Consider the following 52423-nt stretch of genomic DNA (forward strand, 5'->3'; position numbering starts at 1 on the left):
TTGAAAAGTATTTTCATAATACATGTATTATAATACATTAAGTTATATGATCAAAACTCACATATTATGACACATTGATCTATGAAAAGGATATGGAAAAGAAAGAGAATGATATGAGAAATGTTGAGAATAAGTATAGATAGTTACAGAGAAATAATAAGGTGTGGAAGACAAGGGCGATTGTGAAAATTTGGGAGAAATGAAGGTGGTGGATGCTTTTCCATGATTGTGAAAAATTAATGAAAATAGAGAGAAAAGACATCACAGGCCTCACACTCATTTCCTGACCTAAACCTCTAACTACACCTTTGCTAAAAGGGGCCGGATTGGCACAGTGTATCTGTGTTGCTGTGGCTAACCAGCAACTATCTATGCTATGAAGTCCTCAAGGAATCCCAAAGGCAATGAAAATGAATATGAAAGTGTGATTAATATGAAGTGATATAGAAATTGCGTGATTATAATATATGCATTGTAACATATTAATTAATGTTATTATGATATATGTGTTGTAATACATCAACGGATGTGATTAGGACACATGTATTGTGACATATTGATTGATATGATATAATACATGTATTATGATATACAAATCAATGTAGAAATGTGATGAATTTAGTATATGTGCTCTCCTATGAAAATTGTTGGTATGACATTGGTGTGTTACTATTACAGAGTATATAATAAATTGTATTTAATAATATTTTTGATTTCACTTAAATTATTCTATCAAATAAGAGATTTAGTGGGATAGGAAATACTCACACTTACTAATTACATTTTATTCAGTGATATTTGAAGATTGCTATGTAGGGATTAGAATAATTTGAGAAATTGTAATATTTTATTCTAATTACATTTTATATTGACCAAGTTCTATACATATTTTAAATGTCAGATTTTAGAATTTATAATACTTTGGTAAATTTTGTTGTAATGAATAATTTGAAAATCTTTTTAATGGTATTTTAAACTTATATGTATGCGATACGAACCAAATAATTTGTTAGACGTAAGTCAAAATTTTATTCATCACTTTAAAATCTTGAAACTATTCCTTTGGAAGTTTTAGGCACTGTTAAATCCTATAAAATTTCTTAAACGAAATGTAAATTCATTTTTTATTTAATTTTTAAATTTATAAAACACTATAATTTTTTATTTTTTCCTTGTGCTATAAATATTTATTTATCTTTTTAAATAAGAATTTGAGGATGTTACACACCACCCTCATTTCCCCAAGATTTATAAAATTGTCTCCATCTTTCACACTCTCAGTGTATCTCTAAACTATCTACATTTGTCTTTATCATCTTTCCTTTCTTATCATCATTTCACTCTTTCATATTTCTCGTTATAATTTCCCTCTTTTTCATCCCTCATCATATAATAAATTTATCACTTTCAGGGTTACATCTCTTGCATCTTTCTCTATTTCTATTTATTCAAGTTCATTATTATGATACATGTTCTCATCAATGATTTTATGCAAATTTTCCTAGGAGGCCACCTGAGTGAGTTCCATCTTGCCTAGGTGAGATCCCTTCTTGCCTGACCAAGTTCTATCTCGCCTGGACGAGATTCCTTCTCGTCTGAGCAAGATCACTTCTCACCTAGGTGAGAGGACAATTAGGGCAAGTTTATCCTATCTCGTTTGAGTGAAAATACTCTAGAATCTTATGTTTTTGGGCACTCAATCTCGCTTGAGTGATACCCTCTGCACTAAATCTCTGTCAAATACTCATTAAATCAAATTAAAACACATTTTGACATCACCTATTATCAAAAATTTTGTCAAGTAATAAATAAATAAAAAAAAGGGTGTTACAAGTTAAGAGTTTAATGTAGGCTCAAACGTGCACTCGATTGGATATCATTTTTACTGTTGAAATGTTAGAATCCCAAAATGGACCACTAGAAGGATGTAAAGAAAGTTCTTAGGTGTTTAAAAGACACCAAAGATTGCATGCTTACTTATAGAAGATTTGATCACATTGACATGGTTGGTTACTTAGATTCTAACTATATTGGGTGTGTAAACTCCAGGAAATCAACTTTTGGCGACATCTTGTTAAGCGAAGGTGTAATTTCATGGAAGAGTGGAAAGAAGTCCATTGTTGTTATGTCTACTTTGGAGATGAAACTTGTGGCGTGCTTTCAGATCAATGTTCATGCATTGTGGTTGCAGAACTTTGTCTTAGAGCTTAATATAATCGATAGTATAAAAAAAAGGCACTAAAAATATATTGTCATAATTATGTAGCTATGTTCTTATCTAAGAATGATAAGTACTTATAGGGAGCAAATCACATGGACTTGAAGTACTTATCAGTTAAAGAAGAAGTGTGAAAACATAAGCTATCTATTGAGCATATCAGTATTGATATGATGATAGTGGGTTTGCTAACTAAAGGATTGTCGCCCAAAATGTTTTATGGTCATGTTGGAAGAATGGATGTTATAACAAGTCCTTCTTAGCATGATTATATGGTTTACATATATCTATTGATTATTTTGCTCATATTATTGTGACACTTAATAATTCAATAAAAGTGTTATTTTTACTTGTTATTAAAATTGTGTTGTGTACATGTGTCACACCCTCTTTTTCATTGTTTGTTTAATTTGTAAATTGTTTGATATTAGATACTGTTAGAATGTGTTTGGGAATGATTTATGAGTGCTTTGATAGAAGTCTGGCGTAGGGGATCTCGCTCAAGCGAGATTGAGCATCCAGAACTACAAGATTTCAGGGTATTCTCGCTCAAGTAAGATAAGTCTTGCTCAAGCGAGAATGAGATAAACTCAGCTCAACTGTCAGGCGAGCTGAGATCTCGCGTAGGTAAGATGAGTCGCTTAGGTGAGAACTCACAGGAAGTTCAACTTTTTGGACATCATCTCGCTCAGGCAAGATTGGCCTCGCTTAAGCGAGATTATCATAAAATAGTTGGAGAGATCACTGTCTGCATATCTCTCCTAAGCGAGATGGAGCTCGCTTAAGCAAGAATAATCTCGCTTGCGAGGTTCAAGGGGTATTTAAGGGATTTTTAACCTGAGACTTGCATTTCAATCTAAGAAACATTTTCTAACTCTTTTTCTATAAACTCTCTTCTCTCCTCTAAAGAAAAGCCTAAAAAACTCCAAAGTTACTTTGAATCCGAGCTTGAACCTCGACTATACGAAATCGTTGGTAGGTATCTTAGAGCTTAGCTCTTTGTTTTCATCTCTATTTTCTTTGTTTTCTTTCTTCTCAAAAGATCTTAGCTCATTGAACCACCCTTTCTACTAACTTTTTCACTAAACTTGTCCATTGAGGTAAGAAGAGCTCTATTCCGTTACTGAAAACATGATTTGTTGTACTTGTATGGATGTGGCTATGTGTCCTTGTTTGTGAATATATGTCTAAATGATTTTATGGATGACATGAGTTTTCTTGTTCTTGATGAATTGAAATGGCATGTGGATTGAAAATAAATGTATGTATGAGGTGAACTTGAACAAATTAGAAAGAGAAAAAAATGAATAATATGTTACTATAAAGATGATAAGTTTATGCTATATGACTAATGAGAATAGTAGAATCATAATGAAAAACATGGAAATGAGATGGGAGATATGAAAAAAGAAATGGAATGAGAAAGGAAATGATAAAGACAAGTATGGATGGTTCAGAGATACATTGAGAGTCTAGAAGATGGAGACGATTTGAAAAATCTTAGGGAAGTGAGGATGGTGGATGCTTTTCTTGAATTGCACATAACAACTGAGAGTAAGAGTATCACATGCCTCACACTCATTTCTTGACCTAAACTCCTGACTATGCTTTTGTTAAAAGGAGTCGAGTCAGCACACATTGTATCCGTGTAATTACAGCTATTCAGCAACTATTTATGTTAAGGAAGATCTCAAGGAATCCCATAGGCAGGGAAATTGTGAAATGAGAACTCCAAGAATTAGTAGAAAGGAAATGTGATAAATTGAATAATTAATAATTATTATATGTATATGAATAATTATATGTATATGAATATGATTGTACTGTGTGATTGATTAATGTATTATCCTTGCTTGTATTGTTTGACTTAAATGTGAATTTATGTTTGGTAATGAGAAGAGAGGCTCATCCTTACATAACTTTTTAGGGAATAAAGATTACGGACCCATAGGGACTTGTTAGTTTGTCTGAGTTACTTATCACCAGTAAAATAGATAATGTAGCTAGGGAATGGCAGGGGTTATGCCATTGCAGTAATGATGGTTTTAGTATTATATTTACCTTAGAGATGAATATAGGATATGATGTACCCTTGGATTACCTTAGCAGTAGTAGAATCCACCATACTGTATGCGTAAATATATACAAAGGTTTGACCAGGCCACCAAATGCATGAAATTATGTGTATACTTTTCTAGGTCATGATCAACATGGGAGACCAAGTCATTGCACCACCGAGCGGATCACGGGTCCTGAACTGGTAGTTGATGAGGGTGGCCTTGATAAAGACAAAGATTTATCCCTAGAAGATATAGCAGAGATAGATAGGTGGTTTAAGGATGATGACTAATAGTGTCTTCAGTTCCTTGGTGGATAGACTACTCATCAGGACTTGTCATATTTTTGTATTTTGTAAATGATATGAACGAGTCCTAATGTATTTTGAAGTTATATTTCACAAATGTTGACTTCTTGTAAATTTATAAGAACAGTATATATTAATGTTATTTCAACTTTCTACGTAAGTTTGTTTAATTTTCATTACTTTGTCATTTAAATTTTTGTATAAATGAGTAAATTAAATGAAACGTTTATATATCTGCACTTGGTATTATGCGAGCAAATGTATTTAATTTAATTTCCCTTTTCGACTCCAAAATAATTTTTTCTACTGTATTAAATAAATAAGGATGTTACAACATGTATGGTTTAAGTATAATAACAGATTGAGTGTTAAAAATACATCAAAGTTACAATTTATAGTGAAATTAATTAAAGTTATTTTATTTGAGTTGGTTCTGTGATACTTGGAAAGAATCATATTATTAAATGACTTGTGACCATTATGATCCAATAATTTCAAATCAATTAAACATGATGACTTGATAACTTCAATGTATAGTGTGAACTTATAGTTTATTGAATCTTTAAGTTGTCACATAGGTCAAGTGGGAGCTTGTTAGATATTTTATATATTTTAGTAATTTAATAAGTGACCCATGTAACTTATGACTTGACTCTATTTAAAGGATTTAATACGATGGTTATTAATTATAAAAGATAGAGTCAATGAAAGGTATAATTGTAAATACATTAAAAATAAACTCTCCCCTCTCCTTTCAGATAAAATAAAAGAGCAAGTAGAAAAATAAGGGTTACACACACATTAACTCATTTAATTTCTTATGGTAATTAGAAGAGTACATTTTTTCTCTCAACTATCAAAGGGAAACTAAATGACGAAGGAAGAGCTAGGAAAAATCCTAAGAAATCATTCTATCAAAAGGAAGATCACATCATAACCAATGGATTTAGGTTTGTCCTCTTTAAATCTTTGATTGCAGTGAGAACTTATATCTAAGTGAGAATTATGAAATTTAAGATCAACCGAGTAACAGTAATTTTGGAATAGTAAATAACTAGAGATAGAAATTACATCTAAGAATCTAATAGTTTTATTAGCCACAGTCAATGAAGTGTAGTAGAATATGCTTTAGAATTCTAGAAAAATTGATATAATTTATTGAATATAAAACCCATAGAAGGAATAAGAAAGAAAATTAAAACAATTCTCTATCATATTCGTAATATAAATATTTTTTTCTCTGTTGAAAATAATGAAAGGAATTGTAACATCGCAATATAAAAAGTAAAAAGAAATAGTAACATGGGAATGATAAATCGCACAGTCACACTCCTCTTTGTTTCTCTGTCATTGCCATTAAAGCCCTATATTATACATCAAATGGGAGGTGAGCTCTTATTCCACTTCTTTCATTGATTCTTTTTATGTCTTTTTATTACATACTTTTGTTGTTTTGTTACTAACACTTTCAAACATTAATTAATGGGAGGTGAGCTTTCAAAGTTTTTATGAATTACTTAAATGATAATGCAGTTTCACTTAAGCAAATCTAAATTCAAGTAAAAATAAAACTAGACGTCTTATTTTCACGTAAATTAAAAAGAATCTAGATCTAAATTAAGGTTTAATAGCGGTGAGATCTCATATTAATTATGTTATTAATATTTATTTTGATTATGATCATCAATAGAATTAAGCTTCTTATATCAAACAAAGGAGTTAAATTCAAAAAATTAAATTCAACTTAATATCATGAATTTGACATGTAATTGATTGATGATTACTGAAATTGAGGATTGACCTTGTTTAAGTTTTTGGTCTCAATTTCTTTAAAATCATACTTTAATTTGAATTCAAATATTAAAGTATAACCTTATATTTAATAAAAGAATTGGGTCCAAGGCCCCTCTAGTCCATAAAGAGAAAACTAATTCTTAGGTTTGGAAAGTTTATGTCCATAAAAAAAAAAAGGAAATAATGAGAGTACATAGGGACTCAATTCTCTTTTGGGCGTGATAATTTCTATTAAGATAGAATATTTCTTGTGATTCTTCCATTGAAGCCAGGCTCCCGATAGAAAATAATTTGTATCAATTAGTAAATTAGTAATTGAAAATAATTTTTGTAAAGATAAAACTTAATACAATTGGCACACTTGTGAATAAAAAAAATTCTATCTTATCATTTTTTCAAGATGTATCTTTATCCCTCGCTGAAATCACTTTTAATGCCTGAAAATTTTTCTTTTAATTATGAGTTGTACGGAAAATATAAAAAATAGTGAAATTTATGATATTATATATTAATTTACTTCAAAATTACGGTAAATCAATTCAAACAATATTTTCAATAAAAAATAAATATTGATTACAGTAAAATATTAATTATTATTCTTTTATTCATATAATACATTTATACTACTTATGTAGTCTACGAATCAAAAGAAAATACTATAATAAAGGATTAATTAAGAAAAAAAATTATTTAAATTTTTTATTTGTACAATTTTTTTCTTTTGACAAATAAATAAAAAAGAAGGTAATCTTACTTAATTTCTAATATTTTATATTTACTCGTTCCCTAATTTACTAACGCTTATTATAGAGTACTCCAATCCCTTTTGTAAAATCTTAGAATAAATCTTAATAATCATTAAAGACTTTTTTATAAAATTTTATGAGCACTTTTTATTTTTTACATATTTAACCTTCATTATTGAACCATTTTAAACTATGAACAATTAATATAATAATAAAATTTATCTTCAAATAGAAGAAAACTTGAAATGTATTTTAAAAAAATCAATACACTAAAATTATTTCTAACAACTTTTCATTGTGTGATTTAATTGAAAGGAGTTTTATTAAAAATACTGATGGGAGTAGATAAAAACTATATCATATTTAAATTTATTTTACCTTTTTTAATAGATTGTCTTTGTATGTTGAACTATATATATCCAACTTGACAACATGAAATTATGAGGCCAAAACATACCAGATCAAATGACAAACATTACCATGAAACTTCTCAAATACTACTAGAGGTAGATGATTTCGAATGATACGGTACACCAGCCAAATCTTTCTAAATTAGCTTCAGCATTAAACAGTGAAACCTTAGCGATCAAAGCATTATTAAGAAACAAAATAAGCTAAAAAAATAGCCAAAAGTCTAACTTTCCATTTCTTTTGATGTGTCTAGAGTTCGGAGTTTGATTTTTCTTCGATTAAACTTTTGTCATTCACTCCCACAAGCTCAGTGTCAAATATAAGTGTTGCCCCACCTGTCAGTTACAAGTTATATATAAGCCCATATCAATAATATAGTGAGATGTAACAAGGAAAGCAATACAATCTATAAAATTTAATATTCAAGGAAACGCCATTATTTTAACATTGTTTACCCAACGCCATCTTATAGGAATTTATTTTTTTTCCCGTATGAACTCATATAGAAAGTCTTTAAAAATTTAGTAAATAAATATGATCTAAACTAGATTTACATAGAAAGGCACGTTGCAATTTTCACCTAAAGCTTTAAAGTGGGATAATAATAATATTAAGGAGACAGGAATCAGAACTGCTAATGTAGCATGGGAGACCAATCTGGTGGTCCACGCTAACAGGTGAGGAACATTAACTATAAATTATTATCTAGCAGTTAAACATTAACTTTACTAAAAACTAGAAATAGGTTTTGGCTTTTGAGCATTCCTATCATTATCAGCATGATAAATTACCTGGAATAGTGGGTGGGGAACCCTGCTCTCCATAGCCAAGTTTTGCTGGTATTTTCAACTTCCGCTTCTCACCAAGACACATTCCCAATAATCCTTGGTCCCACCCTGCGTAGAAGAGACGGAGTTATCATGAAATCCTCAATCTTGAAAGAAAATTCCCCATAAACCAGTAATTGTAATGAAATTACATCACTCAAACTTAGCATGATTATATAAATACAGCCATGCACGTATGTTAGTATAAAGCCCATATAATAGGTGGACATAAATTAAATAATCTAAAGGATATAATGATTTATAAGCCTGGAGTTGTGCTAACAGAAGATACTAGAAAGTGCACGGTGGAGATTTTCTGTTATACTTGAAAGTGTGGGCCCAAGGTGGTTTTGAGTGATTTTCTGTTATATTAGGATGGAGTGAGGACAGAGTGGTATCTGGGAAAACCAGAAAAGATTATGGAATTCGTTGGAGATAGAGAGCTATAGCTCTTTGTTAGGAGCCTTGCTTTGTGGACAAAAGATCATTCATGTATTTTCCTTTTAATCATTCAACAATACAAGTAACATTTCTCTTTCAAATATTTATTTTGGAATTGTTCCTTTATCCCTAAGCGATTTTGCATCATGATCTGAATCACAAATTACTAACTGTCTAAAGATATTTAGCACGTAAAAAAGGATTGAAGTATGCCAATTTCTAATGTTCCCACGCAAAGCACTGTTCTCAAATAAAGCAATTATTTTACAGTTGCAGCAAATTTTCTCTCTTTTGTTTTATCTATGTATTAATTTTTATTTTCAATAATTGAGAAAGCAAGCATAGCAGCTAGTCGATTACCACCATTATTAGTAATGAAAAGACAAATGTTGTTTATGCACAACATACCTTTGATCACTTGACCACTACCAAGCTCAAATTCAATTGGATTATTTCTTTCAAAGCTAGAATCGAAAACAGTTCCGTCAGTGAGTTTTCCCTGCAAACACAAGTGAATATATATTAATATGCAAGAACATGATTGACAAAAGAAAAAAGTGAATACATGATCCCTAATCACATGGACAAATGAAATGAGATTTAAAATGATAATAGTTCCTTAAAGTATGTAACTTAAAAAGCTTCCCATGGTTTGCCTGAAACTCAATAGGAACAGAAGCAAGGATACCCAAGTAATACTTTAGGTGATTTGCAATAATGATTATGTTTCAGACATCTTCCCTATCCCATTATTCTTTCAATGGGGTGTGTCAGATTACTAATCAGATTAGAATAAACCACCAAGGAAGATCAAGAAGAAAATGCACAGTTAAATAATGTTACTTCTAGAAAGTGACATTAAATCCACACAAGACTAAAAATATTGAGTTCTATTGTTTGAACATTGAATTTTAAACATTGTAATTGACACAGTATCATTTATCTCTGTCCCTCTAATTTTATCTTTTTTCATTCAAAAATGATTCACAAACAATAAAGGATCAACAAATGTTGTCAATAAATTGTTCCTTGTACAAATTTCATTTCTCAAAAATATTTTAGCAGATGAAATTCATATTATTAACTTCTTCAGAGGTAGGAACACAAGATAAGGACCTAATTATAGGTAATCTCTCAAATCTACGAAGAATTCATGCATAAAGAAAGGAGCAGTGCCCATGTCTTAGTTTGACACAGGTCAGGTCAAAACACCAATGTAACTCTTGAACTGCACTCTTAAAATAAATAAATAATTTACTATTAACAATTTTTATATTCTTTCACTAGTTATATATAGACAAGTTTTAGCCATCTTTTCACTAGTTTATTGATTTTTTTCATAATTACCTATACCATTGTGTTATATATTTATATAATTTTCAGAGTAAATTACAGTCACTTGCATGATTTTTGAATCCATTCACACCTCTGTTCACTGGTGAAGTGTATAAAAATTAGATGAAATTCAATGAATGTCTGCATAAGTTTTCAGAATATTGCAGAGGTTAGTGTAAGGTTTTAAAAACACAATGAAAGAGGGTAGTTTAAAAAAATAGCATTCATGTTCAATTTGTCCATGTTTTGTTGTGTCTTCATATCCCATATGTATGCTTCTTACTATATAGATATCTAGTGTAATTTCAGAGAGAAGTTTTTAAGTGAAACTTTCACTTGGATGGAGGAATTTTAAAAAAAATGAGAGGAAGAAAATGAGAGACTGTCATGTGACCCTCTGAAACCCACCCTTGTTTATTTTAATGAACATTTTTAAGTTTCCAAATTTTGAGGTTTTAAACATTCAAACAAAGTGAAGGAAACTGGTTAGTTATTACTTATTACTTAACTTCCGATCCTCTTCTCCTTCCTTTACCTTCATTATGCTTTGGTTCTGTCATCCTTCCCCTCTCCCAAAGATTCGATTGTGGTAATTGCTTAAGTTTACCTTAACAGAAGAAGGCATAAACCTGAGAAACTACTCACCCGATAGTGTACTTTGACTCTATCACCTTTGTGTGCCTGAACTTCACATGATGCTGGTTTATGCTGAAAAGAAACAGGGAGCATTAATAGTAAGCAACCTGCTGAAAATTGAGAATGTTGCATCATTTGCAGGGGAAAAAATATAATATTTTCCTGTTTCAATATCTATAACAAATTACCATACATTTTTATTTCTATCCTTACTAACAATCTACCAACATTAACTCACAACCTTGCAGCAGACAGCATATATCTGTAAACTCCATAACTGGACCTTAACTTCCTCCTCTGAAAGAACAGTATACCCCACTAGCTATATCGTTCAAAGCTATAGCCAGACTTATCCGCTAAAAGCCCAAGTATTACTTTAACCATTTTCAAAGCATAACATTGTAACAATACATTCTACCCCATCCAAAGCTTTTCACTGCTCTTCTACACAAACCTGATTACAACTTACGATTCACAATACCTATAGGTCCAAGGAAATGCACTGGATTACATTTGCATGCGACTATTTTATACAAAAATACCATTTGACTTGGCAGCTAAGCTAAGGAAACTATACTTGTACAGTTTCCTCACAAATGTTCGGATTGTTCAATGTGGTTACACTCACAGTCAATTATTTTCCAACAAATTGGAATCCCTCAAGGCAAGCCAATACCCATTACATCTATTGAGATCAACTTAAAAAAAAACACATATCAAGCAATGAATTTTAACAAAAAAAAAAAGCACTTTATGAAAACTCATTTTTTTCTCAATTATCCATAGAATTTATTCAAAACCTTAAACCTCGACTGTAAAAGAGAGGACATTAGTCTTAATCAAATAACATGTTACCTTCACGCCAATCTGCAACTCAATTACATCACCATCTTTCTTCCCAGAGACTAAAACACAAAAAACGAAGAAAAATTATCAATGAGGAAAAAGAATCGCAAGCATTGGTCAATTGAAGCGAAGAATTAACAAGATCTGAAGTAATTGCGGATCAAGCAGAGAACAATGAAGAACCATGGAAAGAGGTGTTGCAATTATAGATTTTAAGGTGGACAGAGTGGAAAGAACGAATGTGAAGAAGAAGAGAAGATACCTAATGCCGAAACAAGAAAGAAGAAGAGAAAAATAGAAATTGTCTTCATCCCACAGTAGAAACTCATTTTTTGTTTTCTGTGTTTCACTCTCTTCGGCACGGAGTGTTGTTATTTAATAGCACTGAGGGTTGTTATTTATTTAATAGCACCGTCACTGGCCCAAATCGGGTAGGGTTACCTCTGCAGCGACGCTTTATAATTTATTTTATTTTTTTTGTCTTTTAATTTAATTTTTTATTTATTTTTATCTTCTAATTTTTATAAAACTTTTAAATAGATTTTTTTTATTAAATAATTTAATTTTATTAAGAAAATTTATTATTTTATGCACTGTGTATTGGGCAATCCTGTTTATCATCTTTTTTCTTAAATTTTTGACATATCTCTTCCTTTTTTTTCTTTTTATTTTTTTATACTCAAAATATACTAACATAGAATACTCACTCCAAATTTCAAACAATAAACAGTCTAATTTTTTAAATATTCATTTTTCATCTTCAACGGATCAAAAAAATATTTATATTTTTTATTTTATTAATTTTTCATGTTATCATAATTTCTTACCTTTATTAAAAAGAATATTGTATTTTAAAATTTCAAAGCACAATAAAAAACAAGGTTTTTTTGCATTCGAATTTGCCAAAGATAGAAAATATTTAAAAAATTAATTTATTTATAGATTAAGATTTGGGGTAGATAATTAGTATTGATGGCAATAAGATAAAATTTTAACTATAAAGAGATAAAAGATGAAAGAAAGAAAGAAGATGAAGAAATGTCCGAGATAAGGTCAAAGATATAAAAAGAAAGATGATAAACAATACTGCACAGTACATGTGACATAAGAAGACAAAATATTATAACAAGCTTAAAGGTTTTTAATAGAAAAAGACATATTTAAAACTTTTGTAAAAGTTAAAAAACTAAAGTAAATAAAAAAAAGTTAGAACACTAAATTGAATTTTATCTTAAAATTAAACAACAAATAGATTAATTTTATCTTTTAATTATTTTTTAATATATGTTCATAAAACACATTAAGAAGTTGATATGGAAAAAAAAATATTTTTATTAAAAATAAATATATTTATTATTTTATGATTATAAATAACATTTAATATAAGATCTTGCTAATCAATTTTTTTAGTCATGTGTATTAAGAAATTAAAAATGGTAATTTTTATTGAAAATTGTGTTGATAAGTAATAAAAATAATTCCATTACTCACTCGTACGACTGTAAAAAAAAAAGCTTATTTGGCCTCAGAAATTGTTTCCATACCTTAGCATGAGAAATTGGATCCAACCAAATAAGAATACATGAAAACAAAAAGCACCACCTCAGTCAATGCAAGCAATTGACATTGATTTGTGTATCTTAGGAGGTCTGTCAGCAAGAAGATCTAAAGGCAATATCATGATTTGTTTGTAAAAAGAGATGAAGCATAATATAGCATGGTAGAAACTACAGGAAGTAATTGAAAGTAGCAAAAAAAAGTTAGTGTAAACAAAAGGAAACTCACACATCAAGTCTTTCCCATGACTTTGAAGTGTTACCACTTACCACATCAAAAGCATCATATTAACTTACGTCATATGCAGAACTTTCAAAAAATAAAAGGAAGAAAATGGTTAGTATGTATAATAATAAAAATAAGTTCATAAGATTAGGAAACAAAACCATGATTCAATAGGAGTGACAACAATCAAAGTTCTTAGATATGTGATTCTTGCCAACACCAACCTCATTGCAAAGTGGCTTCACTTGAAGAACGTCGCTGAAACAGACTAGCACAAAAGGTGGTATCCAAGTTTCTATAAATTACTACCATTTAAGCTCAAAGAGAAAGCAAGATTAATAGAGTTAAGCACTCTAATGTTAGATGCAACCCATGCTACACCCTATGTCATATCAATATTTTTTCCTGCTTCTATGCCCTTTTCCTCATATCCTATTCTACAACCTATGTTGTCTAGATCTTCTTGTCAATGGAAGTTTCCTTGGAAGACCAACATGCAAAGCTTGTAAAATTGTGACATATGTGGACAATAGAATAAGTTTCTTTAAATGCGGTGAAGTAATAGAATGAGAAAATATTTTAACAATTTTATACTTCTTTGAGCAAAAAGAAAGATCAATCATAATAAAATAATAATAATAATAGACGTTAGGCTACAAACATTTAACATTGAAACAAAAAGGACAAGTTCATTCAAAAACATAAAATAATATCAAGCAACTAGCAATTTCCTTGCATTAAAGTGCTTTCGTGGGAGTAAGATGGAGTAGCACCCAATTGGCCATTATATTAAGTCTCTTTTACTGCAAAAATTATTATTATTAATAACTTCTTTCAAACAAAATTCAAGTATCACAAATTAAAAATATAATATATTAATATAAACAAGACTTAATTATATTTTTTGGAATAAGTCATTATAAATTTTTTTTATTAAGATTTAATCTTTGAAAAGTTAAGATTTAGTGCAAATACCATGTTTTTAGTATTATAAAATGAGTCTAAAATTTACATGATTTTTTTTATTTTTTCAATTCTTTACATGATAGACAATATTTATAATTCCTATCAACCACTTGAAAAATATCAAAAAAATTTCATACTTGATTATACTCTTACGCATCAAGTATGTCGTCAAATATGTCAAATTTCACCAAGTAGATACATCTAATCTCAACCCAATTATTGTGTCTATTTTAGTATTTTGCATATAATCTTAAAATTTAACCATCATTCGATCTAACCCTCTCATGTACTTAACTCTCTAATTTTAAAAAATGTTGTGTTAACTACTTTTAGACCCTTTAGACAATCAAATTAAGTATATGATCTGAACAACACAATGAAAAAAATTCATCATCAAACAACAAACTATGTTGCAAACAAATATGATTCTTCAAAATATCTTGCATATTATCAATTGGCCAAGCATTATCTTAGTAATAAAAAAAAACTCTTCATTTTTATCAATTTTTCACGGCTTCAATCAATCAAATAAATTGACTTTTAAGTCAATGTAAGGATCTTTTATTTGCCAAAAATTAAGAATCTTACTTATTAATTTTTATTTCGCTTTAACAAAATGAACAGTTAAGTAAATATAAATCTCATTAGTAGCTACTGTACAAACATCATAGATGAGATATACTCAGTTTGAAATACTAAACATGAGTTGTTTGACTTTTTCCTTCTCTTTAATGTAATTTTTTTTATTTGATACAATAATATTCCTACCGGGCAATACAACATTAAAATTTACATAATTAAGTCATTTCTTTATTATATCATTCTCTGCAATATTGAAAGGAAGATCATGTTTAGTTATGACTTATGCAAGGATGTTACGTAAAATTTTTTGTTAATCTTTCTCACTCCAAATTTTACATCTTTAGTAGGAACTACATTTATACTTGAATTTAGAATACTTTTATAAATTAAAACATGACGACTTAGACATGAAACCCTATAGTGATTTTTGTCTTAAGATTTTTCTTGATAGCATAATCATAGTCACAATATTTGCACAAACACTTTTCAACATCATCTTTATCTACACCAATTTTAGTAAAATATTTTCAAACATTTTAAAGTTGTTTATTAGTTATTTCAACACTTATAAATAACATGAGGAGTTTTAGAAATAACTTTATCATCTATATTCAAAATCTTAGTCATAGATGTAACATCCTTATTTTTGTTGCATATTTATTTTTATTTTTATTTTTATTTTTTATTTTAAATAGAAAATTTTTGAAATTATGAAAATTACAAGTCCGCTCAAACGAGACTGGTCGTTTTGGACCACTCGCTGTAGAGCACTCTTGCTCAAGCGAGAATGGACAATATTGCCCAAATTGTCCTTTTGCCTAGGAAAAAGTGAGATCTCTTTGGACCAAGTCTTACACAGGCAAGATTATCAAAAAACTAGGTAATCCTTTTGTTTGTTGTTCTCGCTTATAGGAGAAAGTTTCTCGCTCAAGCGAAAACTCACTTGCTCAAGCGAGATTTCGCAGCCAAAAAGGGTATTCAAGGAACTTACCTGTTCTAAACTTGTATTACAAGTCAAACAATCTTCCCTTACTTTTCTCTTTGTTTTCTCTCTCTTTCCTTTCTTAGAAAAATCCTCTTTGTACTCTGAACCTCTTTCAAATCCAAACTTGGACATTTTTCCGTTTGATTCCTAGTAAGTTCCTTAGTACTCAATTTCCTAATCGCACTTCTACTTTTCTCCATTTTCTATTTTTTTCAAAAGTGCTATATTTTGTGATATATAGGAAGAACCTTGGTCTTTTGGATAATACTTTTCGTCAAAATTTGCATTTCCCTCTGAATTCCAATAAAAACTTGGTCTTAGAGACACCATCTCTCATCTCTTTGATTGTGAGAGACCACTAAGTAAGGAGAGTTGATCCCAAATCCTAACTCCTATTTATGTGTACTATGAAAAAGATTAAACTTTAGGATAGATAATTTTAATTAAGATTGAGAGAGTGTGATTTCTAGCAATGTATAAGTTATAACATCTTTTTAAAATTTAAATAATTTCCTACTTATATATATATATATATATATATATATATATATAGATAAAACTTAATTGAAATCATAAAGGATTCAGATAATTTTGGAAAGTTTTACATGTATACGAATCTAAATCGATAAAAGTTAACAAATTTTAAAACTTTGCATATATATAAATCTCATTCATAATAGAAATAAAAATACATTTTTGTAATTTAAATTTATAATTAAAGTGAAAGGTGAAATTTCATGTTATTTATGTAATTCAAGTTCTTAATACAAATAAAACTATTTTTCAGTAAATTAAATTTTTAACTAAAATTGGATATAAATTAAAATTTAAAGTAATTTACTACTAAGTATTACATATACACCTTAAATCATCATTTACAATAAGATTTATTAAAATATTATGAAATCTAAAATCAACATTTAAAATAATTACATATTGTTGTTAACTCTAAATAAAAAATTAATTAATATTATTACATTTTTCAAATAAACTAAATCTTGTAACACACCGAATTTTGTTGTCCTTGTATGAAAAAAAATAGAAATTTTGGTACAAAGTTTCTCACTCAAGCGAGATAGGTCTCGCTCAATCGAGATAGAATTTTTTGAAAGAAGATGTTCTACAGCTTTTTTGTTCAAACGAGATAGGATAAAATTTTTCCAATTGTCTTCTCGCCTAGGCAAGAAAGGGTCTCACTCAAGTGAGAAGCAGCTTGCCCAGACGAGATGGAGCTTACCTAGGTGAGGAGTCGCAAGAAAAATAGAGAGCTCTCTGGACCATTCTTCCTCATGCGAGAATGCTTCTTGCCCAAGCGAGATGTTGCTCGCTTAGGCAAAAATGTTTGTCGCTCAAGTGAGAATAGCATAAAATTGAGTGGTTCAACTGTTTAGTTTTCTTGCCCAAGTAAGGATGGTCGCGTCCAGACAAAAGTTGGGCTCACTCAAGTGATAATGCGCGGGTTTGGAGGAATATTTAACCCCAATCCTAAAATAGTTCATTTCTTATTAAACAACTTTCCCTCCCATTCTCTCTATTCTCTCACCTTCTCTTCTTAGAGAAAACTCTCCCAAACTCTGAATCTCTTTCAGATCCGAGCTTAAACATCTATTTCACTCAGATCCAAGAAACTTTGATGTGCAAGACGATATCTTCCATCTGGAATGTTGTATCTCTCTCTCGGATCTCTAGGAAATCTCAGTTTGAGAGGCGCATTTCTAGGTAAGGGGAGTTGATCCCAAACTTCAACTCTTTTTTGTATTTTGGTTTGAAAATACTAAGTTTTTCTATTAGAAATTTAGAATCCTAATATTTCCTTAAAATCTCAAGTGTAGGAACAAAGATTTTTACCATGAAAAATCCATGATTATTTTCAAAATTAGTTAAATACAATTTATGGGAAAAGCTCTAAATAGAACCATTTTTTAGAAATATTATGATTTTACTAGTAAACATTGTTCAGAAATAGTTAAGATTGTTATTTAATATTTTTGAATTATAGACATATGGCAAATATGGGATGATGCCAAACTTTAGGATAGATGACTTTATTAATACCGAGAAAGCGTGTATATCTAATTGTACGATTGGTTTAAGTTTAGAGGTATTCGACATTTAGCACATTGTATTGATTTATGTGGTGTGAAATTGATTGATGATTTTTTTGTATTAGATGATGTAATAACATGAATGTTGTCTAATAGTTGAGGTATATTGAATTTGGTAGATTTATATTATTGATGAAAAATGTTTGAATATTCTTGGATGAAGAAAAAGCATTATGTACAAAAGTGAATAATGCAGTATGATCATGAAATTATAAGATATGTGATATAATACGTGAATCATGACCAGTTGATAAGCGTAATTATGATAAAGGTATGGTAATACATTGATTTATATAATCATAACTCACATATTATGACACATTGATCTATGAAAAGTATGTAGAAATGAAATGAGAAATGCTGAAAAAGAGAATGATATGAGAAATGCTAAGAATAAGTATAAATAGTCACAGAGATACACTGAAAGTATGAAAAACAGGGGCGATTTTGAAAATCTGGGAGAAAAGAGGGTGGTAGATGCTTTTCTATGATTGTGTATAATAAATGAAAATATAGGGATAAGGCACCACAGGCCTCACACTCAAGGGATCCCAAGGGCAATAATTATAAAGTATGATGAATATGAAGTGGTATAGAAATTGTGATTATAATATATGCATTGTAACATATCAATTGGTGTTGTTATGATATATGTGTTGTAAAATATCGACAAGTGTGATTAGGACACATATATTATGACATATTGATTGATGTGATATAATACATGTATTATGACATACAAGTCAATGTAGAAATGTGATTGACTTAGTATAAGTGCTCTACTATGATAATTGTTTGTGTGATCTATGTGTTATTGATAATGAGTATATATTAAAAATGTATTAGATAATATTTTCAGTTTCATTTAAATTATTCTATTAAATAAGAGATTTAGTGGGGTGAGAAATACTCACCCTTACTAATTATTTTCAGAGATGAAATCAAAGAAAATAAAAGGAAAATTGGTCTGTTCTAGGATCATGGCCTAGTAACATTGAGAGTAAAGACTGCTATGTAGAATTTAAATTTTTGAAACTGTAATATTTTAATAAGCTTCTAGTTTAATTTGAAAAAGTTATGTAATTGTTCTAAATATTGACTTTTGAATTTATAATACTTTGATAAGTTTAGTTATAAATATTAATTTGAAGTGTATTTGTAACATTGATAGTTAGCTTTTTAATAGTAGTTTATATTCATTTTTTAGATATAAAAATTACTCTGCTAGAAGACAGTATTGTTTATGCTTCAAATTTATATCTATGTATCATAGACTGCGTAAATTCTTAAAAAGAAAGTTTTAGTTTCATGTTCTTAACAAATTTAAATTTTATAAATAAAAGTTTGACTTAGGTGCAAGCGATGAAGGAGATGCCACTTGAGAGTCTGAGGACAAAATAAGGGAAGCATATCCTCATCTCTTTCTCAATCAATGAATTTTGGGAACAAAAATTCTTAAAGGGTGAGAGAGTTATAACAACCTCTTTTTAATTTAGTTAATAAATCGAGAATTGTTTGGTATTATATAGTATTAGAGTGTATTGGAATGATTTAAGGGTGTTTTTGTGGAAGTCTGATGTAGAGGATCTTGCTCAACTGAGATAGATCTCGCTCAAGCGAGACTAAGCGCCCAGAACCACATGATTTCAAGGCAATCCCACTTAGGCGAGATGATTATCGCTCAAGTAAGATATGATAAGTTCAGTCCAATTGTCACCTTTTCCAGGTGAGAGGTGATCAAGCTCAGGTGAGTAGTGATCTCGCCCAAGCGATTTGAATCGCTCAAGCGAGGACTCCTAGAAAAAATATCTAACTCTTTAGACGTTATCTTGCTTAGGTAACCTCGACCTTGCTCAAGCAAGCATATCAAGAAATGCTTAATGAGGCCACTGTTTGGTATTCTCACTCAAGCGAGAATAGCGTTGCTCAAGCGAGCTACTTCTCGCTTAAGCGAGAGCACACTGGATTGAGGGGTATTTAAGAGATTTTCAGCATGAAAATTTTATTTCGTTCCAAACCTCATGTTCTCTTCTCGTTTATCTGAACACTCACTTTCTTCTTTCAGATAAAACTCCCTTAAACTTTGATTACTTCTCAAATCTGAGCTTGGACGTTAAATCTAAACGACTCTAAGTTTCTCTAGATAAAACTTTGTTTTCTCTTATCGTTTCTCATATTTTCATTCCTCACGGATATCTCTTAGTACTTAGGAGAACTTCTGTGGTTGAACTCTAATCTTCGTTAATATCTCTTCACATACTCACCTCGATGTAAGGAGAGCTCTATTTTATCGTTCTATTAAAGTGTTTATTTTGTGCTCATTAGAGCACTATGACATAGAGATTTTGTGAAAATATGTGTTTGGAGTATAATATTTATAAACAATAGCTGAGAATATACATGTTTAGTGGTTTAGCTTTAATGGCTATGATATGTTTACATGAAATATATGATGAGTGCTCAATGTGGAGTGTTATGAAAATACTATGAATGATTATGAGAGCGAATGCGTTACATGACCTCACACTAATTTTCTGACTATACCTTTACTAAGAGGCCCGTTATTGTATACGTTGTATCAATTTACATGGGTTAACCGGTTACTATTTACCTAGTTGAGTAAGACTTCAAGAAATGCTAGAGGCATGGTTGTCTATGATCACAGTGTACTGGGAGTGCGAATTTGAAGGAGACAATTGAATAATTTACAATAAGATATTGTGCTATGAATATGTGATTATGGTTGTTCTGTGAATTGGCTGTTAAAATGTTCATGTTTTCTTTATGTCATACTATGATTTTCTGTAATATGCTTATTTGTAAAATGATAGAATAGATGCCCATCCTTACTAAAATTTTAAGAAAACAGGATGACAATGCCTCAAGAAAGGATTAGGCTGGTAGATATTTATGTACAATGTAGGCTTAATTATATATTTAATGAGTATCAGAGAACATGTCATTTTAAGTTAGCTATACATATTGATGACATACCTAGAAATATTATTATGTTGGAAATGAAACTATATTATAACATCTCTTTTGATTTTTTTTTGTAAGTAGAATCTACCATACTTTATGTATATATTTATAGAGGTACGGTTAGGACCCCAGCAGCCTTCCCGTATTTATTCACATACCATGATCATGACCAGCTTGAAAGGCTAGCCTGAGTTACTGGTGAAAGAGCCACAAGTGTTGAGGTTGCGACCGACTAGGGAGATTTTATCTCAGATCAGATGATGACCTCGATTCAAAAGATTTAGTAGAGATAGAAGGATGGCATGGAGATGACTAGCACCGGATCCTCAATGTTTGGATATATTTTGGGGACTGCTCTGGGACTTAGATTATTTTTGGGATGTAATAATTTTAGTTGTGTAATTATTATCTTGAGTCCCACATATTTTGACAAATAATTTGTAAATTTTTATACTTGATATATGTAATACATGTTCAGTATCTAGATTTGAAAATTTGTTTCTAGTTTATTATGACCTTTAAATTTATTATTAATATTTCATGATTGACAAATTTTGTAAATAATCTTATTCACAAAAAGATATTTTAATTACTTAAATTTACAATGCTTGTTATATACGAAAATTCTTATTTTATTCCGAGCTTGTACAAATAAAACAAGCAATTTTAAGACTAAAAATTTAGCATGTTACACACCTTTGGACTAAGACCAATTGCAGATTTCATATGTATTGTTGGAGATCACACTTTCCCGGTCTTAATAAAGTCTTCTATCTTAAAGTTTAGTATCTTCTACTTTCCATTTTCTAACACACGCACACACACACATATTGAATATTACCTTTATGAAAATATTCTTAAAAACTCATTCTTAAACCATATCATAGGTTTCTATACCCAAAAGTTCATTTTTAACCGTATGATTTTAAGAAAACATTTTAACCTTTACTATTGAAAATGAGGTAGTTTGAGTTTTCTAAGCCAAGATGCATAAATGAGACTTAGGGTTTGGGATCAACTTCTCTTGCCTGAAAATGAGTCTTTCACAACAAAGAGATGAGAGGAAGTGTCTGTAAGACTCAGTCCTTCTTAAGATCCAAAACAAAGCTACAAGGTTGTGATGAAAGATGTTGTCCAAAGACCAAGATCTCCCTAAGCATTACAAAGTAGAATAACTCTTGAGAAGGAAGAAAATGAAAGAATAAAAGTGAGATTAAAAGATTGAGCTCCAAGGAACTTACTTGAGATCAAGAGGAAAGGATGTTAGAGTTCAGATTAAAAAGAGATTTAGGATTCAAAGGAGTTTTCTCAAAGGAAGGGAAGTGAAAGAATAGAGGGAGGGATGAGAATGGTTATTTGTTTTGAAATATGAGTTTTTAGAATGTCAAAATTGCTACTTTTCTGCTCATATTTTTGCTGAAGCAAGAGTATTTTCACTTGAGCGAGAACACGACAAAGAGTTACCCATTTTTGTCGTGAACTTTTGCTTGAGCGAGAATATAGTTGAGAAAATCTAATCCTTTTTTGCTTGAGTTAAAAGGAATATTTTTTTATTCCTTTTTTTAGAAAACTCTTCCATTTTGAAAACAAGAAAATACAAATAAAAATTAGGGTATTAAATCAGTGATATGTGGTTTATTTTTAGTGTGTTTTAAATCGTATGATCAAATTGAGTTTGAAGGGGTCCAACCTTCGGTATATTATATTGATTTATATGATATGATATTTTCAATTATTAAAAAAAATGTGAAATTGATTACATGTAAAAAGAAATTATGAAAAGAGAATTGGTGTGTATGGTTTTGGATACGGATGTGGATTTGAATTTATTTATATTACTAAAATGGAAAGAGAATTGCTGAGAAAATGTGTCATGAAAAAGTAATGAAAATGTGTATAGATAATTATAGAGATGCAGTGGGGGTATAGAATTTAGAGACCACTTGAGAAATCTTAGGAAAATGAAGGTGGTAAATGTTGTTCGTAGTGGGTGTACAAAATTACTGAAAGCGAAAGTATCACAGGTCTCACACTCATTTCTCGACCAGACTCTTAATTATACATTTGCTAAAAAGGGCCAAGTGAGCACACGTTGTATTCGTGTTATTTCGGCTAACCATCGACTATCTATAGTTATGGAAGACCTCAAGGGATCCCAAGGGCAATGATAGTGGAATTGTAATATCTATATTATAACCTAATGATCGTGTTATTATAAAATGTGAGTTATAATGAATTGATTGGAGTGATTATAATACATGTATTGTAATACATCGATGGGTGTGATTATAATGCATGTATTGTAATGCATTGATTAATATGATTAGAACACACATACTATGACATATTGATTGATGTAAAAATATATGAACTAGTACGATTTTAGTGTACATTTTAAAATATTAATGATATGATTGTTATAATGTTTGATCTATTGTAAATTCATTAATATAATACATGAGTTAGCTTTATTTTGGTGTCTGTATTACTTGATTTATGCATAAAGTTAAAGATTTAATAGGGCAGTGAATACTCATCCTTACAAATTATTTTTTAGGAATTGAAATGAAGAAATAAAAGAAGATTAATTCGTTCTAGGATCATGTTCTTAGTGGTGTTGAAAGGAAGAATTTGCTTTGTTAGGACTTAAATTATGTTTAGGTTGTAATAATTTTGGTTAAGTCTTAATTAAAAATTGATATTGGTATGTAAATAATTTAATGCCAATTTTAAAACTTACAGTGTTTGATAAAATTTTTTGTAAATAATAATTTGAAGTATATTTGTAACATTTAGTAGTTAATTATCTCAATCTTAGTTTACATCCAACATCCACCTTAGTTAAAAATTTAATATGTTGAAAGATAATTTTGTTAAACTTGTAATACATACGTAATTTAAAGTAAACCAATTGTTAAAATGTAAATTTTAGGTTTTACCTTAATGTTAAATTTAAATTGTGAAACTATATTTTCTATCTCTATTATGAATTAGACTTATAAGTAGAATCTTAAGATTTTGATAACTTCTATTGTTTTAATATTTAAATCAATATAAACTGTTTTTAATTTATCTAAGATGTTACCTATTTTAATTAAGTTTTATCAAAATTTATGTATATAACAAAGAAAAATATTAAAAAAAGGAGCATTACAACAGAGTTCATGATATAATTTATAGTTCATATACATTAAGATAAAATTAGAACAAACCTTTTTAAGTATTGTTTGATAAACATATAAAATTAAATGGATTTTATTATAATGATATTGTCACTGAATTTATTACTTTGCTAAAGGACAAGTTCAAATGATGACGAACACGTAGTAAAATTCAAGATATCTATTTTAAAAAACCAAAATGTCATAATACATACTCTTATCTTTAAAATAAAAACTAGCCCAACGAGCAAACAAAACCAAAAGCATAGGAGAGAAAAAAGCCTAGAAAATGTTCAAACTCAAAAGTCTCACATTACAAAATATATAGAAAGCATATCAATTTACTGTGATTAGTAAAATTTTCTTTCTAGCTCTCTTTTTCTCTTTGATGTTCTAGTAAGGTTTAAAAAGATACTAACTGCTCATTTTCAAGAATACCTTTTGATATAGTAAGAATATTACTATATCACTGTAAAAAGGTTTTATGCTTTGAATTGGTTGATAATATTGTAAACACATAATTAATAGATTAGACTTTCTTATAAAGAAGCTATCTAATGAAAAAGTTGAAGTAATTTTGAATGTTACTCATACAAAGTTTTAGTTATTTAACTATTGATAAATAATTTAGGGTCTTACTATATTTTTTTTAACAAAATTATGGTCAAAGTTGAATGGATTATTTTAGGGCTTCATAGGGGTGGGCTTTAGCCTAAAGTCTTTAGGCTTGAATTAAAAACTATAAAAAATATCTATATTGCTTCCATTGATTCTTTTTATTAAGTACTTTAATTTAAAATAATAAAAATAGTTAAAGTTAGTTGTTTTCTTATTTTTTTTAAAAAACATTTTTATATAAAATTTTTATCTTTATTAATTTTAATTTAAGTTTTCATCGACTCTCTTTATTATAGACAAATATAAAAATACAATAAATATTTCATTAAAGTTATAAGACAAAATTAGTAATTTAGTTTATTAACTCTGATAAATCTATATTTTTAAGATGTTTTTATAGTATATATATTTATTTATAGTCATTATTTAATGAAAGTTTTACACTAATTTGTGTGATTATTATGTAAATTAATATAAGAGGTCATAGTTATGTTATTTGAAAATAAAAAATAATTTAAATATAAATAATATGTAATAGTAAAATTTTATTATACTGACTAATATCAAATATAATTATATTAATAAATATGATAAATAGTTTATTTTATATAATTTTTTATTTTTTATATTTTTATATTTTTATTGTCTTTAATAATTATTATTTTATTCTTTTAATTAATGTAAAAATAAAAAATAATTTTTTTAAAAATAAATTGAAAGAATCGTAAAAGTGAAACTAAATAGTAAAAAAAATTATTTATTTTAAAAATAAGTAATGTAAATTTATTATATTATTATTGTTATTAAATATTTTTAAATGAAAATAAAAATACATAAAAAAATATACACTAATGAATAAAAATATAACAAAAAAATGATTTTTAATAAACAATAAAATTTAGTATTATACTAAAATAATATCTATTTGAATGAAGTCTAATTTTTATTTTTTAAGTAAATTGAAACAAAAATTATTATATAAATTTATTTAATAAATTATATATAAAAATATTTATTTTTTATTTTTCAATTACATATTTAAAGTTTAAACTTATAATAATTAAAAGTATATGAATAATTAATAATTTTAACTTAATTTTTTAAACCTTTAAATAAACATTAATTTTAAGTATATGATATCATAAATAATTATATTAATACAAAAATATGTATTTATCATAATTATTATATTATGTAATATATATATATATATATATATATATATATATGTGTGTGTGTGTGTGTGTGTGTGTGTATGTGGGGGGTGGGGGGAGATATCAGAGCCTATGATGTACAATTTAAATTTTCTTAAAATATCATTACTAGAAGCACACAGCAGTTCTTAGTGTGTGTGGGATATCAAAGTTTATGATGTACAGTTTAAATTTTCTTAAAATATCATTACTAGAAGCATACAGTAGTTCTTAGTTTCTTTTGAATAGGGCTGCAACAGTAAGACTCGTGTGTGTTAAGGGCAGTAAGGCTGATTTAGTATTCAAAAGAAAAGTAAGAACATAAGAAGCCGGTGGCTATGGTGAAAACATTTAAAAAAAAAAAGTCCATAAATAACCAGATCTAGAAGAAAAAGTTATAAAAGATCTAACAGTATATGTTTTTATGGAACCAAATGAGGGTGATGAACCAAAGGTTTATATTTATGATGTCTAAACTTCTTCGCACCTTCTCCCAAATTTCTTTGAGGTTTCCAATTCTCAGAATAGAAATATTTCCTAAGTGTTTCCTTATCTATAATAAACTTATGAGACAATATCATAAGACTCATTAAGGGAGGAATAAGTTGGAGATTGAATACTCTGATTTTCATCCTCTTTATCAGAAGTTTGATAAACAGTTCTAGGGATTCTATAAAAGGTATATAAACCTTGTAGGTTTATATGAGAAAGATCATGTGCAACAGATCTAGGTATCTCAGATCTAAAGGTTTGGAATTTGGAAGAGAATGATCTCCTTACATATGCAAAATTGGACTGTCTGCTGAAAGCATCAATCCTAGAGGAGAAAGAGTTTCTCCTATCGAAGATTATTTTGACTTTTCCAGAATTATCCTGATAAATGTCTTGAATTTGAGGAGCAGGTCTAGGGATGCATGGTGTAGCCTTATCCATAACCTATTTTTTAGGGAGAGTAACTTCATTCCATTTGATGATTCTAGGAAGAGAGACATTAGCCTTTGTCATATCAGTGATAAACAGAGTAGTCTCACTTTTCTGGCGTTTGAAAAGGACTCTAGATGCACAAGAATTCATGACCTTGTACTGGATCCTATAGATAAGAGTTGCGGGAATAAATCCCTCTTTCATGTCTAAACCATGAAAGCAAATGTTGAGAAAGAGAGAGTCTAGAATATTAACATCTATGAGACTCACTGTCTTGTTAGGAAAACAGTTAAAATAGATTGGTCCTTGACCTAAACTGGTTTCTACTATTCCTATAAAAGAGTCTTCGAACTTATTGTGACGAGCATCTTTGAGACACATTAAGACAACGACATTTATGCCTATGTCTATAAGCAGTTTAATAGCAATTTGAACATATCCTATATGAAGGTATTTGTATTTTCTTTTATGATCATTAATCAAATTTTTTGACAATAGGTGAAATTCTTCTCCTATGTCTTGACCTAGGGGAATGTTATTTTCTACAATCTTGATGATGTAATCAGAACTGTTTCTTTTTGTTTGTTCTTCAGGAACATATAATGTATCCTGAATAATTTCTGGATTGGTCCAGTCATCCATGCTTTGATTAATCTCTTCGAAGCGAAATTCTTCGTCAAAGAGGTTATGTTTTGGGGTAATTTTAGGAGACTGTTTCTCTTGATCATTAAAGAGGAGGTTTTTTGGTTGAAGAGGAGGAAGAGTTAGAACCTGAGTAAAGAGAAATTCGAGAGAAGGAGCGAAGAAGTTTAGACATTATAAATATAAATCTCTGTTTCATCACCCTCGTTTAGTTCCATAAAAATATATATTGTTAGATCTTTTATACCTTTTTCTTCTAGATCTGGTTATTTGTGGATTTTTTTTTTAAATGTCTTTACCATAGCCACCAGCTTCTTACGTTCTTACTTTTCTTTTGAATACAGTATCGTCAAATCAGCATTACTACCCTTAACACACACAGATCTTATTGCTATATATATATATATATATATATATATATATATATATATATATCAAATAGTTAATTATATTATTAAAATATTTTTTTTACAATATCCAATCACATATATTAAATATTACGAATTTTTCATTTATCTTCTTATTTTTATACTAATAAATATATTTGTGTGTTGTAAAATTTGCACAAATATATTTATATTTTTATTAGTTAATTTAATCTAAAAATAATTATTTTTAATAAAATAGAAAGATAAAAAATATAAAAAAATAATTATTTTTTAAAATAATATATATATAATATAGAATAATTAAACTTGATTTATATGTAACTTTAAATATTCTAAATCTTAATAATCATAAATTTAATTAAAAATTAATAAATATATTTATGCATACCAATATTTTTTTATATTTTTATGAAATTATTTTATTTTAAAAAAATTTATAATTTAAAATAAAAAATATGTAATAATAAAATTTTATTATATTAAATAATATTAAATATAATCATATTAAAAAATACGATAAATACTTTCTTGTATAGAATTTTTTTGGTATATTTTATATATTTTTCATTGTCTTCAAAATTAAAAAAATTTATTCTTTTCATTAATATAAACATAAAAAATACTTTTTTAAAATTAAATTAAAAGAATTGTAAAAATGAAATTAAACAGTAAATCATTTAATTATTTTTTAATATAATTAATGTAAATTTATTTATTATTATTGTCATTAAATATTTTAAAATAAAAATATAACAAAAAATATTTTTTCACAAATAATGAGGTTTAGTATTATACTAAAGTAAGATCCAATATAGTTTTTATTTATCAAGTGAAACAAATATTAAAATAAATTTATTTAAAAAATTATATATACAATTATTAATTTATAATTGTAAAATTACTTATTTAAACTTGACTTATAGTAATTAAAAGTATATTAATAATTAGAGATTTTAATTTTATTTTTTTAAAAAATTTAAATAAGTATTAATTTTTAAAATATGATATTATAAATAATTATATCAATACAAAAATATATTTATTTTAATTTTTATTTTATATATAATTTAATTTATAATTTGAGAATAAATTGTGAGTCTATAACATTGAATACTTCAAAAAAAAAATTAAAAGCATTTAAAATCCAATTATAATATAAAAATTTTCAATAACAACATAGTTAGAATATAAAATATTAATAAATAAATATAATTTGAAGTATTAATATTGAAAGTATTAGAAAAAATATTTTTATAATATTTTAAAAATTAATTCGTGTAACATTTTTAATTTTTCATTTAATATAGATAATAATTTATAAGAAGGAGGAAAAGTAAAGTATATTTCTTTATATTTATGGCTTAAAGAATTTTAAAATAAGTAAAACTCACAGTTCTTTTATTTAATTTATAACAAAAATTAAAAGTTTCAAAAATATTATAAGAAATAGTTTCAAAATTTTAAATTTATAAATAGAGTAAAAACTAAAATTTTTATCTTGATAATTTACTTATTTCGTATAACATACGTATAAGCTTAAAACATAGATAATATTGCCTTTTAGCAGAATAAATTTCTATACAAAAATAAATGTAAATTACAATTAAAATAACTAACTAACAAATATTACATATGTATTTTAAATCATTAATTACAATAAAACTTATCAAAACATTATACATTCATAATAAATAATATAAAAATGATTACATATTCTTGTCAATTTTAAATGAAAACTTAATTAAAATTATTACTATCTTTGAAATTCATTTAAACCTTAACAAAGTAATTCTTTCTTACAATCTCACTAAGAATATGATTTTAAATCGAATCAATTTTTTTTTTATTTGTTTAATTTCACTTTCTGAAAAATAATTTGTAAAAATAAGTATTCTCCATCTCACTAAATCTTTTATTTTACAAATAAACAAATCATACAGAAACATCATTAAATATAATATACACTAAAATAATGTTAGCTCATATATTATACTAAGAAATTTACAATAGATCAAATATTATAACATTAAATCATTGATATTTCAGCATATATGCATTAAGACTATGTCATTTCATATATTCTTACATAGATCAATGTGTCATAATACGTGCGTTATATTTATATCAATCGATGCATCGCGATACAAGTATTATAACTACACACGTTGATGTATTACAATATATGTATTATAATTACATCAATCAATTTGTTATGACTCACGTCTTATAATCACACATTTTACAATTTTACAATCATTGTTCTTGCGATCCTTTGAGTCTTTTATAATATGAAGGAAATATTAAAAAGTTGTAGAGTTCTGATTCATTTTTAAAACAAATTATATATAAAAAGTAAATATAATATTCAAATTTAAGTTAGATTTAAAATATTATAATTTATTTATTTATTTATTTATTTATTATAAAATAAAAATATTAAATATACAAATCTAACAATTATTATAATTAATTACTTTCAATTTAATAATTTTAAATTTCTAACCACTAATCTATCATTTAAAAACAAATAACACCACTCTTGAAATTTAATTAAAAATTAATTTTAGTTAAAGGATGAATAAGAAAAAAATACTAATAAATTAATTTAAATTACCATATCACTATTTTATTTTACCATGATCAAAATTTTACATAATTTTTTGAAATTCTCATACTTAAAAAAAATCACAAATCTTATAATATCAATATTTTCAATAGTATGTGCATAATTTAAATCTCAATATTAAAGTGACAATATATGATTAAAAATTTAGTTAGAAAAAGATAAATGAAAGTATTATCAATAATTATCATAAAAAGAAAAACTAATATAATTTCTATATTTGAATGAGTCTATAAAATGAGTAATATTTTATAATATCAATATTCACAAAAATCTTTATTGATCTTAATGTAGAAATAAAAACATTACCTATAATACATACTTAACAGAAATTTAATAAGATAAAAATATATATAATATATGATACCACTTAAAAATAATGTAATTTTATATTTATTTAATAAATAAAAAATACTTTTATATAATTTCTTGCAACAAAATAAAATATACGAGCTTATTTATATATATATATATATATATATATTTTTTTTTTTTTTTATTTTGTTTGAACAAATGACTTTTGAGAATTTACATAATTGTAATATACAAATACAAAGTAATATAATATGAAGAATTATTGGCAAATTTTAAAAAATTATGTAGAAATTACTTATATAGGTGGAGATAAAGACATGTTTGGTAATATATTAGAAGATACAAAATTAATTTAATAAATATTATATTTTTATCTGTATTAGACGTTATTTGTCTTTTTATCAAAAATAATTTAATAATATACAATACAAAACTATGATTTTATGAGTGTGTGTAGTTTTTTTATTTCAAATATATTTTAATTTTTAATACACACTTTCAAATACTAAATATATTAAAATAATTAATAAAATTATTTAAGTCAATATCATTTAAATTTAAATAAGACTTAAAATAAATTATATGATTTTATTTTTAATAAAATAGTAACTAGTTTGTTTATTTTTTGTGAGGCTATTTTTGTACAATTTTAAGTAATATTTTTTTCATTTTTAAAATTTATGGTGAGCTTTTCTAATTTTTATATGTAATCAATTTTAATATTTTTTTATTAAATACAATTTATTGTCAATTTTTTATTTCCGTTATAGCTATTTACGTAAAAATTTTATATATAATTAATTCTAATAAATTTTCCTTAAATATACTTCAGATGTAATAATTATGAATCAATTATTATTTAAATTTTTAAAATGTATAAAATGTTGTAATCAGTTTTGATAAATTTTTATTAAATGTAATTTATGGTTAATTTATTGTTCTATTTTTAGCATGTACTATTATCCATTTTAATCATTCATGTTACAAATATTATATGTGACTTTTAAGTATTCTAAAGCTTAATAATCATAAATTTTGTTGCAAATATATAAAGTAATAAATAGGTATAGTCAATTTTACATAAATTAATTTATATATTTTAATTAAATTTAATTATAAAAATATTTTATTAATGCTATAAAGATATTCACAATTTAATAATATTACATTTTATTTATCATCAGTATGTTTAAAATTTCTTTAAAAATTAGACTTATATGAGAGTTTATTATTTATAAATATTATTATTTATAAATTTTAAAATATGATATATAGAATACTCGTGTAATAAATATTTTATTTTTAAAAAAATTATCATTTTTAAATGATTTGCTTAACGACTGATATTAATAAAAATTATTCTAAATTAAGAGATAAAAAGAATACTTGTGATATATTTAATTAAGACAAAAGAAAAACATATATAAGGTGCATTTTGATAAATAGTTTAGTAAACATTTATTCAAAAAATTTCATAACAGTAAAGTTTATAACATAATTTTGATAAAAGAAATTATTAAAATAAAGTTAAAACAAAAATATTTTAACAAACTACACTTAGCAATTATTAAATTTAATTAAAATAAATAAATTTTATCAACTTTTTGTAAGCTCTTTCAAATAATACCTATTCATAAGCTTTTTACTCTTTAACTACATTAGTTAAAATATTCTGAGTCTTAAGTAAATTTAAAGCAATTACAGAACTAATAATTTTACACTTAATTTGATATAATCCAATTTAGGTAAATTTTTAGAAAAATCCTTATACAAGAAAAAGCTTAATATAATAAATAAATAATTTTTTCATAAATTAAAAATAATTTATCTTTCAAGTTTTAGAAAAATTAAATGAAAAATTTATTTAAATTTTTAAAAAATAGAAAAATATAAGTTATTTTTAATTTATGAAATAAATTTTTTATTCTATATTTTATTAGAGTTTCTCTAAAAATTTATCCGATTATAATTAAAAAAATTATTAACAGATGAAAATTTGTTTTCGCTGGTAAAGAATCTTTAATTATTATTGTTGTTACTTGTTATCGTATCTAATTTTATAATTTGTTTTGTAATTTATTTTAATCTCTCCTTGATTTAATTTATCCTTATCTCATATAATTTCATCTTGTCATTAACTTTAAAACAGGTTTGAGAGTTGGATTTTGAAAGTAAAAAAATTTTAAAAATAACATATTTTTCAAAAAATATTCTCTATTTTGATAAATCTTTTTTAAACATAAAATAATAGATTAACATAAATTTATTGTTCTAATATTTTATTTATATCTATAAAATGTGATATGATTTGCAGTATTTTTTTTTAAAAGAAAATATTCTCCTTTTCATTCTCCATCAAAATTATACTTCCAAATATACAAAAAAAATGAGTGATACTGAAATTAACTTCTTATAATTAACTATGTAAAGTTAATTCATATTCATGAAAAGCATTAGTATTTGTCAAGTATCATTTCATAAACAAATGTGAAATGCAAGCACAACATAACCTAATCCAACTTATCAAACTTAGAAACTTAATCTATCAATACTTTTTTTTTCTCATATTAATTCGATAAACTAATTTTAAATATTAGAACTGGGATATGGCAATTGACTAGCAACTTCAAGTTATTCCTACGGATAATAATCAATGGCTTCAATATCATCTTCTTCAAGAACTAACTTACTAACAAGAATAAAACCTAAGAATTAATTTGATGTCACTTTCTTAAGTATCAATTACCAAAACACACATTACTAAACATGAATATAAATTCAAATGTAACAGTTCAAGAATATGCAAGTCCAGTACAGCAATATATACCTGGGTAAAAGCAAAATCTGTCTTGCATTTAACATATCCTCTTTACTTTCAAATAAAGATTATCAAGGCCTCGGAAATACGAATCCCTCCATCTCCTAACAAAGAAGAGGATGCCTAAAACGCCCCAAAATGCTGAAGCAAATCCAATTCCCATGCCCATTTCAAACCAAGATGTAAAATCATCATCATCCTTGTCTTCCATTGATTTTAAGCCATAATAAGGTGTCCCTTCTTGAGTGCACTTATTTGGAAGAGGATCACCACAAAGTTGTGGATTGCCAATGTAACTAAATGCATCAAAACTCTGAAGTTGGGTGCCCAGAGGAATTTTTCCAATGAAATGATTGTAAGACAGGTTCAAGAAACTTAGAAATGACAAATTTGACATGCTTTGTGGAACTTCACCTGAAAGTTGGTTTCCTGAAAGGTCTAGAGACTCCAAAAGCTTCATGTTTCCAATCCCACTTGGAATATTTCCCTCCAAACGATTATGTGACAAATTTAAAGACTGCAAAGCACCGAGACAAACCAATTCTAAAGGGATTGGTCCAGAAAGGTCATTATTAGAGAGGTCAACACTGTGCACAAATTTCAAAGCATGCCAATAGTTCAATTCTTGGCCTTTCATAAACAAGGGTAAATCCTCTAGGTCTGATCTCACAGAAATTGGAACCAAAAACCAATTACGAAAGTAAGACATAAACAAGCCTTCATCAACAGTGTTTGTAACCATTGTTGTAATGTTATATAAACACTTTGGTATTGGTCCTGAAAGTTTATTATTTGCAAGGTCAAGTACTAGGAGACTTGAAAGTTCACATATTTGTAATGGGATAATACCATTGAATTTATTTGATCTTAACAAGATGGCCATACTCAAGTGTGTGAACCAAGTTGGTATATTCCCTGTGAACTCATTCAACCCCAAATCAAGGTACCACAAGCTTTTGCAACTTTTGAGTGAAGCTGGTATATTTCCAAACAGACTATTATTGCGAACTCGCAAGGTTTGAAGTTGGGTCAACGAGCCAATAGAATCAGGAATTTTACCATATAGATCATTGCTCCCTAAATTCACATGGATCAAAGATTGCCACTTCATCCAACAGTTTGGTAACTCTCCAGATAAAAGATTGTGTGACATGTCCAAAACAGCTAAGTGATGTTCCCTTGCCATGCTTTGACATAGGAATGGAAAAATGGGTCCTGAGAAGCTGTTGTTAGCTATGTCAAAGAAGATAACTTTAGGAGACAAATGGGGTAACTTGCCACTGAAGTTATTCCATTTTAGATCAAGTTGTGTGTTGTTGATCAATGTGGTAGATATGTCCCCACTAATTGAATTGTGGGATAAAAATACATTGTCAATTTGTGCAACAAAGCTCCAGAAATTTAAATCCTCATGGACATTGAATGAAAGCCCTGAACTTGAAATGTCAAGATAAGAAAGAGATCTTTGTGAATAAAGCCATGAAGGAAACTTAGGACCTACTTTGCAATAGCTTATGCTAATCTTTTCAAGCGCAGTGGGACCCCAAATCAAAAATAAAATCAGAGGAGTCAAGGCTTAATGACTTCAAGTTTGAAAGGTTTGTCAAACTAAGCTCAGATATGATGCCTGAAAAGGAGTTATACCCAATGGATAAAACCTCCAATTTGGAAAGTTTCCAAATATCTCTTGGAAGACTACCATTCAAGTAATTAAAACTAACATCCAGGGATTTCAATGATGATAGATTTCCAAAGGTTGAAGGAATGGGACCAGACAACAAATTGTTAGAAAGATCAAGCTGCTCTAAACGCTTGTATTGACCCATCCATTTGGGAATATGTCCTTTTAGACTATTGCTTCCCAAAATTAAAGACCTCAAATGTTGAAGATTAAATAGCCACTTGGGTACCTTAGAGTGGAAAGAGTTGTTGGAAACATCAAGAACTACAAGTGAAGTAAAATTGACATACCCAAGAGAAAGATTGTCACCACTGAGGGAACAACCACTCAGCCTTAATTCCATGAGTGAAGGGAGCATAGTCATTTGTTGAAGCCAAAGTGTTTCATTCTTGAGAAATACACCACTCAGGTTTAGATATTTTATAGATGAAAGACATGACAGCCACCCAAGATTCTCCATGTGGAGATTATAGTTCATTGACAAGTCCAAATATAGGAGATTGGAGAAATTGACAGAATGAATAGGTGGTAAATGAATAGTCTTAAAGTTATTAAAACTCAAGTCCAAGAAGCTTAGGAATTCGAGTTTGAACAATAAAGAAAAGTTTATTTCACCCTCTAAACATTGAATATCACCAAGTGGACAACGAAGGTCAAGCTTTGAGACTCTACCTGTGATGCTGTCACAATGAACACCAATCCAATTGCAACAATCTTCTTCAGTGGACCATGATGAGAGCCACTTCAAGGGGTCGTTGATGCTTTGCTTAAATACTAGAAGTTCATGTTCATCTTTCCCATTGCAAAGGTCCATGTGTTTGTATCCCATACATGAACTGAGAGTGAGAGTGGTTGCACATAAAAACCACAGCAAAACAGCTGCCATTTTGTGAAAATTAAAAAGTTGCATGCTCAACTCTAATATAAAGAAGTGAAAATATAATATATAGAAGTTTCATGAACATAAAGGTTCTATTGTTTTGTGGCCGTTCACATGTAGGACAAGTTCCCTCGGATGTTGAGCGATCTTTTATCACGAGAAAATTACCATCTTTCATAGTAAAGTTGATTAATGTGATTTATGCCAGGCATACATCGAAAAAGTTTGGATTCACTTTTGAATTAGTATGAGTTATGTTTATTTTAGTTATAATTTTTGTATTATATTTATAATTTTTTATAATATGCTTTTAAACATTAGCATTTTAAGTCCTTTTCCTGTGTGTTTTGGAAGTTAAAATTAAGACAATTGTATTAGTATATAAAAAAATATATAAAATTAATATTCATATATGAAAATATTTATTAAAAATAAAGCATTTATGTTTTCTTTCTTGTTATTTTTCCCCTTAAACTCATTTCCCAATCTTAGTAAAATGTTAAAAGGTATTTGACTCATTGACGTTCAATGCGTGAGTAGGTGGGATGTCACATTTTTTATTTGCTTTTTAAGATGGTTAACGAGGGTAGCATTTGAGTCATCGAGGTTTCTAAATAAAAGATTGCAAGATTTATGGATCATGCGCATGATCTCGAGCTTAAACTGATCTGAGTTTTTTCTTTGTTAATTGTGGTGTGAAACATGAAAACTCTGCATACAAACAAAACAGTTGACGAAAATGGATCCTTATGAGTAAGAAGTCATTAAATTTTTTCCTCTCTGTACGCGTATATGATATTTATTTAAACGATGATAATCTAACAACGGTCACAAAATAAGATTATGAAAAATAATTTTATTGTTATATGAATAAAATAGAAGAATCTCATATATTTATACATCTTTTTGATTGACTAAAATTGTTCTGTAATAGTTTATATGAAAAATCATTTATACGAAAATTATAAACAACCTTCCCACTCCAAATTGAGAATCAAAGTTATTCGGTTAGTAACTCTTACTTATCAATTTTTTTATAAATATTAATTTTTTTCAATTTAATCATTCAATTAAAAGTTCTTTTTAAATAATTCATTGGACAACTAATAAATCATTGAACAATTTTATTTTAACATTCAATATATATTTAAAATATAAATAAATATTAATTAAAAATTATATATTTACAAACGTTTAATTTATTTAAAATTTGATATTCATGATAAATATTCATAATAATTTCTCTATACAAAATAGAGTTCTCTAAACCACCGGATCCTGTTGATAGAGAATGAGATCACTAGTAACTACCATAAATCCAGCTGGTAGTCCACAAAACAAAAACCATATTACTTAAGAGACTATAACATCTCTTTATTTATTGTTTATATATTTTGTTAATTATCTTCAAGGCAATTTTTCTTCTATTTTATATTCTTTATCTTCCTTTTTCGTAAGGATAGAAACAGGTCAGACTGTCTGACAAGGCCTTACAGTTTAACTTAGTCATTTTAATAAACAAATAAGGCTTAAATTTTTTTAAAGCCTTTTTAAGTAAATAAGGTTGGCCTAAGCTATTTTTAAAATTTTTTAAACTTGAAAGGCCAACCTATATATATATAATTTAAAAATACAGTTGTCAAAATATATTTAAATAATAAAATTATTTAATAATATATTTTTAATTTTTTTATATTAAATTAATATATTATGTTATAATTTTTTTATTTATAATTATAATAAATAGAAATTATATTATATTAAAAATTAAAAATATTTATACACGATTACACTTTTTAAATAATAAATTTATTTAATAATAAGTTATCATATTTATTATATTTAAATAAGTTGAAGAGTGATTAAATCTTTGAACGAGAATAAGACGCAATCAAAATTGAACGAAATAAAATTAAAAAATGAAATAATAATATTTTATTAATATAATTTTTATATTCTTAATTTTATTATTATTACTATTTAATTATTATATTAATATATTATGTTTAATTATTTTTCTTTATAATAAATAAAAATTCTTTAAATATAAATTATATTTTATTCAAAAATAAAATTTTATAAAAAAAATAGAAAAATAAAATAAAAAATTTCATATATAATATATATATCTAATAGGACCATATAGTAAATAATATAAATAATATAATTTTAAATAAACTGTATATAATATTATATGCTTTTTGTAACTTAATATGTATTTTATTTTTATTATTATAAATATTTTTAGTAAAGTACATATAAATTTTTTTTACATACCATATACACAGCACACAACAATATATTTAAAATTAAATATGTCAAATTTTAAATAATTATTTTTCATGAATTAGATATAGATATAAATAATTTTTCTTAAAAAATATAGTTGTTAATATACATTCAAAATTCAATAATTGATAAATATTTAAAAAAATATAAATAAAAAAATTAAATTATTAATTAATTTATCAATTTATAATATATATATATATATATATATATAATGTTTTAATGTATTATATCAGTAATATTTTCTATATTATATTAATGTTATATAATAAAATAAAAATTAATAAAATAAATAAATTAAATATTTTGTAATATTTTTTTAATGTAATAGTTATTATTATTGTCATTATTTATATATATATATATATATATATATATATTAAGATTTATTATATTTTTTTTATTAAGATAAAAGTTTAGAAATATAAGTTATTTTAATTTAAATATATTTTATTAATTCTTACTATGCTTATATGTTATTTTTCTAAATCCTTAAATTTTATAATATAAATATTTTTTATCTATAATCTTTATAATGACTATTTATTTACTTTTTTTAAATATAATAATTTTCTTTTAGCTGATTCAACAAATTTTGTGAGTATTATTTTTTGTTATCAATTTTATGTGTTTACTGTGATTTTATTTATTAAATATAAGATGTCTTTACACAAACAAAATATAATTATCTTAAAAAATAATTAAAATTTTTAATACTTTAATTATAGTTATTAACATACATTTGAAATTCAATAATTCACAAATATTTACATAAATAAAAAATTAAATTATTAGATAATTTATCAATTTATATTTTATATATATAATTATATATTTTAATTTATTATATCATTAATATTTTTCTATATTATATTAATGTTATAATATTGTTAATTTTACATGTATTTATTAATTTTAAATAACAAATTAATGAAATAAATAAAATTAAATATTTTGTAATTATTTTATTTTTTTAATTTGATAGTTATTATAATTTTCATTATATATATATATATATTACATTAAATTTAAATTTATTTATTTTTTAAAATATAATAATTTTCTTTCAGCTGATTCAACAAATTATGTGAATGTTATTTTTTGTGATCAATTTTATATGTTTACTATGACTTTATTTATTAAATATATGATGTCTTTAAACAAATAAAATATGATCATAAAAAAAACTAAAATATTTAATAATTTAATAATTTTAAAAATAAATAAATAAAATAAAAATAAAAATTTATTTAATATGAAATATTTATAATTAGTGCTCAAATAATATTTTAAAAATTATTTATAAAATTATATAAAAATTATTACAATTATTTAATAATTATCAATAACACTGATAAAAAGTAGAAAAATATGTAAACTAATTTGATAATAAAATATTTATATTTTCATTAATATCAATATTTCTTTTTTTAGCTCAGGCCTAATAATTATTTTACAAGTCAAGCATGTTTAAAGTAAAGTCTATCTTAGCATGTTTCCATCCCTACTTCCTCACTTACGATAAATGCTTTCCTTCGTATATATCTTTTTGTTTTAATATTTCTTCCTTGATTAAGCCCCAAACTTATTCTCAAGCCTAGCAAGTCATGGATACAAACATACACGTCTAGGAGCAAAACAACATTTTGACACTGGTTGATTTTCCACTTAATAAAAGTCTCATTAAATCTAAATTGGTTTGTAAAATTAAATTTCTGCCAAATGGTAGCATTAAGAGGAATAAAGTTATATTAGTGATAAAAGGCTACACAAAATTTGAAAGAGTTGATTATTTTGACACTTTTTTTATGGTTAAATTAACTACAATAAGAGTTGTAGGAGGCCTAACTATAATTTATAATTAGTTCCTAGAACAACTTGGTATCAATAATTCCTTTTTACATAGAGAATTCAATGAGGTAGGCATGACCTTGTCACAAAGAATGCATTTAAACTTTTTCAATTAGGTTTGCAATCAGGATTGTATTAGTATTTAAATATTATACACATCCTTGTAATTTCTTTATGACTTTAATTGAAAGTTTGGAGGGAGAGAGAATGAAAGTGTTTGAAGGCCAAAAGAAGAGAAGAGAAGGGATAGAGAAAAGAAGGTTAATACGAATCCTTTCAAATTTAAAAAACTTTAAAAATATGATTATGAGAGTGCATAAATCTTCCTCCTCTCATAAAATCTCCAAACAAGAAATTACATCACGAGTCTACTTTCTCTCTTCCTTCCAAACAAAGTAATAAAATATTTATTCATTTTCATAAAACAGTGATTAACATTTTGAAATGAAAGATGCGAACTCTTATCCCTTTCATACTTATATTTCTTGGCAAAGCTTAGTGTCTCTCAAATTTAAAGTTTCATGATATTGAATTCTACTTTATATAAGTTGAATCATTTATTATTAGTTCATGCTTCTGGTGTTTGTCATTTGTCCCTTTCATACTTATGTTTCTTGACAAAGTTTAGTACCTCTCAAATTTAAGGATTCATGGTACTAAATTCTACTACATATAGGTTGAATCATTTATTATTAGTATGGTGTTTGTCATTTGCGTTTGAATTTTGCTTTACTTCCTCATGTTATAATTAGGAGTGTTCATGTCATGGGTAATTAAGTTTGATTATTAAATCTTAGAATACAAACTCAATTATTCATGGGTTGAATTCAAGGTATGGAATTGTCTTTTTTAACCTTATGAATTCAAACCAATACTATTACATTAAAAAATTAAATTCTTTTATTATATTTGTATTTTAAAGTATATTTTTAGTAAATAATTTATTATTTAAACATATATGAAGATTAAATATATTAATATTAATAAATTATTTAAATTTAACTTAATAATTGTAAAATTTTATAAATTATAAAAATATTTTTATCTTTATATAAAGACTCAATTGCTTAATTCAAATTAATACGTTCATAATTGGATCAGGTTAATTGAAGTTATATATATAAAAATATAAATATTTAATTCAACGAATATACTTAATTATAATAAAATAAAAGGTAGTTATTATACAAAATTAGTTGTTATTTTTTATACGAATATTATTAAAACTAAATTAACTTATTGATACTGAGTTAACAGATTACTAATTCAACGATTGAGTTATTAATTCAATTAATTAAATTGAATATATAAAATAAAATAAGTGTATATATATAATTTTAAATTTTTTATTTGAATAATTTAATTTATTAAAATTTAATTTATGTTCAAAAGTACATATTAAAAATTAAAAATATTTTTTATAAAACAATATTAATTTATTTATGCTTAAAGGTTTCAAAACTGAAATGTATCTTCTACGATTCTTTAGAAATTTTAAATATATTATTAAATAATATAAAAAACTATTTTCCAACATATATTATTAAAATAATTTTGAAATGAAGTATGAATGGACTGTTTTTAACTACTGAAGTCAATCTTAGTTGTCTTTCAATACACTCTACGAGCAAGTCTAGTAATACACTTGAAAGGCAATCAATTTTTAGCCACTTTACAATACATTTTGAATCTATTTACAACGTTTATGAGTTTAGTTGAGCTTCTGGGTTTTGAGCTTCACACAAGTGGTGTGGACATCAACTACTCTCAAAGGATTTCTCACTTTCTTTGTTTGGAGCTCACAATCCTCTTTGTTTTCTTTATAATGCAATGTTTTCAAAATCCAGAGCAAGTAAAGATATCAATTCAGTTTTTTCTATGATTCAGTCAAGGTTGAATTACACTTTTTACCAGTAATTAATAATAAAGTATATAATTTTAATATTATATAATGTATTAAGTAATAAATTAATGTCAAATTATAAAAAGTCAACTAAAATTTTAAAATAGCATAAAATGATGGTATTACATATTTTATTAGATAAAAAATCATAATAAATAGTTAAATAATAGTAAAGTTATATATAAATATCATGTATGCACTTTTATTGTTTAAAAATTATTTTAAAATAAAAGAAATTAGATAATTCGGTTCAAACTAATTTTTTTTAATTTTAATAAGTTCTTTGTCGAATTTCTGTTCCATGAATTTTTTGAGTTAATCAAACTCGTTTAATTTATTTTTGATAACTATATTAAAATGCATGATTGGTTAGTTTAAAGTGAATCATTGACTCACTATTTTTTATAGAATTGGCTGAATCAAATCAATTCTCATCAATTTAATTGTCAAATATATTAAGTTACTTGAACCAGTTAGTTAGTTAGCTTACCAATTTACTAGGTCAAAAGACTAATCTAAGTTGATTTTATACCTATTATTTTGATTAGGAATGTTAATAATTAGATGTTATTTTATATCAAAATGCTATTAAGCAAGAAATATCGAAATTCTAGTAGAAATCAAAGATGGCTATGAAAATTGACTTTGATCCATTGCAAGTGGAGGCTAGCTTTGTGGAGTCTTTCAACATACTAATGGTCAGTGTGGAAGATCACAAAGAAAATGATATCTTTGACATGATTGTAGAAGAGTTTAAAAAAAAAAGATTCTTTGGACATAGTTCTGGAGAATTTTAAGAAGGAAAATGCTAAGGTTTTCTCAAGAGCTAAAGATACTTTTCTTGAATTATTAACTAGAAAGAAAAAGATAGTGAAGTCATGTTGTATCCAAGATGTAGCACTATCTTCAACAAAGCAACAACAAAAGTTTTTGAAGAATCTGAAATGAGAAAACATTACTAGGTGACCACTAACCAAGTGATCATTAAGAATAAGAGGATCCAAACTCTAAATGCTTCTATAACTATATGGAATCCCCAAATTCCTCAAAGATCAGGTCCAGATAACAATGTTAAAACCTTCGTACCTCTTCAGAATGTTTTGAGTAATAAATGGGTTCAGAATATTTTACATCCATCTTTGAGTCAACCAAAATGACAAATGGTCGAGATGAGTGGACTGTCTCAACTGAGAGTTTTTTCCCAGCCAAAAGGTTACTCATAGCCAAAGGTTTTTACTCAACCTGGGCTTTATAACCCACTGGGTAATTATTTTCATGCAATAAGACCTTATTACAGGTTCTCTACGACTAAGACCCATTGGAGAAGGGTCTAGAGGAATCAAAAAGCCGACTATGAGGTTCAGAGAGTGCAATGAGAAATGTGCAATGAATTCTGGTAAAGACCCAAGCTAGTTTGGTACAACGAAAAGCACCTTTTAAGAACGCACTTAAAAGAGTCCAAAGATGATCTAAAATTCAATCCTAGATTACTCTTAAATTTATTTGTTTACTGTTCACAATTTTTATCATAACAAATTGGCATGCCTGGTGTGACATTTATTAGTGTGTTTTGTTTGAATGTTGCTACTTTTGATGCATGTTGTTACGAAGAGGATGTCATGCCATGGCTAGTAATAATAACAAAGTTAGGAGTAATAATTATAGGAATGCTAATTCAAGAAATCCAAGTGATAGTAATAATGTTAACCCAGAGAGTGGTAGAGACAGTATCAATGTTGTCGTGGATTCGGTACTAATGATAGCATTACCAACACCATCATCTCCATTGTTTATCCAATCTTGAAGTAGGTTCAAGTCCAACTACCCAACATTACTTAAGGGACTATAACAACCCTTTATTTGTTGTTTATTTTGCTAGTTATTCTCAAGGTAATTCCTGTAATGCCATCATCCCCAGTGGTTAGCCAATTGATGGTGTGTTTACCCAATCTTGACATGGGTTCAAGTCCAACTACCTAACATTACTTCAGCGACTATAACAAATCTTTATTTGTTATTTATTTTGCTAATTATTCTTAAGATAATTCCTCTTTTATTTTATATCTCTTATCATCGATAAGTATTCTCCTTAGTATAAATCTTTTTGTCTTAATACTTCTTTCTTGATTGAGCTCCAAACTTATTCCCAAGCCTAGCAAGCGATGGGTACAAATATACATGCCTTAGAGCAAAACAACATTGGACACACGTCGATCCTCCACTTAATAAAACTCTCGTTGAATCCAAATGGGTTTGTAAAATTAAATTTCTGCCAAATGGTAGTATTGAGAGGTATAAAGTTCCACTAGTGCCAAAAGGCTACACACAACTTAAAGGAGTTAATTATTTTGACACTTTTTTTTGTATGATTAAATTAACTAGAATAAGATGAGCCCTAAATACCACTTATAATTGGTTCCTAGAACAACTTGGTGCGAATAACATGGAGAATTTAATTAGGTATACATGATCTTGCCACTAAGGATGCATTTAAACTTTTCCATTATATGCATCTTTATAATTCCTTTGTTCATTTGAGGTTTTGATTGGAAGTTTGGAGGGAGAGAGAATGAAAGTGTTTGAAGGGAAAGAAAGGAAAAGAGAAGGGACAGGAAAAAGGATTAATACGAATTCCTTCAAATTTGAAAAACTTAAAAACATATTATTACAAGAATTTATAAATTCTCTCCCTCTCATAAAATCTCTCAACTAAGGAATTACATCACATAATTCTTATTTTTCCCTCCCATTCCTCCCAAACAAAGCGTAAATGAAATATTTATTCATCTTTATAAGACAACATGAGAATGAACAATAATTAACGTTCTAAAATTAAAGATGTGAGTTTTGTCCCTTTCATATTTATGATTTCTTGACAAAGCTTGGTACCTCTCAAATTTAAAGTTTTTTGGCAAAGCTTGGTACCTCTCAAATTTAAGGTTTTATGGTGCTGAATTCTACTCCATATAAGTTGAATCATTTGTTATTAGTTCATGCTTATTGTGTCATTTGCGTTTGAAGTTTATCTTTTCCTCATGTTATAATTAAGAGTATTCATGTCCTGGGTAATTAAATTTGACTACTAGATCTTAGAAATACCAACCCAATTATTTATGGGTTGAATTTAGGTATTAAGTTTGTCTTTTTAGACTTTATGAACTCGAACCAACACTAATACAAAAAAATTATTTTATTATATTTATATTTTAAAGTATATTTTTAATAAATAATTTATTATTTAAATATAAATTGATTTTATCTATAAATAATAATGAATTATTTTAATTTAACTTGATAATTGTTAAATTTTATAAATTATAAAAATACTTTTATTTTTATATAAAGACTTGATTACTTGATAACTAATACGTTTATAATTAGATCAGATTGGTTCAAATTATATATAAAAAATATAAATATTCAATTCAACCCAACTTGTAAATACACTTAGTTATAATAAAATAAAAGGTAGTTATTATACAAAATTAGTCCTTATTTTTCATACAAGTAATATATAACTTAGTTGATACTATGAGTAGGGATGAAACAGGTCAAACCGCCTGACAGAGACATATGGTCTTGCCTGATTTAAGCTTGGTTTTTTTAATAAACAAATCAGACTTAAGCTTTTTTTTAAGACCTATTTAAGTAAAAGAAAATTAGGCCTGAGTTGTTTATAAAGTCTGTTAAGCCTGACAGGCTGGCCTGTATAAACAAATAAATAAATATATATATATATATATATAATATAATTTAATAATAGAGCTATTAAAATATATTTAAATAATAAAGTTATTTAATAATATATTTTTTATATTCTTAATTCTGTTATTATTAAATTAGTATATTATGTTATAATTTTTTATTTATAATTATAATAAACAGAAATTATATTCTATTAAAAATTAAAAATATTTATACATGATTATACTTTTTAAATAATAAATTTATTTAATAATAAATTATTATATTTGTTATATTTAAACAAGTTAAAGAATAGTTAAGTCTTTAAACAAGAATAAGACGGAATCAAAATTGAACAAAATAAAATTTAAAAATAGAATAATAAAATTATATTAACATATTTTTTATACTCTTAATTTTATTATTATTAATTTAATTATTTAATTCTTATATTAATATATTATATTATAATTATTTTTATTTATAATAAATAGAAATTGCTTAAATATGAATTATATTTTATTTGAAAATAAAAATTTATAAAAAAAATGATAACAAAATAAAATAAAAACTTATTATTATAATATATATATATATATATATATATATATATATAATCAGACCATGTAACAAATAATATAAATAATATAATTATAAATAAATTATATAATTATAAATAAATTATATAATAATATATATTTTTGTAACTTGCACATATTTTAATTAAATTATTAGTTAATTTATCAATTTATATATAATATATAAATATGTATTTTAATTTATTGTATCAGTAATATTTCTTATATTACATTAATGTTATAGTGTAGTTAATTTTACATTTATTTGTTAATTTAAAATAACAAATTAATAAAACAAATAAAATTAAATATTTTTCTCATAGTGGAAAGGAAGCTAGCACTAGTCATATGAAGAGACATGCAGAGAATTGCTTGAAAAAAAAATTACACATAGCCTCACAAAAGAAGCAGCCCACCATTCCATTTCAACCCTCCAACTTAGGAGTCAACCCTTTTGTGATACCTGGTGTGAGATATTCAAATGAGAAGATGAGAGAAATAATTGCAACAACAATCATGGTGCACGAGTACCCTTTCAACATTGTTGAGGATGAAGTTTGGACATAGGGCTTCCAATATGCAAATCTTGAATTTAGCAAAGTGTCTCGCAAAACAGCTAGAAGTGATTGCATAAAAATTTATGAGGCAGAGAAGAAAAACTTGAAGGTTTTGTTGAAAGGTGTGAACAAAATCAGCTTAACTACAGATATGTGGAAATCGAGTCACCAAGTAACTGAATATATGGTCCTCGCAGGTCATTTCATTGATGCGGGTTGGAATCTTCAAAAGAGGGTCCTCAATTTGATGAAAGTGCCTGCTCCTAGACGCGGAATAGATGATGTAGCAGATGCTATTTTCAAGTGTCTTAAAGTTTAGGGGATTGAAGACAAAGTATTTTCTGTGTCTGTTGAGAATGCTTCCTACAATGATTCATGCTTGAGGAATCTTAAGGGCAACTTATCACTTAATAATAAGTTAGTCCTTGATGGCAAATTGTTTCATGTCAGATGTTGCGCTCATATTCTAAATCTATTGGTCCAGTATGGCCTTGGTAAAATAAAGGATATCATTCACAATATTTGGGAGAGTGTCAAGTATATTAATTACAACGATTCAAGGTTGAAGGCATTTTGTGATATTGTTGAGCAGAAGCACTTGAAAGAAGAAAAAGCTCATCCTTGATTGTCCAATGAGATGGAATTCAACTTTCAAAATGTTGTCAGCTGCCTTAAAGTTTAAAATTGTTTTTCCACCTTATAAGAAAAGAGAGCCACACTACACTTATGAACCATCTCAAGAAGATTGGGAAAAAGTTGAGAAGGTTTGTCAACTCTTAGAGGTTTTTAATTTGGCCACTCATGTCATTTCTAGTAGTGATTATCCAACTACAAATTTATATCTTCCTAAAGTTTGGAGGGTCAAACAAGTAGTTGATAAAGCAGCTGAGGATGAAGACTACTTTATGAGAGAAATGGCAGTAGCAATGAAAGTTAAATTTGATAAATATTGGGGGGAATGCAATCTACTAATAGCTATTGCAAGTGTTTTGGATCCCAGATGCAAACTTTATGTTGTCAATTATTGTTTTCCCTTGATATATAAACCTGAATATGTGGCTAAAGAGAATGTGGATATGGTGATGACTTCATTGGAGATGCTTTATGAAGAGTATGTTCAATTGAGCAAGGAAGAGACATTTGCTAGCATTAGTGGTGAAGTTGATAATAGTGGCAACAACTCTTCCTCCAATGTCCCTAGTTCTGGCTTAGTTACTGGATTTGACCAAATTATGAGTATTGTTCGTGAAAAGCAAGCAATTCCTCCAATGAAATATGAGTTAGAAGTTTATCTTGAGGAAGGTCTTTGTATTCCTGATTCTATTACCAACTCTTTTAGTGCTTTGGAATGGTGGAAAAATAATAGCTTGAAGTATAAGATTCTATCAAAGATGACTACTGACATTCTACCTATTCCAATTTCAACAGTTGCATCAGAGTCCACATTTAGTGCTGGAGGAAGAGTAATTGATGAATTTCGTTTAAGATTGAATGAAGAATCCATTGCAGCACTCGTTTGTGGTGGGGATTGGCTTCACAACAAGTATAATTTGGAGAAAATACAAAAGGTATAAATTTTATATATTAAAATGTAATTTTATCCTTATATTTGTTAAATTATGTCATGATATAATAATATGAGTAATTTCTTTTATTTTTTTCAAGGTACTTGAGTTTCAAGAAGAAGATGAGGTCATTTTAAAGATTTGATGCTAATTTATTGGATATTGTAATTTGATTTAGTTTGGTGATGTAATGTTATTAGATTGTTGTTATTAATTATAAATCTTTGCTATATTGTTGAACTTTATTTGAATTGACGCACTTATTTTTTATCCTTGTTTTATGATTATTTATGTTTACTTTGAATATAAATATAAGGTATATTATTATATTTGTTTGAACAAGCTGAAGAGCAGCAAGGTCTTCGAATAAAATTAGAACGCAATCAAAATTAAAGATACTAATATTTAAAAATAAAATAATAATATTATATTAATTTATTTTTTATATTCTTAATTTTATTATTATTAATATTTAACTATTATATTAATATATTATGTTATAATTTTTTATTTATAATAAATAAAAATTATATTATATTTGAAACTAAAAATATTTATATACAATTACACGTGTTTAAAAAATAAATTTATCTAATCATAAATTATTATATTTGTTATATTTAAATAAACTAAAGAAGAATAAGACACGATCAAAACTAAACAAATTAAAATTTAAAAATAAAATATTAATATTCTTTTAATAAATTTTTTATATTTTTAATTTTATTATTATTAATATTTAATTATTATATTAATATATTATGTTATAATTTTTTATATTTATAATAAATAGAAATTACTTAAATATAAATTATATTTTATTTGAAAATAAAAATTTATAAAAAATAATAAAAAATAAAATAAAAAATTTATTATAATATATATATATATATATATATATAATCAGACCACGTAATAAATAATATAAATAATATAATTATAAATAAATTATATAATAATATATATTTTTGTAACTTGCACGTGTCTTAATAATTTATCAATTTATATGTAATATATAAGTATATGTTTTAATTTACTGTATCAGTAATTTTTTTATATTACATTAATGTTATAATATAGTTAATTTTAAATATTTTGAAATTATTTTTTTAATTTAATAGTTATTATTATTGTCATTATATATATATATATATATATATATTGCATTAAGTTTAAATTTATTTATTTTTTAAAACATAATAATATTTTTTAATTGATTCAATAAATTATGTGAATGTTATTTTTTTTTATCAATTTTATGTGTTTACTATAACTTTATTTATTGAATATAAGATGTTTTTAAATAAACAAAATATGTTTCTAAAATAAAACTAAAATCTGTACTATTTATATAATTTTTAAAAAATAAATCAAGAAAAATATAAATATAAATTTTATTAATATAAAATATATATAATTAATGCTTAAATAATATTTTAAAAATTATTTAAATATTATTATAATTATTTAATAATTATTAATAACATAAATAGAAATTAAAAAAATATAAACTAATTTGATAATAAAAATTTTTATTTTTATTAATATTAAAAAAATATTTTATAACAGACTTTGTTAACGGACTTTAGGTCAGGCTAGATTACTTAAATAGGTCAAGTCAGGCCTAAAATAAAGCCTTTAATATGTAACAGGTTAGGCTCAGGCCTAATAATTATGTTACAGGGCAGACATGTTTAGAGTAAAGTCTGACCTAACCTGTTTCTATCCCTAACTAAGAGTTAATAGATTACTAAGTTAACGATTGAGTTATTAACTCAATCAATTAAATTGAATGTATAAAATAAAATAAGTATATAAATATATATAATTTTAAATTTTTTAGTTAAATAATTTAATTTATCAAATATTTAGTTTATATTCAAAAATAAATATTAAAAAATAAAAAATATTTTTTTATAAAAAAATTAATTTATTTACGCTTAAAATTTCCAAAAACTGAAATGTATCTTCCACGATTCTTTAAAATTTTAAATATATTATTAAATAATATAAAACTATTTTCCAACATATATTGCTAAAATAATTTTGAAACAAAGTATGAATGGAATGTTTTTAACTAGTCAAGTCAATCTTAGTTGTCTCTCAATACATCATACGAGCAAGTCTAGTAATACACTTGACAGGCAATCAATTCTTAGCCACTTTACAATACATTTTGAATCTATTTATAACGTTTATGAGTTTAGTTGAGCTTCTGGGTTTTGAGCTTCACACAAGTGGTGTGGACAACGACTAGCCTCAAAAGATTTCTCACTTTCTTTGTTTGGAGCTTCAATTCACAGTTCTTTCTTTGATTGAATCAAGGTTGAATTACACTTGTACGGATAATAATAAAGTATATAATTTTAGTATTATATAATGTATTAAGTAAGTCAACTAAAATTTTAAAATAGCATAAAATGATGGTATTGCATATTTTATTAGATAAAAAATATAATAAATAGTTAAATCAATAGTAAAATTATATATAAATATCATGTATGGACTTTTATAATTTAAAAATTATTTTAAAATAAAAAAATCTGAACAAATTGATTTAAACTAAATTGTTCAATTTTAATAAATTCTTTGTCGATTTTCTGTTCCATCAATTTTTTGTATTACTCAAACCAACTACTTAACTAGTCTCAGATAAACCAATTGAACTCATTCAAATTAAGTTTAATAACTATGTTAAAATGCATGATTGGTCGATTCAATGTGAATGAATCAATGAGTCACCTTTTTTTTTATTTTATAAAATTGACTGAATTAAATTAATTTTTGTCAATTTATGTATCAAATCTATTAAGTTACTTAAACCAGTTAGTTAGCTAATTTACCTATTTACTAGGTCAAAATTAATCTAAGTTGATTTTATATTTATTATTCTTATTAGGAATGTCTATAGTTATAATATGCTTAAGTTTTAAACAATTACTTTATCTTGTTTACCTATTTTTATATTTATGAGATAGCAGTTTTAAATTTTTTGCTCATCTATTATTTATAGTTTGTTAATTAAAATTATTACAAATTATTATGAGTAGACATACATCTTTCTACCTTCTTATGTTTTTTGAAACATAAGATATTACAATTATTCATTTAATTCATAATTAAAAAGATCAAATTCTTAAATTATAGATTTAAATTTATAAATAAAATATCTAATTTATATTAAAATGTATAAAATAAAATTGATATTTTTTTAATTTTCTCTCTATATTCTTATTTATCTATTTTAATTTTATGTTTATTTAATAATACGTTATCAATACCATACTCTAATACATTATAGATTTAGATTTATAAATAAAATATCTAATTTATATTAAAATATATAAAATAAAATTGAGATTTTTTTTTAATTTTCTCTCTATTTTCTTATTTATCTATTTTAATTTTATGTTTATTTAATAATACCTTGTCAATACCGTACTCTAATACACATTTTTACAAGAAATTTTATGGTCTTGAAAGAAAGTATGATCAATTTTTTTCTTATAAAAAGATATTATTACTTATTTGTTTTAATTTAAATTACTATACTTATAAACTTCTAAACTTCTGTCTACAAAACATTTTACTAGTAATTTATATTTTACAACACTTAACTATTATTTAATCTTATGCACTGTTGATTTTTTTATTTATTAATAAAATGTTTAATTTTATTTTTACATATATGTTTTTTTTTCTTTTGATAATCATAATATTTAGTTTATATT

At 25.9% G+C, this 52423-nt stretch overlaps 4 protein-coding genes across 4 annotated transcripts; 1 reads left to right on the forward strand and 3 right to left on the reverse strand.

Annotated features, from left to right (window-relative positions):
• Positions 1-7572: 7572 nt before the first annotated feature.
• On the reverse strand, positions 7573-11960 carry LOC113850425 (FK506-binding protein 2-like). The gene is made up of 6 exons (XM_027480972.1): positions 11882-11960; positions 11629-11678; positions 10783-10845; positions 9211-9301; positions 8326-8430; positions 7573-7869 (listed from the first exon to the last, which is right to left on the reverse strand). The coding sequence occupies exons 1-6, from the start codon at positions 11946-11948 to the stop codon at positions 7784-7786; spliced, it is 462 nt and encodes a 153-aa protein (XP_027336773.1). The 5' UTR covers positions 11949-11960; the 3' UTR covers positions 7573-7783.
• Positions 11961-33741: 21781 nt separating this feature from the next.
• Positions 33742-34890, reverse strand: LOC113850735 (receptor-like protein EIX2). Its single transcript, XM_027481286.1, has one exon. It carries the CDS (start codon positions 34888-34890, stop codon positions 33742-33744), a length of 1149 nt encoding a protein of 382 aa, XP_027337087.1.
• A 340-nt stretch (positions 34891-35230) lies between these two features.
• Positions 35231-36271, reverse strand: LOC113850736 (receptor-like protein EIX2). Its single transcript, XM_027481288.1, has one exon. It carries the CDS (start codon positions 36269-36271, stop codon positions 35231-35233), a length of 1041 nt encoding a protein of 346 aa, XP_027337089.1.
• An 11512-nt stretch (positions 36272-47783) lies between these two features.
• Positions 47784-48701, forward strand: LOC113850737 (zinc finger BED domain-containing protein RICESLEEPER 2-like). Its single transcript, XM_027481289.1, has one exon. It carries the CDS (start codon positions 47784-47786, stop codon positions 48699-48701), a length of 918 nt encoding a protein of 305 aa, XP_027337090.1.
• Positions 48702-52423: the final 3722 nt, after the last annotated feature.

This window comes from Abrus precatorius, unplaced genomic scaffold, assembly GCF_003935025.1.
Source record: "Abrus precatorius isolate BTA unplaced genomic scaffold, Abrus_2018 Scaffold9, whole genome shotgun sequence".
NCBI classification, from domain to species: Eukaryota; Viridiplantae; Streptophyta; class Magnoliopsida; order Fabales; family Fabaceae; genus Abrus; species Abrus precatorius.

Bases quoted from the DNA above. Each gene is read 5' to 3' on its own strand.
- LOC113850736 (XM_027481288.1), bottom strand. From the start codon at position 36,271: ATGGCAGCTGTTTTGCTGTGGTTTTTATGTGCAACCACTCTCACTCTC.
- LOC113850737 (XM_027481289.1), top strand. From the start codon at position 47,784: ATGTTGTCAGCTGCCTTAAAGTTTAAAATTGTTTTTCCACCTTATAAG.
- LOC113850425 (XM_027480972.1), bottom strand. From the start codon at position 11,948: ATGAGTTTCTACTGTGGGATGAAGACAATTTCTATTTTTCTCTTCTTC. The intron at 11,679-11,881 runs GTATCTTCTCTT...TTTGTGTTTTAG, and splicing joins CTTTCTTGTTTCGGCATTAG to TCTCTGGGAAGAAAGATGGT. The intron at 7,870-8,325 runs GTAATTTATCAT...TGTAACTGACAG, and splicing joins TTCCCCACCCACTATTCCAG to GTGGGGCAACACTTATATTT.
- LOC113850735 (XM_027481286.1), bottom strand. From the start codon at position 34,890: ATGGCAAGGGAACATCACTTAGCTGTTTTGGACATGTCACACAATCTT.